The sequence below is a fragment of a genome, unplaced genomic scaffold, assembly GCF_019419815.1.
Source record: "Pyrus x bretschneideri cultivar Hongxiangsu unplaced genomic scaffold, Pyrus_bretschneideri_v1 Contig62, whole genome shotgun sequence".
In the NCBI taxonomy this organism is placed as follows: domain Eukaryota; kingdom Viridiplantae; phylum Streptophyta; class Magnoliopsida; order Rosales; family Rosaceae; genus Pyrus; species Pyrus x bretschneideri.
This window is the reverse complement of record NW_025999801.1, coordinates 1,631,703-1,692,650: the sequence shown is the minus strand read 5'-3', so window position 1 is coordinate 1,692,650 and position 60,948 is coordinate 1,631,703. Positions and strand designations below refer to the sequence as shown.

The 60,948-nt window shown below is 35.7% G+C and overlaps 5 protein-coding genes and 1 long non-coding RNA gene across 9 annotated transcripts; 4 read left to right on the top strand and 2 right to left on the bottom strand.

Moving 5' to 3' along the window:
• The first annotated feature begins 1,579 nt into the window (after positions 1-1,579).
• Positions 1,580-2,129, top strand: LOC103946230. The gene has a single exon (XM_018647176.2). The coding sequence runs from the start codon at positions 1,647-1,649 to the stop codon at positions 2,127-2,129; it is 483 nt and encodes a 160-aa protein (XP_018502692.2). The 5' UTR covers positions 1,580-1,646.
• Positions 2,130-4,839: 2,710 nt separating this feature from the next.
• LOC103946164 (oligoribonuclease) lies at positions 4,840-12,280 on the bottom strand. 3 transcript variants are annotated; one of them, XM_009356809.3, is made up of 8 exons: positions 12,011-12,278; positions 11,081-11,209; positions 10,417-10,493; positions 8,561-8,642; positions 8,336-8,391; positions 6,999-7,085; positions 5,307-5,397; positions 4,840-5,117 (listed from the first exon to the last, which is right to left on the bottom strand). In XM_009356809.3, exons 1-8 carry the CDS (start codon positions 12,114-12,116, stop codon positions 4,996-4,998), a joined length of 750 nt encoding a protein of 249 aa, XP_009355084.2. In that variant the 5' UTR covers positions 12,117-12,278; the 3' UTR covers positions 4,840-4,995. The 3 variants fall into 3 exon arrangements, with proteins under 3 accessions (XP_009355084.2, XP_009355085.2, XP_048428695.1); XM_009356810.3 differs by having other exon boundaries at positions 4,840-5,114; positions 12,011-12,275; XM_048572738.1 differs by lacking the exons at positions 8,336-8,391; positions 8,561-8,642 and having other exon boundaries at positions 12,011-12,280.
• Positions 12,281-22,516: 10,236 nt separating this feature from the next.
• On the top strand, positions 22,517-23,545 carry LOC125471881. Its single transcript, XM_048572803.1, has one exon. It carries the CDS (start codon positions 22,770-22,772, stop codon positions 23,439-23,441), a length of 672 nt encoding a protein of 223 aa, XP_048428760.1. The 5' UTR covers positions 22,517-22,769; the 3' UTR covers positions 23,442-23,545.
• A 5,530-nt stretch (positions 23,546-29,075) lies between these two features.
• LOC125471859 lies at positions 29,076-33,279 on the bottom strand. Of its 2 annotated transcripts, none has more exons than XR_007253934.1 (4): positions 30,379-33,279; positions 29,724-29,997; positions 29,520-29,620; positions 29,076-29,422 (listed from the first exon to the last, which is right to left on the bottom strand). It is a non-coding gene; the product is annotated as an uncharacterized LOC125471859 (long non-coding RNA). The 2 variants fall into 2 exon arrangements; XR_007253935.1 differs by having other exon boundaries at positions 30,425-33,279.
• Positions 33,280-49,211: 15,932 nt separating this feature from the next.
• Positions 49,212-51,565, top strand: LOC103946228 (MATH domain and coiled-coil domain-containing protein At3g58270-like). The gene is made up of 4 exons (XM_048572611.1): positions 49,212-49,342; positions 49,612-49,787; positions 50,697-50,861; positions 50,925-51,565. Exons 1-4 carry the CDS (start codon positions 49,212-49,214, stop codon positions 51,563-51,565), a joined length of 1,113 nt encoding a protein of 370 aa, XP_048428568.1.
• Positions 51,566-54,849: 3,284 nt separating this feature from the next.
• On the top strand, positions 54,850-56,589 carry LOC125471856 (MATH domain and coiled-coil domain-containing protein At3g58270-like). The gene is made up of 4 exons (XM_048572720.1): positions 54,850-54,998; positions 55,103-55,224; positions 55,732-55,907; positions 56,197-56,589. The coding sequence occupies exons 1-4, from the start codon at positions 54,936-54,938 to the stop codon at positions 56,427-56,429; spliced, it is 594 nt and encodes a 197-aa protein (XP_048428677.1). The 5' UTR covers positions 54,850-54,935; the 3' UTR covers positions 56,430-56,589.
• The last annotated feature ends 4,359 nt before the right edge of the window (positions 56,590-60,948 follow it).

Sequence of the window (60,948 nt, the reverse complement as noted above, 5' to 3'; positions counted from 1 at the left end):
ATGTATCGGCTATAGTCTACTTGTTTATATTTATACATAATACATTTTTATTTATTTGTGGATTTGATGATCTTGGTATATATAGAAATAGAATGATCAAGAAGGTGGAAGAGGAGGACCTTATGTGTGGGACATTCACATGGAGAATTCACAACTTCTCTAAGTTGAAAAAGTACAAGCATTTCTCTGACGTTTTCGTTATTGGTGGCTATAAATGGTACACTTGGGTATCTTGAACTTTTAAGCTTAGTTATATGTATAATTGGTTGATGGGTTTAGGGTTAATTGGTTTGATCTGCAGGCGGATGTTTATATATCCAAAGGGTTACAACGTCGATTACTTGTCCATGTTTTTGGACGTTCCAGAGACTAAGACATTGCCATATGGGTGGAACAGATATATCAAGTTCACCATCACACTCGTTGATCAATTTGATACCAGCAACTCAGTATAAGAGGGTATCTTCTCTACTTATCATATTAGTAGCAGTTCGAATTTTAACCTAATGGTCTTGCCATTCACTCAAGGCAAAATTTGTTAGATGGAATTTAGTGATTCTTATCCTTACCCATATTTTTAGTTTCTTTTTAACGTGGTACCACACAGCTTTGTCATTTTTGCGTGTCTTCTTGCTTTTTAGTTTTTTCTTTTACTTACTACATATTTTTGTCATTTTGTTGGGGTGTGTGAGTGCGTGGGCAGGCGAACATGCTTGCGTGAGCATGTGCGGGCGAGCAAACATGAGTGTGATTGTTTGTGCGTGCATGTAGTCGTGAAATTTTGTTTCCATCGGAAGATTGTATTCACTCATGGTGGTTTCAAAGCATACATTTGATGCTTTAAGTTTTAGTGCAAAGTTTAAGATATTGGAGAAATTCTAAGATAAGCATATAAGTTTGAGCTTTTGTTCAAAATATGTTACATGTTTATCCTCTACTAGATAATTTGAGGGAAGAGCGTTTGGACTTTGAACATCATTTGTACTATTAGTTTTATTTGTATGAGCGATATTGCAAGGGGAAGAATCAAACATAGGACCTCAGGTGCAGCGATAATTACTTACAAGACCATCACTTTGTCCCTATGTTCCTGAGTTCTGAATTATGTGTCTCAACTAGCTTTTCCTCTAGGAACATCTAGAAAAGTTCCAACTTCGAATTCCCTCTCCCAGTTTGATAAGGTACAATAAATTAAAATTTTAGTTGTAGTGTAAAAAAGAAAACTACGTGCCAAGTTAAACATATATAAAATCTATGCTCCAGCTGATGGTAATTAGGTTTGAAAGTATACTATATATAGTCCATAGCGTAATTTAGATAAGTTTTCAAGTTTTAATTAGAATGTTTGTCTCACATGTGTTTGAATTGTGTTTCATACCTGTTCTGTGGATCCATTAGAACTTTTACAATCGAAATGTCCTCTTCTATAGTTTATATGGATACATTATGTATACTTCTAATTTTACAGAAACGGAACATGTGTTTATGGCAAATACAGCTGACTGGGGATTTGCAACACTTGTTCCTCTAAGTCATCTCCACTGTCTTGATAATGGGTATCTGGTGAATGATGTGTGTATTGTTGAAGTTGAAGTTGAAGTTCCTACCGGTATTAGGATTTAGAAGACCAAGAAACCAGTGATCTTATGAATTTTAAGGGTTTAGGGCGAATAGAGAAAACTTTTGTTCCATTTCTAGAGGAGGTTTGTTCGTCATATCCTTCCTTGATTGACAGCCAGATGAAGAGGAGTCGTACCCTTGTTCAATGCGCATTCACAGCTTTGGGCCGAGTCTTGCATTTTCTGAAGACTACAACTGCCAAGGATATGAACATTGATGCTTGTCAACGTCTTCAACTGTTGTGGGAGGAGCTTGAGGCCTTCAAATTTGACTTGGCTTGGCTGGAGCCTCATGTTCAATCTGTTTTTGCTATGAAGAAAGGGGCAGGAATAGTGAATGGACTGCAAGAAGATGTCGATGCTTTGAAGAACGAAATAGAGAGGCGAAGGGCTATCCTAGCGGAGGCAGAAGCCGATCTTGGGGTAGCAGAAGGAGATTTGGCAGAGGCACAAGAAGAGCACTTCAGCAAGATAGATATGGATAGTGAGCTAGGCTATCCGTTGTCTTAATTCTTGGAGAATTTTCTCTTAGATAGTCTTTCTGAAAAAGTTATGCAGTAAAACTTGAAGGTTTAACTTTGAAACACTAATTCTGAATTTAATCTGGTTCATCCTTTTTGTTTTTCGGTTTAGGTTTCTTCTAGTTTTAAGAATACGAAAACTTTGCAATTATGTTATGGGATTACAAAACTTGTTATGTTGCTATCATTCTTAATTTCCCTTTCAAGTGTGATTGGTTTTATACTCGCAAATCTACGACAAGAAAGAAAATGGTTGTGGGGGTGTTTCACAGTTATTATCTTATGTTAGTGAAACACAATCAGTTTAGGGCACAAAGACAATCCTTCTGTGCTAGCAAAGGAAGTACAAAAAGCTTTTAACTTGACAACCTAAGTTGGGTTATAGTTGACGCAGGCATGTCTTGGATGATTATGATCATCAATGTGAACACTGTTTTATCATCTTTTAGGGGAAAAAATAACCAGCAAAGGAAGTTTTACCATACCTGCTGGCCCCATGCTCCGGCTTGGGGCCGGTGCAACCCCACTCCGCATTTTCATTGCTTCCTCGTTCCTTTTCTCATAGATTGCAAGGGATTTATTCTTCGTTTTAGTAATTTCTCACATGCTAGTTCGCGAAGTACTTGATATTTACATCAAGAATAGAGTTCTCTTGGGCTTGGAAACCATCTCGGTACTCTGAATTTGGGTGTGGATTGCTCTCAAATCCATCAGTATTGTGGCAACTAGTTTGGTCAAATTGGTTTTATGTTTTGTTAAGTCTATTGAGGATCTCTTGGATGTTCTCCACAATGTCGACTTTGATATTTAAGTTTGTAATCTCAATATATAGTGAGAGGAGCAATTTTGTGAAACAATTAAAATACAAAAAATTGCCCCTACTTAACCACAACTCCAAAAGTTACATTGAATGAATAAAGGGTACAATAGTAATTCAAAACGTAATACTAAGTGGCTTATACCAGGCTTTTTAAAATCCTAATAATTTATACAAATCTAAGGACTAGTATCACATTTACAAATTGATAAAAATTTTGGGTTTGAAGGATCGACGGTGCAGCAAGGGCAACTACCATGTTTTTAGTTTAGACATCAATGAAAAAGTCAACAAAAATCATTCTATAAATACTGCTATAATTCAAAATAATTACATAATTGTCAATCCCACCATGTTGTCCGGTAAAAGTTCAAGTACTAGAAAAGAGTTTTGATGCAATTTTTAGCACCTGTGCGAAGTGGCTTATAGATCATGTGCAATGGGGGCAAAATATAGCGTCTTTATTTTTATAAATATCTTGGCCCACAGATTATGGCTTAACCCAAATAAAATGGGTTGAGCTTGATACTTTTCCATAAAACCTTTCTCCATTCATAAGAAATCTTATGTTGGGATATTAAGAATGAGTTATTAACTAATTTATTTCCTTTCGTCTTAACATATGTGTATGTGCGTGTGTGAGTGTATATATATATATATATCGTTGTATAAAAAATGTGGTATTTAATGTTAGTTTACTTTAAATATTTTTGGCATACTTTGACCAACAAAGTTGAAAAAATACGGAGGCATAAAGAATTGGGCTTTAGGCCCAAATAAAACTGATTCTAATATTGATTTTTAGTTTCCTCAATGATTAATTTGATATTATTTTTTACTTATAAAATGAATATACACAAATATAGGAATTAAATGAGTCAAAAAGTAAGTCCCTAAACTATAAAGACTCGCCGAACACTTGGTATATGTATCCACATATAGAAACTCTATAGGGACTAAAATGGTAGACCCAAAATGACTAATTAAGTGGAAAAGTAGGCGTGGATCCCATTCACATGGCCTTGTCTTTTCTTTTTCTTTTCTTTTTTTTTTTTTTCTTTTCAACCGTTTAAAATGAAGAGTCCAGATTGATTCTTACTTTTCAAAATTTTTTACCATTGGGATCTTTGGTTCCAATTAAATAACCGTTTCAATTGAGATTACCCTCCCATGTTGGTTTTCAATTTTTTCTTTTCTCTATTCATATTGCATCCGTTAAAAGATTAATAGTTTCAATTTGGGTTACTCTCTCATGTTGTGCTCTCATCATTCTTATAAATACCAAATTATCTAACTACAACGTCATCCCCTATACTTAGTTCACTCGTACTCCATTTACTCATTCTAGTTACGATTTTGTGAAGAAAAAAATTTTGAATTTTTTTTTGTTAAAATGTTCACAAAAATATTTTACAAGAACGTAATGTTAAATTAATTAAAAAAATGTTAACATAAACAAAAAATGTGTACCTAATCAAATTATCACATAAAATTGTAAAAACCTCAAATTTAAGATTGATTATATTATAAGGATTCTTCCATTGGAGATAATATTCCTTCAGAACACAAAGATTCCCTTTTAAGTACTTATATAAGTACTCAAAGGTGGTGATGAGAAACCCTAAATAAGAACTCCCATTGGAGATGCTCTTAGTACTACAATCTGGTTGTATTCCTCTTTACTTGTAAGTGTAAGGCTTAGGTTCGAATGTCGTGGATGACAAATTCGATACCAAATTAAGTTGTCCATTGTGTCGCTTAGCCGAACTTCCCCCTCACCTTACTGTAAATATATCATTGTACTTGAAAAAAACAAAACATATAAGATCTACAAAAATTAAGAAAACCCGAGGTCCATTTAAGTTTAAAAACAATCACCAGATAAGTCGGACATAATTATATAACTTGACAGGTCGGCATAACATCAATGTAGTCCCAATACAAATCATCTCCATTGTTTAATTTTAATGCATAATTATAGTAGTAATACACAAACTGCTAGTAATGAAGTAGTAAAGGGGTTTGAGGCCGCCTTGAGTCACTTCTTTCTAAATGCTTTGAATATATTGTCCTTGTAGTATTTGAGCTCTCTGATGCTTTCTCTGATATCGTCCAAGGCTCTGTGTTTATTTTCTTTGGAAGGGGCTTTCTGATTATCTGCTAAACAACCACCATACAAATTAACTAACTAGTCGATACATGTCCCAAGTAAATTCACTCAGGAGTGCAAGTACAACAAAGCTTCCGGGTAAACACTCGTGTTCAATATACCCGTTTTCTCAGTTCGGATGGCCTAAAGGTGTTGGTAGAGAAAAATTAGAGTGTACCAGGTTATGTAAGAATTCTTACCTCTAGGATACCAGCGAATGCATAGAGCTTTAATACTGCTAACATCCACTAATACATGGGAGAAAAGGCGAGCCAAATCCGGCATGTACTTCTGCCAGATAGAAACCAGTTAAAGAACTCCAACCAAGCTGATTATATTCATATGTAAATAAGGAATGTTAACAAAATAAGGAAGATGTTTGCGGAATCTTCAAAAAAGTACAACCGTTCATTCTAAGACAAGGAAAAGTAATGGGCAGCCAAGGGAATAGGTTAGAGCTTTATCTTCCACAACAGACACAAAGATGACATTTTCTTTTGGTAAGAAATTGAACAATTAAATTGAATTCAAACATATGCCCTTGTCCAATATTCCAATTCCTCCAAAAGCCCCATAAACCTTTTTGTCCAAAGAAAACACCATGAAACCACAATCCACATGGTTAGGACTATTCTAAAGAAATTTTACAAACTACTACTATTTTTTTCCTCACTTTGTCCACAACCTCATTTGCAATCAAACTTACATCTATAGTATGGTCCCTGTTTACGAACGCCCCTTGTCTTTTACATCTCCAAAATCTTCCTTATTACTTTCTTTTGATCTTCCCTCCTCATCCCTTTTAATTTCCTCATAAGCTTGTCACCTTCCCACCCCAGACTTGAATCTTCTCATCATTCCACCATTCCTCAAATCACTTTCTCGAGTGGTGTTTCAGATCAAACACAACAGGACAACGATCTGAAGAAATCCTAGTAAGTAGTAAGCGCTAATGGCCTCAATGAGGAAATTCCTCTTCCCATTCTACTGAATTTAAATCTGTCCAATCTCCCCTGAATCACAGTTTCCATCATTTTTTACAATGTACAGAAGATGTTGTGCAACTCTGGATCATACAAATTTGTTTCCCTTGTAAAATCATTAAAATTCCTCATGCTTCTTGTCACCCTTCTTCCATTAGATTTCTTGTGGAAAATGTCAGACTGCACAATTTATAACTTGATCCTATTGCTTACTCTGGCTCTGCTCTATTATAGCTACTAGACAACAGTATAACACTGTGCAGCATAACTGTAACCTAATATAGTAAAACCTTGTAGCAGAACTGTAACCTAGATGGAATGTAAGCATTCATCAGGAAACTGAGGTGTGGACTCCCTTGAAGAGTTTACTCATCATTTTACGTTACACTTTCCCAAGTCTAATATAGATGTTTCTAGTTAGAATGGTGTAATCCTTAACTGTAACTTCAAAACTGGAACCACCAATTCTTTTTGGAGATAAAAAAAAAAAAAAAAGCTATAATTAGGATTCTGATTACGTAAATATCTGGTATCCTGGTTCGTTTAAGGGTGCAACTTAGTTTCCTAGTAAGTGATTTGGTTCTTATTTAGTTTCCTACTCTGAAGAAGCTTGTGATTAAAATCATACCTAATTTGTATTTCTATCCTTATTTTCCCAGAATCCCTACTCCAAGCATCTGCTTCCGACATAACAGGAAAACAACCAAATAAGTGAAAAATGTCCATTAATGCGGACGCAAAACAGATGTGCTGCACAGTGAGGTCCCTCCTTGCATGCTGATCGGCTTATGAAATAATACCAATGTACTACTAATAAAAAAATACATCAAAATCAGTCAACCTCCTATTATACCTTTATGCAATTCAAGTTAATTACGAATAAAATCCAGGAAAAGTGATTCAAATTACCTTCAAAAACAGAAAATCCACATAAACTGAATTTCCTGCTAAGACAGGTTGATATGTTCCAATGTTTCTCTTTACAAATTCTATGACCTGCAGTATTCAAGTACATATTTACTTGCCCAGAAATATAAAGAAAGAAGTATGTGACAATAATATCATCAACAATTAAATTTGCTCAAACAGATACACCTAGAACATACAAAAAGATCACAAATGAAGTGAAAAAAGGATGATTACTTATAAGTAATGTGTATGTAACAATTAAATTAACTAGTTGTTCATCAAAACAAGGTCGGAGAATTTTCTTATCCAAAACAACTAAGGGAAAGTACAATAGATATCGAATTTGTCTTCTCTACGTGAGGAAATGACCAAAAGTTCCAGGTTGTTTGTTATTTTGACATCGAGAAACTCAGAGGTAGAATTCTTTAAAAATAATTCCATTGAAATTGTTTAAATTTTTTATTCAATCCTATGATTAAACACATGTTATTAAAATCACATTGAATATTGATTAAAAGAATACCAGACATCAAACGACAGAACAATAATTAATTATACCAACCCAAACTGAAGGTTCATGAGTGCATCATAGTCTTAATTATACCCTGATGCAAATAATCATGCATTTCCGTTTGTTTCTTTTATTTCTGGTGTCTAGTTATCAGATTTAGTCACAGTTTAGGTAGCCATTCAGTTTCTCTAATAAAGTAATAACGAATATGTAGAAATACCAAGTGTTACTTAGGCCCCAAGGATAAGAGAAATTCATTGATGCAGTTTTGGAGTTCAAAACCTTCTTTTTATGGAATAGAAGTGTCTACTAGAAGATGAAGTATAAAGAGCTTTTCCCAGGTTCCCCTTCAGAGAAGGAACTATAACTTCTTCCATAATTCCATTTACATTAAGTGGTACCACAGCCACCTTAGGCATGCAATTTCTATGGATCTATAACTAGAGAAAACCTATACAGTCTACAACAGCACTTTCAACAAAAGCAGCAGATTCTAGAGAAAATTACTCAACTATGAGGAAGGATGGAGCAAGCAGAAATTTTCAGTCTTCCTGATCATACTATTAAGTGGCAAAGAGGTCAGCAAACATGTCTAAACATGAACCCTCCAGCGACACAAAGATACCAACAGAAACAGCAGCATTTAGAGGATTCATAAGATGACAGTGTAGCTTTACCCCATCTCTGGTGATATGCAGATGATGAGTGTTAAACAGGACCAAGACCACATAGCAGCCGCACAGTTAACAAATGTGCATATGATAAAAAAAATATTGACAAGAAATCTCATGTAAAAAAAAAAAAAAAAAAAAAAATTCTTTCACACCTGCTGTTCAGCTTCTTTTTCACTAATCGAACTTTCGAGCACTTTTGTCGTCAACCCTAATATTATTAAAGTTAGTCAGTCGTGAAATCCTTTATCATATGCTAAAATGACAAGAGATTCTTGTGCACAAAATAACACATGGAGATAAAGAGGACAAAATCTTCATTCATATGTTCCTACAAAGTACAAATGTCAGATGACAATTTTATTACCCTGCTTACTTACCACTAGCTGCATGATGAGTTTGACACCATTCTCCCATTCTATCTAAACACTCCTTAGTTTGATGGATAACTAAATCTGGGCCCTGAAACATAAAAGGGGAAAAAGGGAGGAAAATAACAGGTTGGGTATCCATGTGACAATGCTAGTTAGTCAACTGAGATGCATGTTGAAATTGAGTGCAATTGATAAAAGAGCAAGTGAACTGTAAGACACCACAATAAGAATCAGGAAAAAGATAACATCTCAGGGTATTTCGACAAACAAATATCCTTAACTCAATCAGGTTTTGTTTCTTTAACTTCTCAAATTACAAGATTATAAATAAAAAAGTTTAGAAAAATGCTGTAGCTTTACAATTCCAAAGTCAACAATTAGTGTAAATAGCACATGACTATCATCTCAGAGAAATCAACGTCTGATCATTCTATTTAGTAGATCAGTGCACAGTTATTTCACCATATTTGTGACCTCTACACAGATGTTAAAGGCTAATAGAATAAGGATGACTCAATCGCACTTCGGAAAATGACACTGAGAAAGTTGAAACAGTCACCCAATCTCATGGATATGTGAACCATTGGTGCTACCTAACCTTTTTTCTTTGGTTTCTTTTTTTGGAATGATGCTATCACATTACAGCTACAAGTTCAAAATTATCAAAAGGCGATCCACATTTCACAAGTTGAGAAGAGGGAATACAGTTGATGAATACAACCCATTTCCATATTATAAGGAGGACATGTGAGAACAAAGAAGCCTTGGAAAGTTTCCGTAATATTTAAACTACTAGTGATTATCAGTCCTACATGTTCTTTACGATTGAGAAAACTCAGTCTCTGACCTGCCCTTGGAAACCTACTAATTGAACCTATCAGAGACGTTTTGATCCCTTCTTCACTTTTGAATCTTGTTTTTTTCTTTTCGGGAGATATTTTCATGTAGCTATATAGCACCCACTATAAGATATCCTGAGTCTTGAAAACCCCACCAAAATCACAAAAGATCAATTCCAAGCCATTGACAGATATGCTAGAGTTAATATGAATAACAAAACAAAATCGAACTAACTTAACGGAGAGAACTGATTGACTGACCAACTCTTGAGCAGTGCACACGCTATATCTAAAAAGGTAATTTCCTCACTAAGTACTATTAACTAAATATTTTTTCAGAATCAAGTACCATAAACTGGTGCAGCACAAATATTTCAATAAGGCGTACATGCAGCCTAAAGTAATTATGTATGAATACTCTACTAAAAGAAAATTCAGGTCCTTGTATACATGGAATTGGTTTTCTATAACTGGTGGAGTATAGGCTAGTTTCAGCCTCAAATGAATCTGTTTGAGGAGTTGACTTTCTTGGTTACCTTAATTGTTGATTGATCAGCTTAATTCCTAAAAACTAGATTAATAGTATTACTGAATTTTTGTCTTAGAGTTCTACATAAACACCAACACCAATGTACTCTACTAACTTGTAAATTTGTAACGCAATCCAGTTTCTTAGTTCTTTCTTTTCAATACCAACCACTACTTTCACAGAATCTCAGAAGCTGTCCCAATATATGATGCTCCACAGACAGGGATTTACATGTCAAGACAAGATTTCATTACAGAATTCCAGGGGGAATAAAGTGCAAGAATGTACATATTCTAGATAAAGTAAATATAACATATATGAAACAGCCAAAATTATGCCAAAACATAAAAAAATTTATAATACTTACTGAGTTCACCCCATGTAATCTTTTAAATTGCAATCAGGGATAAGATTCAAATGTACTAGAAGATTACATGGTGCTGATATATAAAGTAGCTGACTACCCAAACATTAACAAACTATGCTGAAAATACCTCCACTGACTTGGTTAATTTTCCATCAGTGATTATACAAGCAATCTCCAGTATTCGATCAACTTCAACATTTAAACCTGCATGGCCATGGAAGTCAAGGAGAAGATTTTCATGTCATCACATTTTAGAGAAATTAATCATAGACAATATCAATTGAAGTGAAAACATAAGAATGTCAGTTTGAAAAACTACATTGTCCGGCATTCCTACATATTAAATGCGCGTTTTTGTTTTATTTTCCAGAAAGAAAACAGAATGATTTTATTAATAAAAAAGACTGAGAAGGACAACTAAGGTGGACCGGTTGTCCATATATAAATAACCCTTAACCTACAGAACATCCTTAGCACGAAAGATAGACACCCTATCCACATAGAACAGAAGAACCAGACAATTACAAGCATGAAGCCTAGGAAGCAGCAACATCCAATTTGGAAGGAAGAAAGGAAGTCAAAGAATGCAGCTTAACTTGATGCTCAATACAAAGCAAAAAATCAGTCTTATCCCATTACCAATACACAAATTCCCCTACCAGAACCAAAAATATGGCTAGTGCGCCAAGACTATCAAAGAAATCATCAATGCTATTTTTCGCCGGGGTCTTCAATTATCAATATCATTTAGTCAGACATTCTTATATTATACCAAACAATATTACCCTCACCAGTCATTTCCAAGTCAATCCATACCAGGGGCATCTTGTATTCTTTTGGAAGCATCTCTGTACTTTGTTGACTCTGCTTCTCGTTTATGAGCAACATTTTATCAGAGTTGATGACTTTCTTATCGCTGCCTGCTTCAAAAGATGCATTATTAGAATGCAGATATTCAATCTCCATATGGAGAAAGATTGTCGACCAATATTCATCTAAAGTGGTCCAAATATTGTTACTAAATATATGCCCAAGTCTAGCCTAAGATCATGAATCTGGTTTACATTTAGGTAAGAAATGTTAAGAAAATAAGTTAATTTCTGTAAGATAACATTAATTTTACTACAGCTTCATAATTATACAAGAAGCATTGGACAAGATCTCCACTGTACAATACAATCACCAACAAAACCTCACAACAAGAAAACACTCTGAAAAACACACGCATTCAAAAAGTTACAACTTCTTTGAGGGAAAAATTAAGAAAAAGAACCTAAAAATCGTGTTTCCTGATTCGGTTGGTTGCATTGAATATGCAAGTATACAGCATCCACATATAAATAACAAAAGTAAATAGTAATTAGAAAGCATTCCCAACGACTTAGATCCGGATATTGTCGAAATCACCTCAATTTACAGGCTCAATCAGTAGCCATAGAAATGGTCCCAAAATCAAAAGCAAACAAGGGGTTTATAGCCTAAATCAGCAACAAACTTCACTAGTAACAAAATAAGTGTAGGCATGCTTAATTCATACACAATCAACTAATCAAGCGACCCCAAGACGGCTTTTTCTTCAATTTTTCACATTTTTGGCAAAATAATCATACACACTAAAGCAATTCTCAAAAGATAGAGAAAAGGGTTTGCATTAAGCAAAAGGCAGCATTCCAAATAAGCCTAACCCTAAACCCTAACCGATGGAAGGAAAGTGAATGAACCTGAAGATTTAGGAGTGTCATTGGAAGCAGAAGATGCGAATCGCATTGGATCGTCGTCTTCCGCGTCGAGCTCCAGCACAGAGAACGCATTTGCGAGGCACTCCATTGTTTCTCTGTGTTGAATATGGTTGCTTGGTTGTGGTTCTGGGCAAAATTTGAAGTGAAACAGGGGTTTAACGAGAGAGCAATTTCACAACTGCGGTTAGCTGCAATCACAAGTGTCTCATTCTGCGACTTCGGGCACGTTTACAAATCGTAATCAAATTGAAAGGAATTGAATTGAGGAAGAATTGGATTGGGTGGAATCAGAATCAGATTCTTGTTTAAGTTGTTTAGTAAAACTATCTGGAATCGGACTAGGAATGATATTGAGTCTATATAAATTGTTTATTAATTCACTTCAATCGGAATGAAAACTAATTTGATTACTATATTGTCCTTTCCTAAATAAATTATTTTCATACTAATTAATTATATTAAATTCTTAATTAAATTTATATAATAAAATTCATCTATATAAAAATATATAAATGGGTTTTATTTATTTATTAAAAGATGGTAGGAATGATGTTGAGTTCATAAAAGTTGTTTACTAATTTACTTTAATCGCAATGAAAACTAGATTTGATTACTAAATTGCCCTTACATAAATAAATTATTTTCATACTAATTAATTAATTTAAATTCTTAATTAAATTTATATAATAAAATTCACCTATATAAAAATATATAAAAAGGTTTTATTTATTTATTAAAAGATGTCATAATGAGTGTCAAATGAAGGCCAATGTTGGAATAATTAGAAACAAGTGAGGGCATAATTGGTAGAAGAAATCCATTCCGGATTCCTCAAGTATCAAGGAATTGAAATACCTCCTTCATGTAGAGAGTCCAATTCTTTCAAAATTAGGAGTTGAATTCCTTAATGTGTGTGGACCCCATATGTACTTTGATTTCCCAAGATTACATAAACAAAGGTGTATCCCGTAATCGGAATCCAATTCCGTAAATTGATTTCGATTACGGGTACGTAAACGTGCCATTAGAGTTGTTAGGTTCGATCCTTCCGCGAATTATAATCATTTTATTACTAGTTTATTATGAGACAAGTTCGATTTTTCCCAACCACACTCCATTAGTATAGATAATATTGTTTATTCAAATAAAAAAATGTCTGATACTACTACATGTGACTGTATTGTTAAAATATAAATATATATATATAGGGAAGTGTTATTGACATTTTAAAAATCTTATTCTACACTCCTCACAAGTGTATATTTCTTTCTAAATATAGAAAGTTTGAAGTGTAGAATGAGAAATTTGGAGTGCCAATAACAATTCCCTATATATATTAGTATAGATAATATTGTTTATTCAAATAAAAAAAAGTCTGATACTAATACATGTGGTTGTACTGTTAAAAAAAAAATATATATATATATATATATATAAATGAAGGGTTTTTATCATAAATAGTCTCTAAAATTGACCCCTCCCATCAAGATGATTCCTAAAATTGAAAATTTATCAATGTATTTCTTGAAAATGAGTGTCGCAAATCAATGTGGTCATTTTGTTAGAATTCCGTTAAAAATTTCATTAAGTATTGATGTGGCACATAACTAAGTCCCACAAATCTATTAAATATTACCATGTGAATTAAAATATTTAAATAATAATTAAAAAAAACCTTTTATTTTTACAAAAAATTAAAAAAAAAAAAAAAAAAAATTGTTCATCATCCTCTTTCCTTTCCCACCGAGCAACCATTATAGCCCCACACCACCCTGTTGACCACAACTTTAGGTCAAGCGACACAAGAAAGGTTTCAGCTCGATTATCAGCACCGGAGAGCACGAGGACTGCAAGAATGGGGGTGCGATCGATTAGATTGGCTGGAGCAGAAGGTGTCGATATGATCGCGGGACGAGAGATGTAGGTTGGGCTTGGAGTGATCAAACGGGTGAGGATGGCAAGGTTCTGAAAAAACGCTAGGCGCTAGTCGGACGGCAAGCTGGTGCCTAGTGGCTAGGCAGGCTCTACGCGGGCACCTAGGCGGCCTAAGCGGATTTAGGTAAATTTCTTGTATATCTTGTAAATAAGTGCATATTGACACTTATAAAAAATTATACTTGTATAAAATCCATGGATAAGATAATAAAAGAATGATAAAATCAATGTTCTAAAAGACACTAGGCACTAGTCGGATGGCGAGTTAGGGGTAGCGCCTAGACGGATTTATGTAAATTTAATATAAATTAATTAAATTTACTATATAATATATAAATAATATGTCTTTTCTTTTAAAATATTATATGTGATGTTAAGATTTAAATACATACTAATGTAAATGGTCTTAAAAGAAAAAAGAATAATAAAGCAATAGACCTTTACCAGTTTATGTAAATGGTCTTAAAAGAAATAAAAGAATAAAAAAATTGGCAAAGAGAGTAATTGGACTAGAAATAAAAGAATAAAAAATGGTAAAGAGAGTAATTGGACCAAGACCCGTGCAATCAAAACTCAAAAGAAAGGAGATGGTGGGAGCATAAAGAATTCACCCTGCCCATTCGTTTAAATTGAAGCTAATATGGTGGTCCCCACCCCTTCATCTTCTTCCTTTTGACCAGCAACATCATTTTTCCAGAAACATTTTCAGATCCCGACACCTTCTCATACGCCTGCCTAGGCCCGCTAGCTTCCGCCCAGCCCCACCCATACCTGTATAGCTTCGCATAAACCTGCCTAATCCCACCTAGGCGTCCACCTAATACATTTTCCGATTTTTCAATTGATTAACAGTTAATTGGAGCGGTCGGTCACTGTCCAACCCCTAGGCGCTGCCTAGGTCAATTTTTAGAACGATGGAGGTGGTGGTGGTTTCATTGGATGGTGGGGAGAGGTTGGGAGCTAAAGAGGAGGAAGAGGAAGACATTGGTGGTGAGAGTGTGGAGGGTTTAGTGATCAATGTTGGGTGGGTGTGGGGGTATATGCATATGGTAATTGCATTATAACAGGGCTTGGGTTGATGGCTGTGTCACTATAGGAGTTGGGTTGGGTTTTTGGGGAGGGAAAGAAGATGATGAACAATCATCTTTTTATTTTTAAGTTTTTAATTATAAATTGAATCGTTGGAAATCCCGAAGAAGTCACCTAGACGTCCAACGACTTTTCTAATTCAATTCACAAGATTCTCTAAACCATTGTTCATAAATACATTTAAAAACTAAGGCTAAAATGACACAGTTCGGTCGAAACATATAATAAGTAACCAAGCAGATAGTGACACCCCAATGCGGATTAACCGAGCAAAGTCACTCCTATACATGCTAATAGGCAGTGATCACCCAATGCAGATTTACCAGGTGTGATCACCCCTAAACTATGTATGACCATACCTAGGTAACGAGGATCGCCCAATGCGGATTAACCAGGCACAATCCTAGAGTTGCCCAATGTGGATTAACCAGGTGCAACCCATATATAGTATGGTTCACCAATGCAGATTAACTAGGCGTAACCATCCATGTACCATTGCTACATGGTGCAATCACATCATCACACAACATACATCAAAATAAATAAATTATAATTACTAACATACAAACTATCGATTCCACAAAACAAACGAATATCGAATCACATAACATACATTTTATAACCTACGTCATTTCATCATGAATCACAATTTCAAATATACATATTACCGATTCCCCTTAACTACCCAATATCTAGCCACACAGAAATACGAGTTCTATGAACTTTTCTAACAAGGTTCCCTCTCATATTCATACTAGTGGCCATATCTCTTATAGGAACTGATATTAACACTCCAAAAATTTCATTGTACACTCCTCATAAGTGTATTTTTCTTTCTAATTATAGAAAAATTTGGAGTGCAAAATGAGATTTTTGAAGTGCAAATAACAATTCCCTCTATTTTTATATTATCTAGAAATCCAATAAACATATATATCACAGTAAGGCATCAATTTCACAAACACCGAGGTATACATTAACTCGGATAGCTTGCTAACCAAGATAGGCCCACTAGACTCTACTTACTCTCTAGTAATATTAATTTTAGTATTTAAAAACAATTCGAAACATGTTGACCAAAAGTCAACTCACCATCAACGGTAGGGTCCATAACCCTATGTTATTTGACCCTGAATATCTGCCTAACAGATTTTTGATCCATAACTTCCCAAAGGTCTCATTACTCTTCTAGAACAATATCCTAAAATTTCGAGACGATCCAGCAGTTGGATGTTCGCCAATCGCTAAACTTAAGCGGTGATCAACAATTAGTTTTGCAAACTTAGAAATTCAATTTAGGAAGATCCGTATGTACTCAAATATTACGTACCATAACGTACTAGGTTTGGTGACGATCATACGGTTGGATCATCAATGATTATAACGATCAGGTGGTGTAATCTAACAAAACTATGTTCAAACGATAAGATTTCGTCAATCAGATGTTAAATATGGAATCGGGGCATCAAAATTAATCTAGGAAGACCAAGTGGTATCTTAGCCACGCGCCGCCGCCACCCAACGGCCGGTGGCCTCGATTTGCCAAAAAATACACCTAACTCCATAATTTCTCACATATATCAAAATGAAGATCTTGAAGAGAGGAGTAAGTTTTATACCTAGGCTGGGGTCCAATTTGCCCAGGAAGTGGCCTAAAAACGCCATGAACAACGTGAATCCCTAGAAATTAGTGTCCTTAATTCGTCTTCCCCGATGCTTCGCCATCCCTAAACTTGTTTGGACTTTGTTCCTGGGCTTAATGAGAGCCGAGAATGGGTGGTGGATGGTGGTGATGCCTGCAAGATCAACGGATCACCATTGGTGGCACTATTGGTCTCATCCCGTCATTTTTCGCTATACGGGGTCAAAACCTTGTCGAACTTGGATGAAAAGGGAGAGGGAAGGCCGGTGTGAAGTTTCCAGGTGGTGGCTCGGTGAAATTCACGGAAAAAAAGACAGAAAATTGCCGAAAATCTTACTGGGTCGTCGGGTCTGGAAACGGATCTCCTGCTTCTCTCATCTTTCATTTTTCTCATTTCCCCATTTCTGATTGGTCCCCATCTCTCTCCTTTTCTCTCCTGCATCTCTCATTTTCCCCCTCTCTTGCTACCATATGGCAGCTTCTAGTCCTTTTTTTTTATTTATTAATATAAATTCCAGAAAATACTATAAAATCTCGTTAGTACAAATATGTAGTTTACAATAGTGAAAACCAGGAACCGGGTTTCACATATTTTCCATAAGAAAATATAAATAGTGGTTTTTTAATGCACTTCAAAAAGCACTTTTATTAAGAAAGCTTTTAATTATTTTAAAAGTACTTTTAAACGAGCTCATGGCGGGTGACTTTTTTATAAAAATATTCTTTAAATTTATAGTTTTTTTTTTTTAAATTTTAATTTTTATAACTGTTACCATCCTAATTAGGCAAGGCATATAATTGTGTAAACCCTATTGGAATTCTATATTATATTTTAAATAGTGTCCTAATTTGGTTGTAATGCCTAAAAATTAAGGAATATAAAATCACAATGAGGTGAGATAACACACACCTCAGAATTCACCAAATCTCTTTCTTTCTCTGTGTGTCGCACCTCACTCCCTCTCACTATATAATTCTTCAATTAAACAGGCTTACGATACACATTATCAGCATGCTCTTGTTGACTTTAAGGAACTGAAGATTCGTGGTACAAATTCAAGGGCTCAAATTTCATTTTATGCCAATTAGGTTCTTCTAAAACAGAAACTTGATATTTATCAGCCCTATTTGCCTAAAAACATTCTCATGATGCATGAACTCTCAATCTATTTCATAATTTCATTATTACATATTGCGTATTGCATATATTTGTAAATATATAAGCATATTTATGCCTACGCAATTTATATTTACATATCTTGATGATGAAATTGCTATGTGAATTTTGTGAGTCAAAGAAACATAAAGAAAATAGAAGCACGAATAGGGTTCTAAAAATCTAGGAAAACCGAGGAAAAAAAAAAGAAAAAAGAATATCGCGGTTAAGTCGCTGCCGAAAGTCGCCAAGTGCAGCTGAGCCTCGCTGGTTGGCCTGAAGCATGACACAACCATTTGCAATGTTCTAAAAAACGGCCTAGGCACTCGGCGGTGGTGAGCCGAGGCATTTTCTTGCAAATCGGTGGGAAAAATCGGAAAGGCTCTAGGTGGCCGCCTACGCGAGCTAGGCAAGGCTAGGCGGTGCTAGGCGGTTTTTTTATTTTATTTTAATGAAATTAAAAAATAAAATAAAAAATCCTATCTAAGTCTAAGTGGTTTAAAATTGTGAAGTTGTTGTACATGTTTATACAATACTCCTCACTATGGTTATATGGCATATATATGCTTAATGTGTTTTTAAATTTTGGACTTGTTGGATATTCTTTTTGCATTTTATCATTCTTTTATTATCTTATCCATGGATTTCATACAAGTATAATTTTTTGTAAGTGTCAATATGCACTTATTTACAAGATAAATAAGAAATTTACCTAAATTCGCCTAGGTGCCTGCCTAGACCCCGCCTAGCCGCATACGCACTAGGTGCCAGCCCGCCGCCCAACTAGCGCCTAACGTTTTTTAGAACCTTGGCCGTTGGCAAAAGAAAATAATAGGTAGTGTTTTGAAATCTAATTCAAACTACTCATTTAATCCAACAGCTGCGACTGCAACTACATATCAATCCATAAGAAAGATAGACATAGGTTTGAATCAGACTTATCAAAAATGGAATTGGGATTGTCTTAGAAGACAAGTTGGAGGCAAAGAATTGTGTCAAAACAAAATGTCCATGCTACCTTTTAATTTAACATTTATTTGACAAAATTGACGAAAATGGGGTGAACTGAGACTAAATGAGACGGGGCAAAGTGAGCCAAAATCTATTTCAGAAAGTAAAGTGAGATTAAATGACAGTTTCAGGGGCAAACCAATTATTAAGCCTTGATTTTAGGCCTAAATGTCAAAATGGTCCCTGCGTTATAGCCACATAGCCAATTTGGTCCCTGTGTTTGTCTATGTTAGCTAATTAAGGACATTTCATTCAATCTCTTTTAAAAAAATCATAAGAAAAATTAAATGAGATATAATTACGGTATTAACCTTTCTCTTTACAGAAAAATGAAAATCAATGAGAAATAACACATAAGGTTGTGACATAGAAAAGAGAGGGGGATATGTTAAGGAGGAGGTTGGAGAGTTGGGAGGAGAATAATTTTTCTTTTAAATTTATTTTTAAATATTTTAAATCAAATAAATAATTTTATAATTATTTATAAAAAAAATTTACAAAAATTAAATGGAAATGTCACTAACAAAGATAATGTCACATCCCGGTCCGGGGGGGACCACTTCCCGAGCCCGCTCCACCACCGTAGCACGATATTGTCCGCTTTGGGCCCCGACTACGCCCTCACGGTTTTGTTTCTGGGAACTCACACGAGAACTTCCCGATGGGTCACCCATCCTGGGAATGCTCTCGGGCGCTACTCGCTTAACTTCGGGTTCCCATGGAACCCGAAGCCAGTGAGCTCCCAAAAGGCCTCGTGCTAGGTAGGAATGGGAATATACATTTAAGGATCAATCCCTTGGGCGATGTGGGATGTTACAATCCACCCCCCTTAGGGGCCCGACGTCCTCGTCGGCACACACCCGACCAGGGTTAGGCTCTGATACCAAATTGTCACATCCCGGCCCGGGGGGGGGGACCACTTCCCGGGCCCGCTCCACCACCGTAGCACGATATTGTCCGCTTTGGGCCCCGACTACGCCCTCACGGTTTTGTTTTTGGGAACTCACACGAGAACTTCCCGATGGGTCACCCATCCTGGGAATGCTCTCAGGCTCTACTCGCTTAACTTCGGAGTTCCCATGGAACCCGAAGCCAGTGAGCTCCCAAAAGGCCTCGTGCTAGGTAGGGATGGGAATATACATTTAAGGATCAATCCCTTGGGCGATGTGGGATGTTACAGATAAACACAAGGACCAAATTGGTCAAATTGGAAACATAAGGACTAAGTTGACTCAATGACTAAAACATGGAAACCATTTTAACGTTTTAGCCTTACTTTTATACGAAATCACCATTTTTCTTCAAGAGTGGGCATATTAATGCCCCTAAATTGTTTTGAAATACCAAAAGTCATTCATAGCAAGAATCAATGATTCTGAAATCTGAATTCATGCACCAGCCAACAAGCTTTTCATTTACCAATGTTACGGCCTTTACCATTCTCGAGGTGGAAAGCTCCACCAAATTCCAGATTAACGTGGGCTGGATCTCCACGGCACCTACACATACAAGCCAGGGAAGACAAGATGTGGTTCAAACAGTAGAACAACTAGAAAGAACAAAGACTGCAAAAAGAGAATTACAGAAAGAAAATGTCTTCAGCGACAACCGAAAATTGCGAACAAAAAACTACTCATTCTGATTCGTTGGTTGAAATGGTAAGTCTCTCGATTATAATGACTAGGGTTGCTGACAGTATCTTTCTTTCTTCACATATATTTTATTCTTAATCTTAACCTGATTGAGTGAGTATAATATTTGAAGTATACTGAAGAATATAAAGATATTTTTTCGGGGACTTTCACATGGAGAGTCGAACACTTCTTGAAGTTGCAGAGCAAGCATTACTCTGACGTTTTCATCATTGGTGGTTTTAAATGGTACGTATTTGAATGTGAGTTATCTCCTATATAGATACGTGCGTTTGGAATTTTTTTTGTTCTGCTCTGCGTTAGTTGGACTGCATAAACTTGGTGTGATTGGATCAGGCGGATCCTCATGTATCCAAAGGGGTGCCGCGGAGACGGCTATTTGGCTATATATTTGAATGTTGCAGATGCTTCGACATTGCCATCTGGGTGGAGTATTTGTGCTCAATTCATGTTTACTGTGGTCAATCAACTAAACAGAAATAAGTCAAAAACACTAGGTATTTTCTTTCCGTTCAGTATGTTTTGAAATTGCATCAATTTATGTCTTTTATTTGTTTGTCTTTCAGTAAATGGATGATTTGACAATTGTGAGACTCACTTATGTGTCAACGTAGTACCCACAATTGCACAATATAGTCCGAAACTAGTCATCATGGAGCTTTGGCTTCTCTTAATCAATGGTTCATATTTCAAAACAACAACTAATTACATCGTTTGGTCCCAATGGTGTAAGTGTGACTTCTATACTTCCACGTGATAATATAAATATGTTAGGACCAAACCATGTAATTGATTGTTGTTTTGGACTACGAACCATTAACTAATATATATATATATATATAGAGGCTCAAGTTTTGACTGAGTTCAGGCAGTATTCTCACTCTTTAGTTTATAATGAGTTATAATGAGTGATGTGTTAGGAGCGTAAAATGAGTTTCTTTGTTTCTTTTAAAAAAAGAATTCGTGTATATCCATTTAAAAGAATACAAAAGTACATGCAGGGAGAGTGTCTTATTGTTGAGTTTGTTTTTCTCTTCCTTCTAGGAAACTCTGGACTCTTGAGAGATTGCAATTTCATACTCTAAAGGCAATTAACAGTGTTTTTCTCGTCTTTACTCCCCGCGCATTTCTTGTAAATAACCAAACACATGAAAGTATTCTTGCAGCTTTCTGTAATCCGTTTTCTAAATTCTCAAAGTGAACCAAACAAATAGCTTAAATTCACTAATTGGTACATCATGCCTTTTATTCCTGCTTGATGGCAGTTTGTTCTTATTCCCTTGCATGATATTATTTATAAAATCTTTTTTCATCTCAAACTTAGTTTTTTTTTTCTTTCTTTCTAATTAGCACTTAATGGCATAGAAACTAATTAGCTAGCTCATTTGGTATGAGTGGCATCGGAGGAATGGTAGATCTTAAGGTTGATTTTCTGATAACTTAAATGAAGCCACCTATAATTTGGCCATGAATGGCTTGGTGAAATTGCACGTCAAAACTGGTTCCTGCATCTCCATATGTGGTTTTGACTGATTTTGATGTATTGAAAAGCAATAGGATATGTACATGCTTATATGCAAGAACCATTATCTTATCAAACTTAATTCCTTACCTGTGAATATTTTTGAAGAAGTTTGTATATATGTAAAATCTTATCAAGTCTCTCAGTAAAAAGACAATTATCATCTAACCCCAATAGGTGTATAGTTTTAGTCAAGTGGTGGTTGCATCTCTTTGAACAATTTTAAGAGTTGTGCTATGCAAAAGTGAACGGTAACTATTTTTCTTTTTTTGGTTATCGAATATAGCCAAGCATGATGAGTTGGAAGTCGGACATTGCTGCAATAATATTTTTCCCTTCCTGACGAACATTTTGTTTATTGAATCATGGTTTTTTGGTTTTTTTTTTTTTTTTTTTTTTTTTTTTTTGCAACTGTCTGAAAATTCTTTATTGTTGATGTACACAGGCATTCTTAATTATTTTTTATTTTTTTTTTGTGATATCGTTTGATATTTTTTTTGGTAGAATTTCATAAAGAGAACGAGTTCAAAGAAGAGGTGACTACATTGGGTTACAGATTTGTTACTTTGCCTTGTAGTAAGCTCCATGACTGTACTGAAGGCTATGTTGTGAATGATACATGTATTATTGAAGTAAAGGTTTATGTCCTTGAGGCTGAAATCGATGAGGATGAAAACGAGGAAGGATCATCTTCTCTTGTTAAGAGTACGGAGCACTCACTAAGTGCAAATTCTATGCAAGTTCCACACTCTTCAGTAGCACCCAATTCTGAAGCACATTGTGAACAGCTGCTTCCCTCCAATGATAAACCAAGTTCTCTACAAATTTGCAGTAACAATAGCACCGATAGTCCTACTGGCCCTCGTGTAGTCAAGTTACCTGAGAAAGAAAAACTACCCTACACTACTCCAGCTAGTAAGCTCATTGATTTCAAAGGTTTAGGTTGGATCGAGAAAGCTTTTGTTCCACTACTAGAGGAGGTTTGCTCAGGGCATCCTTCATTGATCGAGTGCCAACAAAAGAGGAGTCGTAAGTTCACTGAATGTGCATTCACAGCTCTGGGAAGAGTCCTGCCTTTTTTAAAGACTGCAAAAAGTAAGGATATGACGTCTGAGGACTCCTGCGACCACCTTGAGCTTTTATGGGAAGAGCTTGAGATCTTCAGATTTGACTTGTCGTGGTTAAAGCCATATGTTCAGTCTGCTTTGTGTATGAAGAAATTTGAGGAAATGACAGGGGGAGTGAAAAGATTGAGAGAAGATGTGGATGCTTTAGAGATCAAATTAAGAAGACGAAGGACCGAGCTAATTGAAGCAGAGGTAGATCTTGATCGGGTAGCAGAAAGTGACTCGGTGAATTTAAGGGAGATAGATATGGATAGAGAGTTAGGTTATGGGGGGCATTAGCCTAATTTTGGAATTCATCGTTTATTATTTTGGTCATATGACTGCGATGGACAGTTTTAATATGTACGCAGTATATATCTATTCAAACTTGGGACTGCTTTTCATTTTCAATGCAAGATATATACTTGCTTTCTTACTATTATTTACAGTATTTCTGCGGCAGTATTATTTTTATTTTAGCTTGAATTCTTGTTCATGTTCAAGGTATTCAGAATCTTTCAGAAAATATTTCATATAGTATTTCAACAGATAACATTATGATGAAGTATTACAATTGGTAACATATAAAAATATATTATAAAAGTCTGGCATGGAAAAAGGCTAGATTTTGATTAAAAATTGAAAATCAATAAGATTTGAGTCAATGAACATTGGTGAATAGAAACCGAAACCTAATTACTCTTTAATACAAACCCCTTCAAGATCACTAATCATATGATTAATGTATTCATTTGTTTTGGGAACTGTGATTAGCACTTTAAAAGTTTTAATTCTACACTCCTTACAAATGTATTTTTCTTTCTAATTATAGAAAGTTTGGAGTGCCAAATGAAATTTTTGGAGTGCTAATAAGAATTCCCTTTGTTTTATACAAAAGTGAAAGTAGAAGAAAGTAGAAAACATACCTTTACAGTGTGCTCTAAACCCGATCTATTTAGCAATCCCATCAACTTCTTTCAAAGTTTGAATCCACATTGTATAGCTCTTCCTCTTAGGCTCCAAAGTATAGAATCCCTCTAACTGCTGTCGACACCTTCTAGTATCAGATGAGTGAAGGAATGTGATTAGTAAGTGTGTGAAGCTAGTTAACACTTACTCAAACATGCAGGATTGTGGTGGTGGCCAATTTGGTGGTGGTGTGATATTGTGGTTTTCTCTATTGAAAACTAAAACTCACTCCTCTCACTCTAAAGATGATTGCTCTTCTCTACAAGAACAGTGATCTCCTCTCTCACCTTTCTCTCTTCCTCAGTGAGAATGCATTTGAGGTTTCTCTTATATCTGAAAAGATAAGTGAGAGTGCTCAAACTTCCAAGATAAGTTTTCTCTTCTTTATGGCAACTGGACTAACTTGAATTTTAAAATGAAAACAAGATTCAAACACAACTAACCCAAGGACAAACCGTCTGACATCTTTAGTGGGTCTTTTGTCTACTTGGGTCGCATTTTTTTACTTAATGTAGTCAAGACGTCGAAGATAAGTACGTTGTATATGCACGATTACATCACCCTTACTAGGACGCTTTTGGACTAAATCGTCGGAGAATAGATGCAAAGCGGAATATATCTTCACGAGGAGTAAGTTTTGGCATACTACAAGCTAGACATAAGCGGGTCAACTTCTCACTTGAGATTCATTGACAGAAGTGGCCTCTTTCAAAGGTAAAGTTTTTGGAAAATTTAAGGATGCCCATCAGGTAGTGGTTAAATGTCGTTGATGAAAATATCAATACGCAAATTTATGAAAAATTGATGGATATTTAGATGTCAATATTGATATTGGTATCGATTGCCCTAGATGAAACTTTATGGAATTAAAAATGAAACTTTATGAAATGTCATATGACAGTTTGTCGATACTTAACTGCTATGTCGGAAATATCGCTAAATCTTGTCGATTTTAAACGAATTTTAAGTGTTTCTCTGATATCTTTTGAAGTTTAGATTTCAGCCCCTTTTTATGCTTTTATTTTATTTTTTCATTACTTTCACAGAAATATTGATCGTATCGAAAACATTTCAAGCACTATCATCAAGAGGCCTCAAATCTCCTAATCTTCCAACATTAGTTTCTTTCTACGGTGAAGATTGTTGTAATTGGATTGTTCAAAGTTGAACTTTGGTTTCCTAGGTGGACCAATATTGGGATTTTGTTTACAACTAGCAGGAATGCCTGTGCTTTGCTGTGGGTTTTCAAACCATGAATAATATCCACAAATTTACACAATTATCTCCAAATAAAAGAAAAAGCAAGAGATAAGTGCATTGATACATAAAATAAGCAGTTCAGTTTACATTGCCACTCTATTAAGTTGACATCGAGAGCCAATATACAATCAAACTTACTTGAAGGAAAGTTTACATTGACAAAAGTTGCAATGACAAAATATAGTGTCTTTGCATCAAAGACTGAAGTACAATGCAGTTTACACATATTTTGTTTGTGCATGAAACATGACAAAATACATGTCCTGCAAGGCTTGATGCCGTTCCAACAGTTGCAAAAATAATAAGACATGTTCTTATGGTATGTGCATTAGGTAGCTTTAGTATGGAATGCCCAAAAAGTACATATCTATAGTAGTGGAATGGCCAAAAAAAATATAAATATTTGATCCTTTGTAGCAGTCAATGATGAAGTCTTCTATAGCTCATTTCTTTTGCAAATGAACATCTCCAACACGAAGCAACAAACCAGAACAAAAATTCAATAATGGTCCAAGTTGGCATATATTATTGTAAACAATATCTCATTATACCTGTCCTTGATTTTCTTTGTATGTGATCTACTTCTTAATGCACTGATAGGAATTTTGTCTGCAAGTTCAACTTTTGGGACAACCAAGTCAGAGAATTTCGCAGAGATTCTAGCTAAATTAGCAGATGGTGGTTGGCTCCCCTCATCATGTTTGCTGTGAAAACATGTCAAATTTAAAAAGGATGGAAATGAACATTGTAAAGTGCATGCATGATGTTTTTGTTAAATGAGATACCAACGTTATTTGAAAGAGAAAATTAACATGTGAGCTTTTGAAGGTTCATTTTCAACAAATAGTGTCCTTTTTACAACCTTGTTTGTCACAACTGATTGGATTTCTTGAGTCTGCGATTGCATGGTCGTAAAAGGGAGAGGGTTTGCTGCATCAATGACTTGTTTCCCAGTGTTGCTAGTAGGTGTACGCGGTATAATCAAACTAAGTTTTGGGTCAAATGACGCTTGTTCCTCAACTATTCCATGAACAACAAAGTCAGTGTTGCCAAACTCATTGTTTTGATTACCAAAACGGACCTAGAATTTTTTGATGCTGCCAACCAATTTTTGGAAGTGCGGCGGCAACACAGAAGAGTCATCATGGCCTTCTTCTATGACCAAAGAGTGGCAAGAAATACCCAGAAGTTTTTTAGCAGTCCTTCCCATCACTAAGAATTTGAATTAATTTGCGGCATCATCCACAATAAAATTCATCTTAAACCTAAATAAAAGGCGAAGATATTATGACGTGAGTTTAGCAGTTTAAAAAAATGCTTGCAATAAAAACCATATTTATTGCAAAGAGATATAAAGAACGTAGAAAAAATAAATTAGGAAATTACCATAGCTCAGGCATTTTTCTGAGTGGCCCATGTTCAAAGCATTGAAAGGTTCCATATGTGTTTTTCATACTTTTGTGGCAATACGGGCATGACTTGTACCACCATCCCTTGGTCAGATTGTAACTGACAATTGTTGTTGGACATATGAAACTTGTATTTTGATATGATATAAAATTTTCAAATACAAAAGACATTTAAGAATAAACTCCCAAATTTGACACTTGCACCCCAGAAAATGTATTTCCACCCAAATTATAAAATAGAATACAAATTTTGGACATGAGATTACATTTTGGAAAATTTATATTGAGTCGTGAAAGATAAGTTGTTTAATTTTTTGTACTAAAGCTTATAAATGAACAAAGAAACAAATAACATGACACTTTGTATGCACAACACAATATAGACTAAGAAACAATATGTCATTTCCAAATTAGAAAAAACAATTAATTGCGAAGCAGTTGCAAAATACAATTGATAAAACAAGAGATAATTTAGTGATGGTGGATTGACCTTGTTTAATGCTGGATCAAGAAGAAGCAATTGTTCAATTGTCTTCTGTTCAAAATCAGTCATAACAGTAGCCTTTCCGTACTTTTCAGCAGAAGTCGGTAGAATTTCAATGGGTGTTTTGAGGTATTCAATCTTGATTTTCACATTTTTAGGTCCAAGAATATAGACGGTAAAAATATAAATGAAAAAAATAAAAAACATTAAATAAGGTTTGTTCACTCACTATAATACCTTGAAAATTTAGATATACGAATTAGATATTCATAATTATGAATATGTGGAGAAAATCGAAAATAAATCAATTTAAGGTTATGAAAATTTTAATTGAGGAATTTTAAAATTTTGTTTCCAGAAATTATTATAATTTACGTATTTGTATTATTGAGATTTTATGTTATTTCTCGAGAATTTATATTAATTTATTTGAATTTAGATTTTAATTAAATTAGTTACGAAGAGTGAAGTTTGGAAATTAATTAATTAAAATCCGTAGACCGTTCGAGGTCACCATTTATATTTTTGAATAGAGCTCGATCTCACAAGCACATAGGCGCAAGCTGTTTGTGAAACAGAATCATAACGAAGAAGTTATTAACGATTAGAGTTGAGGACAAAATATTCATTTTGCCATTTATTTTAGAAGGCTCCAGAAAATCTAGAGCAATGGGAATGCCACGTGGGTGGCTGACATGAAAGGGGAAGGAGAGAAAGGAGAGAGGGGAGGGATGGGGACCGCCCAATCAGAAAACAAGGAAAGGAGGGGAAATGAGGCGGAAGAAAGAAAGAGAACCGGATCCTCTATGACTCGCCGACTTGACTCGATCAGATTTTCCGATTCTGGCCACCGTTGATGAAGGGACCGATGCCAAAATGATCCATACTTTGAACCTAGTCTTTCCCTCTACCCATTCCACCCCAAAATTTATGAAATTGGTTTGAATTTGGTGAAACCTGTATTGGTGGGTGCGAGGGTCCTATATCTTCAATCTGCCATTTTGGAAACAGATTCCTTCGATCTCCACCACCATTGAACTTCCCTTGAGCCCAGGAACAAAGCCCAAACCACCTTAGGGGCGGCAGAGCACCGGAAGTGATGGATTGAAACGACCCATTTTTAGGGCAAGTGGTTTGAGGACTATTTGGGGTGTTTCCCTGTCAAATTGGACTTGGGCATAGGTATGAAAATTTCTCTCCTCACTGAGATCTACTTGCCTTTGAAATTTGATAATTTTTAGTGTTGGTCGGAATTTGGGGTTTCCGCTCGCCTGAAACCGCCACCCACGATGGCGCATGGCCAATGGGCCGACGCTGCCATTTCGTACAAATTTGGATATTCTAAATATGAATTTGGTATCCATTGGAGGTGATTCAATCATTAGACTAATGTTGGATATTTCGTTTATTTGGAATATAATTCGAAATGGATTAAGATTGAATGATGAACTACCAAAGACTTGATCTCGTTCAAGGGTACGTAGGTAGTCTAACAGGAGTTAGATGCAGCCTTAAAAGTAACTAAGATAAACCTTTATCGAAATTTTGAAAGAAGAAAAGGGATTGGGTGTTTAGTATAAATTTAACTTCTGCTTGGTCAAATAAATTTAGCTATAGGTTTTGAAAGAAATTAAGAATTTCTTAAATAATTTGTTTTGTAGGGAATTTGAATTATGAAAAGAAATTTGGTGAATAAGATGAATGTTCATCTTATGTTTTTGGTAAGTAAACTTTGGTTATAGATTTGGTGTGTGATTAATAAATGTACATAAAGAATTGTGTTTAATGGTAATTAACTAAACAAGAGTTCGGTTTGGGGGCCTATCACCGATATTATTTTCCGAAATAATTATTTCGGGACGGAACGTTACACTCACTCTTGTTTATATTATGAAAGTTGTAGGATATTAGGATTGAGAATACAAACTTTTCATTCTATGCTCTCCATAATAGGATTTCCTATAAATATAAAGATAACAACAATTATAAACACAAAAGTAAAGTGATCACGTATAGACATTCTTAAGGTATAACCTTTGTATTGCTTCACTTTGAGTAAAGTCAAAACAACAAAGACAGGCAGCGAAAGCGACTGCAATGCATCCTCTTAAAAGCTTGTTGTAGTTTTTGCCCATAGGGTCACTGTAACTTGTTCACCTCTACAATTATAAAATGGAGTAAGAACTTTCTATGTAATTTTCATATGGCTATATATGTAAAAATATGCAATCACAGTTTAAGAGAAGTATAGTTCACCTATTATTTTGAAGTTGGAGGTCTCGCTTTTTCTCAACTTTGATATTTTGCACAGTCATGTTCTCAATCGGTTGTAAAGCCATCAAACAACAAAAAAACATCTACATATGATGTAGTTGTAAGAACCAGTTTAAGCTAAATTTAGTTAAAAACTAAGAATAATGATTTTAGAGTATTGGAAATAGTCAAAATTAGATGCTTTACCTGTGAGGTTTACATCTCTATTGACTTTCTTATGAAGCTCATCAAATTCAATTAAATTAAACCAATGCATCGGGATCACTTGATTTGGCTTCTCAACAGGGACTATGGAAGTGTTTTTGTTCAACTCAACCATGACATCATGAAGGACAATTTTGCTTGATGTCTTGTTGTAGATAACACGAAATTTATCTATCTCATACCCGAATCCAACTTTTAGACGCTCCAAAAAGAATCGGATGTCCTAGGGTTTCATGGTTGCTTGAATTGCATCTCCCTTTTAGTGGGAAAAACAAAATTAGATCATTAAAGGAGCAAAAAATGCATTAAATCACATAGCAAAATATGTATAAAATATCTTTTGGATGACTATAGTATAGAGCAACACATGGAGCAAATCATGCAAAGTAACAAACTTAGATATTTAATAGATTTGAAAATTTAAAGTTTGACATTTGGACTAAATTATGCATAACATGATGTAGATTTCATATGTTTTCCCATGTGTACTGAAGGGTAAAATTGTAATACAATTACAAAAACAGATTGAATGAATACAAAGAACTCTAGGTGATGATGAATGAAATAATTCAGAATTTGTTTTTACTTTTTTATTATTTTCTAATATTTTTCACAGAGCCAAATTTAACCAACATACTTAAAAAAGTAATTGATATCTGTAAGGTGGAGACTGCTTTCAACACCTTTTGCTTTTCCTTGTCATTATGTAAATCCAATTTCAGCACCACCTTCAGCAGAAAGAAAACAATTTTCAATTAACAAATTGTTTTGGGAAAGAAAATGGAAATTCATTAATTCAAATGCCAATACTGATTTTTGGGATTTTAGGGTTCTCTGTTACCCTTGCAACCAAAAGCCTAAAATCCCAGAAAAATGAGCAAGAAGCTTAAGCAGAAAAAAATAATATTTTCAACAACCCAATACCGATTTAATCACATACGAAAGAAAAATCTAAACACAAAGTCACAAATTAACAAATTGAAAACCCACAAAAGAAACGAAAGGCAACTAAGCTTAAAACAAACAACAAATACATAATAGAGAGAAGAATCCCCAAAATGAGAGAAAATGAAACAAATAAGGGTATAAATAAGAAAAATCAAAAGGAAAATCTGAAATTATATAGCCCAAGCACAAAAAGCTTGGAAGCCTACACACAAAAGCACAAAAAAACTACAGCTACACTCAATATCCAAACGCAGGAACAAAATAAAAAATTTACAGAAAACGGATGTACAAATGGAACAGGACCCCAAAACATTTAAATTTGTTCAACAAACGATATAATAAGAAAAACAGAAATTATATATCTTGATAAGAAAGGGCTTCCAATCTTGTATGCAAAAACCCCAAAATTCGAACCCCAGCTTTTCCTGAAAGAAAAAAACAAATCAAATCCGGCAACCAAACACTCCACCCCCCCCAAAAAAAAAAATAAAAAAAATAAAAAAAATAAAAAAATAAAAATCAGGCACAGAGAGACGGAAAAATATTTTTGTTGTCCGCCCTGCATCAAAGGTGAGAAAGGCCTTCTTTATCTCAGCCTCAATTATTAATTGACAACTCATTCATATTTTTTCATAGAAGTAGACTGATATAAAAACATAAAACTGGACAAATTTTCTTTTCCATTTAGTCCTATTTTGAAGAATGTGCCTGAAACCATGGCTAAAAACCAAGCTCCAATCCATTCTCTTCAAAGAGAGTTTCTCAACCAATACAAAGAACTCAGTAGATGTTGATGAATGAGTTTCAAGTTTTTCATAGAGCCAAATTAAGCCAACATGCTTAAAAAAAATAACTGATACCTATAAGGCCGGAGATTGCTTTCAAAGCCTTTTGCTTTTCTTTGTTGTGATGTAAATTCAATTTTTGCGCCACCTTTCAGCAGAAAGAAAACAATTTCCAATTAACAAATTGTTTTGGGAGAGAAAATGGAAATTCATTAATACGAATCCTTCGCGCTTCCAACACAGAGGGCATTGTTCTTGAGAAAGTGCAAGTGAACATTAGCTAAATGTCTTTTCCATTAAAAATCCTAACCCATCCATTTTAGTTAAAGGCTTTTAATTTTCATTCTGTTTGCATTAGTATGGTTCATTTACCTCAACAAAAAAACACTTTCCCACTCGGACAATAATATAGAAGGCATTAGGTATCTGTTGCAACATCAGTCAGTTGGAACATAACCTATGATGATTGTTTGAACCCATACAAAATCTTCATTTATATTCTTCCTGGATCGTTTCAAATTAAGCTATTTCTCTCAATGTCTCTCTTTTTGTAAGACACGCACATGACACACTGGCTGTGTGTCTTTCATTTCTAAGTTACTTCATATGCATATATGATGCATATAATGGTATATAGATATAGAGGGTAATGTTCTCTTACAAACAACAGTTTTGCATACTGATATTTTCTTGAGAAATCATGATAAAGTAGGGGAATTTGATTTGATTTCATTTAATTAACCTGATGTAGATGATGCATATAACTTATTTGGCTTCTCCTAAGAGTGAAATTTGATGTAAATCCAATTTCTGCACCACCTTTAGCAAAAAGAAAACAATTTCCATTTAACAAATTATTTTGGAAGAGAAAATGGAAATTCATTAATACAAATGAAAATACCGATTTCTGGGAGTTTAGGGTTCTCTGTTACCCTTGCAACAACCAAAACCCAATACTGATTTGATCATATAAGAACGAAAAATCTAAACATAAAGTCACAAATTAACGAACTGAAAATCACAAAAAAAACCCCAAAAAAAAAAAAAAAACAATTGACCTTAAAACAAAGAACAAATACACAGAACAGAGAGATGAATCCCCAAAACGAGAGAAAATGAAACAAATAAGGGAATAAATAGAGATACATCCATCCCCCAAAACCTGACCTAACAGTACTAAAAAATTCGAAAATAATTCACAGTAAAAAGGCAGAAATGTTGACAATCTAAGCTAACAATAAAGAATTGAATTTAAAAAACGAACTTATCTTTGGAAATCCTAGCATGCAACGCAAGATCCGGCACACATCACCCTCAGTTGTCTTTGTTCGTGACCCCTACCCCTCTTTCTCAAATCCTAACGACCCCTATATTTCTCAGACCATCCTCACTCTGCCACTTGTGAAATCCATCTGCAGCAACGACACTGAGACCCCTACCCCTCCCCCTTGCTCTCTTTCTATTGCGATCTATCTCCATCTCTGTTTGTCTCCCTCCCCCTTCTCTCTCTCTCTCTCTCTCTCTATCTTAGAGCCTCCTCTCTATCTCAGAGCCTCCATCCCCGAAACCCTCATTGAATGACAACAAATGCAAACCTACCCGGCTACCCCCTAATTCGCTCAAAACTTAGAGAACAAAATTACCCTTCCTGATACACCATCCCTACCATTGGATTTTAATCTTTGATGGGTAGAACTGTAATTAACTCACTAAGGGACTGACTGAGGGCCGGGCTTTTTACCGAAAACCAACGAAGCTCATGAAGACAAAATTGCTCTATTTCCATCGCGACCTGTCTCCGTCTCTGTCCGTCTCCCTCTTAATAAGAACTTGTTTCCTATGCTCAATAGGTTTGTATTCAAGGTACAAGCCATAAAAGTAAGATGAGAAGAGAAGAATTTTTTTTAATATATGTAAAATTAAAAAAGAATTAAGATTGAAGATACGAAATTAAAATGGAGCAACCACGAGCTGGTGGCCCAATGGTTCGAAACCCGTTGCTGACACGCTCCAACCCCGATACTCCCACATACCAGGGTAGGCACGTGTTGGCCGACACCCAAGGGTGACAAAGCTATTTTGAACATGCTCATCAATAAAAGATATGTAATTAACAAGATTAAGCCAAAATAGGAACATGTTCGGCGCATACAACTAACTAAGAATAATATGAAAGAGTGACTATAAAAAGATACGAATAAGGAAATGATACCTACACTGAGAAGACTCGAGGATAACTAAGCCGAAGTACCCTGACGACAAGACAATATGCCTTGATCCTAGCTCCTGAGGGGGCGCAAAAACAGAAAGGTGAGTGGACCAAAGTTTATAATAATAATATTAATAATAGAAAAACAGTTTTCTTTTTGAACATAGTAATCCCTTGTTTTGAAAACATATATATAATACTACATATAGGTTTTATGAAAAACCTTAGCATGCCATGTAAAACTTTTGTAAAACCTCTGTAAATCATATTCGTGAAGTACTCAACTAGGGGTATCATACTCGTCCGAAGGCAATACCTGTCCATCACCTGAAGGTGAAGCTGTACAACCTATCCATCACCCAAAGGTGAAGCAGTATAAAATAGCATATATCCACACCGACACTAGCCGTGGCTAGTAAAGCTATTCGACACCGCTTTCGGTGGTGAAGCTGGGGTTATATAATATATCATATCTCACTCCTCCATCATCTGTGTCCTATGGCCATAGACAATACCCGTGGTGTGTAGATGTGCCGTATGATAACCAACTAGGTAAGTACTAAAAACATATATCAAAACTCGTATCAAAGCTCAAACCATCTTGATAACCATAATAAATCCATAGTCATAAATCCACCATATTCAATGCATGTAATATGAAATGCATGCTAGGTTAATAGTTTATAAAAATATATAGTTAAGAAGGGGTCCACTCACAAGTTTTCCATTGCCCAAAAGCCGCTCGAACTATCGAGAATGTGATCACTTCCCGCCAATGCGCCTAAACACAATTAGGAACCTTTTAGTAAAACTCTATTAAAACATTAGAATTTGGGAAAATGGATGGTGGATTCGGATTTGGCACATTGAAAGACCTAAGGAGGGACCTCGGGTTTTTCCCCCACGTGCCACCGTGAGTGGTGGCCGGCCACCTCGACTCGCCGAAAAATCCAATAACTCCAAAAATTCCCAAATTTTACAAGAATGAAGATCTTGATGAGTGGATCAACTTTTATACTTGTGACTAAGGCCAATTTGGCCGGAAAAGCACCAATTTCACTTGAACCGGTCGAAAACCCTAAAAAGGGTGATTCTTGATTTGTCCTCAAATCGACTTCAATGCTCTAACCAATGATTGGACATTGTTCCTGAGCTCAAGGGAAGTACATTGATGGTGGCAATTGCACGAAATCGTTTTACGAATGGCGGATTCATTGCCGTGGGTGCCCTTGGAGCCAATGTGAGTGTTCACCATGAAATCACGACCACTAGCCATCAAACTTAGGTGGGAATGGAAACTGGGATGACGCCAAGTTGATTGGTGGTGTTGGTTGGCAACAATTTGTCGGAAAATCGAAGAAAACCACCAGAATTAGCCTCAAGCCAAAACCGTCGAGCGGGTTGGCTGGGTGTAACTAGGTCAAGGGTGATCCAGTGCATCCCCTTCTCTTCTTTCCCCTCCTTTCTCTCATCTTTAATTGGTCACTCACCCTCTCCCTTATCTTCATTCATCCTCACCTCTCATTCCTTCTTTCCTTTATCTTCTTTTTCATCCGTCCATTTCTCCTTTTCTTTAATCTGGGCCACACACATGGCTTTCCAGATTTTGCTCCAAAAATCTGGAGCCTTCCAGAAAATGTTCAAATGATCATTTAGTCTCTAACTTCATTCATTAATAACTCATTCGTTATAACTCCAAATTGTGTTCCGTTTGCGCCCACACATTCGTAGCGATGAGTACTACGAGGATATGCCAAGAAAACGAGTCTTACGTGACACGACACGGTAGTCAACAAAAGTCAACACTTTGCCTCGAAGGACATTTTCGTAAATTCACTTATTAAAATCATAAAAACCATAAAATTGGGAACGGGTCGTTACAATATACTGCCTTAACAAAATTTCATCCCTGAAATTTAAAATAACTTGCTAAATGTAAAATACTTGGAAATAGAGAGAAAATGTGTGTGTGTGTGTGTGTGTATCAAGTTAGCACGGTTGCATAAAAGAGAATGACATTCTGTCTTGATCGGATTGCAATTATTTCTCTTTCATGCCTCCAAGCTCATACCGTCATCCTTCCTCGATAATAGAGTAGTATAATTATAATCTAAAATGTAGAGTCGAAAATATGTAATAATACATAATAGCACAAGGTCAAAAATATATGCATATAATATGATAACAACAAGAAATAGATATATAGAAACATACGATTAAAATACTTGTATGAAGTTGAAAATTAAAAATGGAAGTAACTCACCCAAAACTTGTAATGCGGAAACACATATAAATAAAGTAATATAGTTTAAAATATTTGCATGAAAAGTGAAGACCAAAAACGAAAATGGGCGTTGTTGAGTACTTCGTGAATGAGCGTGTGTGTTATCAGTCGAATCCCAACCATCATTAATTAGCAACTGTGTCGTAGACTAGCCGACTTGCCCACTTGCTTAGTGAACACAACAATTAAGCCGTTGATATTACAGTCTATAACCTGTAATGCCGATAACTCATTGTTGTCTCGTTAAGTGAGTGAGAAGTTTCCAAGGATGCCAAACTGCCAAATTTTCCTTCATGTGACAATATACCTAGATCATCCGATTCAAGCCTCGATCGTGCTCTCGTATTGCCCCAAAGTGTACCAATCAACGCTATTAGGAGTGCATCGCCATCCACATACGCCTGAGCCATCAAGTCCTAGAGTGAAGTAGTGGGAAATGCATTTGGATGAACACTTGTTATAAAACATTTCATTCAGGACTAGTTACGATGATCACTCTCTAAATCGAAGGTATAAGGTCTGAATACCTGAATTAGAAAAACCATAACTCTAACCATATTCTGCAAATGATAGTTGCAGTCTTGAGCCACAATGGAAATTAACGCTACAATCGCCAAGCTCAAAACCTACATTTATACTTTCGCCGATACCATGCTGAACTACTGCTCAACATCCTCAGGATCACATGAAACTCTTCTTGATAAGTCTGGTAGGCTCGTAAGAAGATTATTCTTCAAATGTACCTGCTAGTATCAATATGAAACTGGGTACACGCATCCATCAAATTGATCGATTGTGAATTTGTCACTGATTGAGCGAGAAACCATGTCGAGAAGGCTAAAAGAACATTAAAGAATTTGAAAGTCAGAACAAGTTCATTATATCTAAAGTACAATATATCTAGATTGAATATACAATTTCGATGCTTAAATGCGTGTAAGTATCTAACTTGATCATGTGATAGGGATTGAAATGGTCGAACACTAACTCAACTTAAATGATAGTCTAATGAAAACTAACGAATGAAGACATAGATTTTTCCTTGACCCAAATTTACAAAAATGCATTACAAGGTAGCTTCACGAATATTAAATCACCAACAGTGATGATTCGCTCAAAAGGGTGTTGATTGGGTGATTTAAGGATTGCTGACCTCAATTGACAATTTCAACATCTAAGTGGTCTTCCCGGACAATATGTTTAATTCAAAAATGATACGGAGAATATAAGAGTAACCCAAGATTTGCTAAGATATCTTTTAGTAGTAAAAGGTGAAACTAAGGTTACGAACAGAGCTGATGCAAACCTAAACATCAAAGAATCTGACAATTTTGAAAATAGAATTGATTGAACAGCATTTGGTGCCTAAGAGCTTTTCTACTACGATTGTTAGTAACTACAATTGCACAATCGGGGTAGTACACAATGGTGCAATCGTAGACATTGCTATATCCTACCTAATGCCGTAGTCTGAGATTTAATTACTTTCCAATGAGGAAAACTGGAAAGTTTGTGAGGTTAATAATGATCTGACGCGTTTCTCCAAGAAGATGTGTTATCGAATTTCTAAACCAGGATGATAATAGATGACTCAAGGTCATAAATAGGACAGTTCACATCACGTGGTCCCAACCATCAAAAGTTAAATGCGTTACCCGATATGTTGTATCAGTACACAACTATCCCTTCCGCAAAACATCATCGTAAGATTCAAAACTTATAAGTGGCAACGAAGAGTATAAGAACAATGGTAGGATGAGGTAACATCTCAAACAAAACTGACTTGTTTTCCTAACCAAAGGAAATGGAAATAAGACTATGGTCAAAGAGTTACTGGTAACTGTCGATAGGATCGACAAAACTAATGATATTTCATAATTCACGACACTCAAGAGGATTTTCGATTTGCAACCTTCACAACCTTTGATTTGATAAGAATATCTTCTGCTGCGCTCATGTCTCCCAAGTAAGATACAAAATCCAAACAAGGTCTACATTTAAGAGATTCGGTATACAGCTGAATGTTGATCTTTGCTAACTGACCTCGTGGTTGGAGTTGGTAGAGATATTATCGATAAAACAATCACTGAAAAATTTGCTTAAGGTTCACACGAATTCCTTCAATGGAAATAACAAGTCTAAAGAACTGATTCGATCTACCCCACAGATACCTACTAACTTTGCCTACAACTGGTGTTTTTCAGATTTTCTCTAACAAGAACATTGGTTATCATGTGTAACCTTCTAACAGGTACAAATCTACCGCCATTCTAAAATAATACATGTCACAGAGTACTAACATAGCACCCAATCTTCAACCGATCCCGACTAGACTTCATCCCACTGAGGTTTCCTCTAACCCACATCATCTCTATGTGGGACCGACTCTGCCTGCCATTCCTAGGGAACGCATGTTGCAGAGTATCGTTCTGATGCTGAAAGCCGTTCATCAAACAATTTCATCAACTTGAGGCACGATCCCAACATGAATTTCTTATATTTCAAGTAGGATATGACTATTCACACAGAATGAGGATTGCACAATCGTGCCGAATGACATCAACATATAGAAGCCGTGACATCCAAATGATATCAAGGCCGAGACACTACTAGAGTAGGAGGAAATCCTAAGTATGCTCTGATATCAAACTGACATGCCCCAACACAGATATTCCCACGTACCAGGGTAGGCACGTGTTGGCCAACACCCGAGGGTGACGAAGCCATTTTGAACATGCTCATCAATAAAAGATATGTAATTAGCAAGATTAAACAAAAGCAGAAACATGTTTAGAGCATACAACTAACTAAGAATAATATGAAAGAGTGACTATAAAAAAAAATACGAACAAGGAAATGATACCTACACTGAGACGACTCAAGGATAACTAAGCCGAAGTACCCTAACAATGGGACCATGGGCCTCGATCCTAACTCTTGAAGGGGCGCAAAAACAGAAAAGGTGAGTGGACCAAAGTTTATAATAATAATAATATTATTAATAATAGAAAAACCGTTTTCTTTATGAACATAGTAACCCCTTGTTTTGAAAACATATATATAATACTACATATAGGTATTATGAAAAACCCTAGCATGCCATGTAAAACATTTGTAAAACCTCTGTAAATCATATCCGTGAAGTATTCAACTAGGGGTATCATAGTCGCCCGAAGGCAGTACCTGTCCATCACTCGAAGGCGAAGCTGTACAACATATCCATCACCCAAAGGTAAAGCTGTATAAAATAGCATACATCCACACCGACATTAGCCGTGGCTAGTGAAGCTGTTCGACACCGCTTTCGGCAGTGAAGCTGGGGGTATATAATATATCATATCTCAATCCTCCATCATCTGTGTCCTATGGCCATAGACAATACCCGTGGTGTGCAGATGTGATGTATCATAACCCAATAGGTAAGTACTAAAAACATATATCAAAAATTGTATCAAAGCTCGAACTATCTTCATAACCATATAAATCCATATCTGTAAATCCACCATATTTGTAAATTTGTAATATAAATTATATACGAAAACCATAGAAATTAATATATGCAAATCCAATAATTCATACTCTTTAGTAAGACGTAATTTCAATAAATCATAATTATAAAAATTCGGAAAACATAATATAAAGCATATTCAATGCATGTAATATGAAATGCATGCTAGGTTAATAGTTTATAAAAATATAAAGTTAAGAAGGGGTCCACTCACAAGTTTTCCATTGCCCAAAAGCCGCTCTAAGTATAGAATATGTGATCATTTCCCGCCAACGCGCCTAAACACAGTTAGGAACCTTTTAGTAAAACTCTATTAAAACATTAGAATTTGGTAAACAGATGGCGGATTCAGATTTGGCAAGTTGAAAACCTAAAGAGGGACCTCGAGTTTTTCCCCCACACGCTGCCGCACATGGTGGCCAGTCGCCCTGACTAACCGGAAAATCCAACAACTCCAAAAATTCCCAAATTTTACAGGAATGAAGATCTCAATGAGTGGAGCAACCTTCATACCTGTGACTAAGGCCAATTTGGCCGGAAAAAGCCCCAATTTCACTTGAACCCGTAAAAAACCCTAAAAAGGGTGATTCTTGATTTGTCCTCAAATCTACTTTGACTCTCCAACCAATGATTGGGTATTGTTCTTGAGCTTAAGGGAAGTATGTTGACGGTGGCAATTGTACGAAATCATTTTAGGAATGGTGGATTCACCGCCGTGGGCGCTTTCGGAGCAGACGAGAGTGTTCGCCATGAAATCACAACCACTAGCCATCAAACTTAGGTGGGAATGGAAGTTGGGATGACGCCAAGTTGATTGGCAACAATTTGTCAAAAAATTGAAGAGAACTGCCGAAATTAGCCCAGGGTCAAAACTGGGTTGCGTGGGTTGGCTGGGTGTAACCGGGTTAAGGGTGATTCGATGCATCCCCTTCTCTTTTTTCTGCTCCTTTCTCTCCTCTTTAATTGGTCACTCACCCTCTCCCTTCTCTCCATTCGTCCTCACCTCTCCCTTATTCTCTCCTTTATCTTTTCTCTCATTCGTCCATTTCTCATTTCCTTTAATTTGGGCCACACACGTGGCTTTCCAGATTTTGCTCCAAAAATCTGGAGCTTTCCAGAAAATGTTCAAATGACCATCTAGTGCTAACTTCATTTGTTAATAACTCTTTCATTATAACTCTAAACTACGTTCCGTTTACGCCACACGTTCGTAGCGATGAGTACTACGAGAATATGCCAAGAAAAAGAGTCTTACGTGACTCGACACGACAGTCAACAAAAGTGGAGCCACATACTAATTAATTTATTGTTTTGGGCTTGATTTGAGATAACAATTAAGTAAAATGAAAAAAGTTCAATTAATGAACTATTGAAGGGGTTTTTAGCTAGGGTCTTTGGAGAAAACTTTTAGTGACTGAGACACTATATAATCATCATGTACTGAGATTTTCCAACTGCCCCAAACAGAGAAATTTTTTTCTCTAGATTTCTTGTTCTCTCCACCGTCATACATGCCTACACCAAACTAAAAAGGGAAGAAATTGCAACCAAAATTTCTCAAGCCATTATAAACCTTGAGTCGAATCTATCTAAGACTTAAATTTTGAGGTTTGAGACGAGATCCATGCCAAAAAGAACTTAAATTTGAAGGTCGATCGGAGTCCAGGCACAACAGTAAGGTAAGAATCTTCCAGATCTATGGTGTGTGTGTGTGCGCGTGTATCATATATGTTAGAGAATTTGATTCTTATTAAATGGTGCTTCATTTGGTATGTGACCGTTCATAGAAATGTGTGTTCAATACTATTTGATTTGATATAACCTTTTTCGATTCAAATTAAAGAATTAGTTTGTCTCTTCAGGAACAAATACACAGTTCTGTTTATCTGTTCTTGTCTATATAAAAGCTCAATCTTAGATATAGATTTCTCTAGAGTATGTGAATTTTTTCAATCTATGTATGGAGCAAGGATTGTATCTAATCATTTGTAGCCCTCCAAATAATTTGTTGTAGTTCATTTCTAGCTAATATAAATCCCTTGCTATTTGCAAATCTTGAAGACATACTATTCTAATTCTTAGGGATGCTTAAGATATCAGAATTTTAACATATAATCTAACATGCATGGCTAGATCTAACAATTAAATCAAAATGCAAATCTAGATAAGGCAAATAGAAGCAAAGGCTATGTTTAATAAACTAAAGCCCCTTCAAGATTTTGTTAGTGTATCCACATGATTTTTCAAAATCAAAGCAAAGAGATGAATATAAACACTAACCTTTGGATCTTGATTTCAAGACCTATGTAGGTATTTCACCAATTCCTCTCCACATGGATCCACCTTGCCTAGATTGTCCTTTATGTTCTAAAGTAAAAACTCTAATGTCTCTACACCTTTTAGTGTTTGAGATGAATAATAGACCTAGAGAAAGAGTGGAAGCCAGTGCACCCAATTTTATGGTGAAGGAGTCATATTTTCACGCTTAAGTTCAAGTTTGATGGAGCTTGAACTTTTCTCTAAGAAACTCTTTTCTTTTTCTCTCTAGTTGCTTCTTTTTAAAAGGCATGCATCACTTAATAAAAACTAAGCGGATGAGTGAGAATATAAGAATTTGTGTCAAGATACAAAGTCTCTCCCTCTACAAAGTTTGGCGAAAATGGGAAAATGGACTTTTTGGACCACATTTGTTCTTCAAGTCATCTTATAATAATTTAAATAAACACAATGGGTTCAAACACTATAGACCCGACTAATCCCAAAGCTATTATAAGGCCTATTAAGACGTATAAATGTCAAATTAATTAATTGAAACTATTTCAATTTAATTTTGACCTCAATCAAATTAATCAAACTAACTACTACATCATTTTGTGTTCATCCCATCCTTGGCTATGGGATCTATTAGGTTCTAATTGGCGAGACAATGAGTAATAAGATGTTCTTTTAATCGTTTACATGAATTTAAAATATTTTTTGAATTCATCATCTTAGTGAAGACAATAATAATTATCATTGGGGGCTTATAGAATATGGGGCCACGATTTTCCATACCCATGACACGTGGCACCTTGGGTGGCAAAAAGGACCAAAATGCTCATAGCACGTGACACTCAAGCGAACAAGCTGAGAGACTGATGTGGATTGGAACAAGTTACTTTTATAGGCATATTAGTCAGGTCTGACTAGCTAGCCTTCTTAGTCAAATAGTCATAGTCAGATCAGACTAACCTTAGTTAGGTCGGACTAGTCAAACGAAATTAGAATACCAAGTGAAGTTAGGTAGTAGTAGTTAGACAAACTAGGCTTAAGCACGTTAAAGATATTACTTGTCTCCCAAGTAAGGAAACCTTAGTTCAAGTCAAATTATGATAGTTTGGAGGTTAGGCAAGTAGTCATGATCCAACAAAGGTTGGATATCTTATCCTAGATTCCCTTCTAGATATTCTCCCAATTTAATTGGGACTACTCTCCCTACAAGGACTCTGAAGATTTTATAAATACCCTTGCTTGGGCATTTATCTCTAGAATAAATCAATTAATGAAAACTACAGATACATCTCTCTTATATTTTCTCTAAGTCGAACAGAGGCTAGTGTTCTATACACTTCGCAGTTTACGCGTAGATACATCCATGGAGAACTCATCTCCTTAATGCCCTGTCATAAGCTATTCAACAAGGATGGTTCTCAATGTATTAAACATCACATTATTCTTTCTCAGAACTACACCAGTGGTTTGATTCTCCTTCTCGGAGATATGTAGGCAGTCAACGTAGATTCAACTACACCTCTAATTAACCCCTTTCTCCCCTTGCAAGAGATCATGGGCAATTTCGATGAATTTGGCCTCTATTAACATATGTGCGCAATTTTAGTTCCAACATAGACCATGATTGACACCTAACTGCATATCATGGCCTCATGTCGATATAAAATATTTGGAGAACCTATACAATTGGAGTTGCAATGTAGTATGATCACTCTCTATCACAATACTCATAATCACATTATTAGGGTATGAATAAATAATGTCAAACTCTTAATGCGAATTTTCAAGCCAAACACGTGGACAACACAAATGCGATGAGATGGTGCACATGTAGCCATTGGGCTTCACATGTGGGACAACCTACTCTAATACCATAAAGGAAGTTGAAGTTTCACCACAAATATAATTGGTAATATGTAAAGTAGCCCAACTTATGTATAAGGCCATGCAAGGTTCATTCTCTCATCAGTATGATATTTATTCTCAACACGCCACCTCACGTGTGGCGAATTTTCAAGCCAAACACGTGAAGAACACAAATGATGTGACATGGTACACGTGTGGTTGTTGGGCTTCAAGTGTGGGACAACCTAATTTGAAGGAAGTTGAAATTCCACCATAAATCTAATAGGCAAAAAGGAGAGTAGCCCAGCTTACTCATAAGACCATGCAAAGTTCCTTCTCTCATCATTGTAGAATTCTTTTTCAATATAACTTGCTTATGCATATCCGATAGCTTATCATATTTAAACTGGATCATTGTCTGTTCTAATTTAAGACCTAAAAAAGATTAAAATATAGCCTATTTTATTTGACAGGGGGAAGGTGGTCTGCGGCAAAGAGAGAAAAGAGAGAGATGTGTTTGTAGAATTGTATGGAGGAATGTGTGTGTTATTCCCTCATATGCAGTGCCTTTATTTTTAGTAATAAAAGAGAGAAGAAATCCTTCATCCCCAAGGAATACAAGTCCATATAGGAAAGACTAACTAGAATCAAATCCAATCTAGGATTTACACAATCACACTTAAACTAGAAAAGTTTACAACATCCCCCCTTGAGTGTGTAAATACTCAAGATAGGTTCGGCATGATGTAGAAGTTGAGGAAGTAGACTCGTCAGCACTGATTCTGGGAACAATGCTATTCTCAATAAGGTAGGAACTTGCATAAAGAAGTAAGTCTCACTAAAAAACCTTAAGGTTATGGCAAAAACCTGAGTAGGGACAAAATCTATAGTCTAAGGAAAAATGCATGAGAAATGCAAAGTCAAATGAAACGTCTACGGGATGTCATCAGGGATATGATCAACCCAGGGTGGGTGCCTCGTTAAAACCTAGTTAGGTAATAGAAATCCAATGGGAAAGATACTCCTAATCATATGGGAAAAGAGTACATTAAGATTGAGTTTGACATAATTCTAAAGAGAACTAGCAATGTTACAACTCAAATAGTTACGCATACCAATTCCTTAAACAAGCTTCTGAAATGTCATATACGGTAGTGATTTGGTGAACACGTTAGCCAGATTGTCTTATGAACGGATTTGCGTGACTTCAATCTTCTGATGCTCTTGTTGTTGATATGAGAAGAAGAACTTCAGCACAATGTGCTTAGTGTTGTCTCCTTTGATATAATCCTTCTTGAGTTGTTCGATGCATGCTGCGTTATCTTCATAGATCGTCATCGGGACATCAACGATGGGGTAAAGATTGCAAAAGCTTCGAATGTGGCCCATAACTTCTATCAACCAAAAGCATTCCCGAGTTGCTTTATGTAAGGCGATAATTTTAGCATAGTTAAACGAAATGGCAACTAAGGTCTGTTTAGTGGAGCAGGATTCGAACGAATCTTGTCATAAATTCAACTATATTTTCTATGTGGGTTTCAACGTGGTAATTGTTATCTCTAATGTCCTTAAAACTCAACAACGTTCTTCCAGAACACGGAGAATAAACTGCCTCATCAATGGTCAAAATTGTACCATTGGACAACATTATATGTGCCTTACCGTATCCTTCGATCAGGTTGGATGGGCATGAGAGGATTGTCAGAGGTGCATTCTTAGATATGAAGTCAGTGAAATAGATGCGTTCATGCAAAACGATGTGCGTGGTTGCACTATTTGCCAGACAACTAACTTCCCACTAGTCATACCTAGAATGAAAAATTAATTTGAATCGGTCACATGCATAAAAGTTCTAAAAATTAAATATGCATTCAAAATAAATTTAAGTATCCAAGGACGGTAATTAATTAAAAACTTAATATCCACAAACAATCACCAATAAATAATCCAAACATAAAGGAAAATTGTTCAAAATTTAACCCAAAAAACACAAGGTGAGGTTCGGCCACTACTGTGGAATTCGGCCTTAATGTCTATATTTCAACTAGAAAAATAGTTTATGTCTAAGATTCTAATCTTCCATAACGGTAACAGCCTCTTGAAAGTCAGAAACCTCCATCTTGGTACTCTTCGGTTCGTCTATTTGCACAAAGTTTGATTCAAACTTCTTACGACGAGAATGATATTTAGCTACAACCTTCTGGGAGCTTGGCAAACACGAGACCAATGGTCCTTTGAACCACAATGATAGGACATTTATACATCCATGGTTTCAAGGGCTTTGCCCTTATTCTTGAAGTTTGGAGCCTTAGGAGTAAGGTTAGGGCACTTTTGGGCTTTGTTTCCTCCTTTATATTGGCCTTGACTCTATCGACCTTGTCAGGGTGGCTTCTGGCAGCCCCTACCATGCCTCTTTTGGCTTTTTGGGGGTTGGTTTGTGTTATAGTGCGCTTCAGGCATAGTAGTCGCCCCAATATGTCAAGCTTGATGATTTTTCATGAACTGCTGATTCTGCTTTTCAGCAAGAAGTAAAACAGAGATCAAATTTGAAAACTTAGTGAACTTCTGAGCTTTATATTGTTCTTGCAGGACAATATTAGTAGCAGAGAAGGTCGAATAGGTATTCTCTAAGAGATCTTCTTCGGTCAAAGTTTTCTTACAAAACTTGAGAAGTGATCAGATTCGACAAATTTCAGAATTGTATTCATTCACATATTTAAAGTCTTGGAAGCCCAAATACTTCCAGTCATATCTTGCTTCAGGCAAGAAGATGTCATTTTGGTGATCAAAGAGATCAGCCAAAGCGGCCTATAGTGCTCATGGATCATTCTCAGCAAGGTACTCAGTTTGTAGGGAATCATGAATATGTCTTTGCATGAAGATCATGCAATGGCTTTCTCAGCTTCGCCAACCGAGTTGTCTGTCTCACCTTTAATGGCAGGACATAAATTCTTTGCAGTGAGGTGGAGTGAGGTAGTTCCTTCCAGAGACCTCCAAAGCGATGAAGTCGAGTTTGTTCAAATTCGACATGTTCCTATCACAAAATAGATAGACAAGATGTGGCTAGTGTAATAGAGAAAAATATCAATCCATTCACATAGGAGTAGAACATTCAGGTTCAAATAGACATGTATTGGTTAAAATTCGCATGAAAAACTTCAGGTTTTCATGGGTGATGTTTTTAAGGAAAACTTCAAGTTTTCAAATAAGGCATGTTTCTAAAAACTTCAGGTTTCGAAATAATTATGAACTTCAGGTTCACATGTTCCTGCAGACAAACGCAAATATATACACAACAATATGTAACAAGAAAATATGCAAATAGAACTTCAGGTCTATAATTATAATTGAATGAATTATTTAGACTTTGTAACAAATTTAAAGTGTGGGTGAAATAATTATAAAACCCAACGGGCCTAAATATAATTAGGCAATTAAAGTCGGGGCCTAAAATGATACGTCAAAGCCCACGGGTAGGCTAAGTAATGTGAAACGTACAGCCCAAGCCTAAAAATTAGGCTGCGTTAGGCTAGGCTGGGTTGCAGGCCCAAGACAGATAGGCACTGATCGATTATGTCGCAAGCCGAAGTACCAGATCATTAGCTACAGGCTGGGATCAGGTGTGGTTGGGTGTAGGGAACTCCTAGAGCCCTGCAAGGGCTTGGTTCTATTGTAGTGAGGACACAGTGACACCAAAGCCCAATTGGGATAACATCACAAGTAGGCCGAGAGATAGGAGTTGCGACAACAAATCTAAACGCTAAATCCGAGTTTAGATTTGGGCCGAGAAGAGCCAAAGGCCAAAAGGCTTGGTTTTTGGATCAGAAGAACAGTGCAGCCGTGTTTTGGGTGTGCTTGCTAAGGAAGAATGTCGGACTCGTCACTTCTGGGGCAGTCGGAGGGGTATGGTTCACCGTAAAACCTTTTCCTAGGTGACGGGGAGTCAAAACTCGATGTCAACGAACCAAGAAACCCTCGAGTTCGAGTTAGGGTTTTGAACTCAGACGAGATTTCAAAAATCTCAGCCATGATTTCGATGGGGATGACTTTAGATCATTGAGAAAGCAGCTGTGGTGGCTAGGCATGGTTGCAGACCATGCTTATGTTAGAAATCGATGGTGACACCGATGATGGCGTCAGGTTCTGGGTTTGGAGACTTATGGGGCTCCATGGTCTTGGCTTTGGGTTCAAACAAATCCAAAAAATAAAAAATTCAATTCAATTGCATGTATAACTTGAATAAATGAACACATATTTGATGCAATTCATGGCAATATCAAATTCATATAATTCAACAATTATGAATATAATGCATACACAATTTATGTAGAATCTAAAAATCAAATAACATAAAGTTGGATCATGCATTATGGTGAATGTTCATGCTATCTGGGTTGCAAAAATATCGAGATAAAAACCGTTGTTTTGGAAGAACCTGATTGCGTAAGGATATCGATAAACTGGTTTGATGCAAAAAGCTTCCACGTCAGATTCCTAAGCCCAGCGGTAGGAGCGTGTTGATAACGTGTCGTGGCCTATTTTATCTAACAGGGGGAAGGAGGCCAATGACAAAGAGAGAAAAGAGAGAGATGTGTTTGTAGAATTGTATGGAGGAATGTGTGTGTTATTCCCTCCTACATAGTGCCTTTATTTATAAGAGGGACAAGAACTCCTTCATCCCTAAGGAATACAAGTCCATATAGGAAAGAATAACTAGAATCAAATCTAATCTAAGATTTACACAATCACACTTAAACTAGGAAAGTTTACAACAATTAGTAACTTTATTATAATTATCTATTTTGAAAAAGAATTTTTTATGTTTGCCAAAAAAAAAAAAATAGAAGTTTTATGTTGTATAACAAGAAAGGGTAATGTTAGGGAAACTAAATTTGGAGGCAAAAATTGCAAACTAAATGATGTGTCACTAATAGGAATGAACACGTTTATCAACTCTCAAGTAATAAACCAATCAACTTCCATATCCTTTAGTTTTCAAAATTTAGTCTACAAATTTAGTCTCCCTAACATTACCTAATAAGAAAGTGTATAAGTGGATTTTTAGTGCATAATTCACTTAAGGGTAATGTAAGGGAGACTAAATTTGTACAAAATTTTGAAAATTAAATTTGTAGACAAAATTTTGGAAACTAAAAAACATGGAAGTTGATGATTGGTTTGTTAATTAAGCGTTCGTAAACGTGTTTATTTCTATTGGTGACACATCATTTAGTTTGCAAATTTTGTGTCCAAATTTAGTCTCCCTAGCATTATTACCCTTAACTTAATTTAGTGTTGCGTACAAGTATAATCAAATATGTTATACAAAGCTGAAATTTTGATCTCTATAACGCGCCAAAATGCTGCAGTAGTAATTCTTTGTGGATTTTGGTCGGAAAATGCAGGACTTGTGATATTCCTCTATTTCTATCAAAACTTGTCTAGCTGTCTATCTGATCACCGTACCGGATATCCAAAGGTAGGTCTCTCTCTCTCTCTCTCTCTCTCTCTCTCTCTCTCTCTCTCTCTCTCTCTCTCAGAGTCAACCATTGTATGATGGGAACTAATTGTTTGCTACTGCATGTAATATCAAATTACTATTTCTGGATTTTTTAGTAGAATGGATAAGATTAGAGAGGGGAATCAGAACCAACTTGTATCTGGGACATTCAAATGGAGAATCGAGAACTTCTCTAAGATGGACAAGGAGAAACTTTACTCTCAAGTTTTTGTCGTCGGTGGTTCTAAGTGGTACGTATGCTTTTGTTTTCAGCATTTCCTATTCCTCTTCACTTGCATGCATACTCAGATTTTTGGTGTGATGTTTCCCCGTCCCCTTGCAAAGCAGAGATTTTTGTTGGCTTGGGAATGTGAATGGGGATTTCTTGGTCACTAGTGTAGCTAGTAGATTCCCTTTCCTCCAAGTTCATATTTCTCTGTACTTAGGATTTTATTCTAAGCTGCCCAATTCACTCGAGTTGCACCCCGTAATATAATTGTGGATGTGTGTTTATTATCAGGCGGATACTTTTATGTCAAGGGTGGAAGAACACAAATCTTGCAGAGCAGTTGTCTTTGTATTTGGGTGTTGGAGATGTTTCGACATTGCCAACGGAGTGGAGTAGATTTGCCCATTTTAGCATGACCCTGGTCAATCAACTTGACACCAAGAACTCCAAAACATGGCCTCCAAAGGGTATTTTCTTACCATTCATGTTTGTGTTTTTCTCCGATGTCGTCTTATCTTGTATGCCAAGGCTAGCCAGCAATAGTAGTATACGGAAGTACAGACCTCAGGCTAGAGCTACTGCTACTTTCGTAGTTACAACTTTAGGGTTCATATATTGTGATCCAGTTTTAGTATAGCAGACAATACTACATTCACTTGAGATGTTTCGTTTCGAAATCTATGACAAATGGAACATTCCGTAGAATACACCTTCTTTTTTTAATTTTTTTTTTTTTTTTTTTTTTGCCCTTTTTTTGCCCTTTTTTTGGCTTCAAGTAGAGTTGTAAAATGAGATTTTTATTCAACGTGTGCTGCATGGCCCTACAACATTACCATTACAACGGGCATAGCACGTTGTGTCTTGCTAAGCATAGTGTGAATATCTGTACCAAGAACGACGTGAGTCTATGTTCCTACTGAGTCAAGACGGAGTTATAATGGTACCTCCATATATCTTTCTGTCGTACAGTAAGTGGGTTGTAGTTCCACTTATGCTCCAGGGATTGAGGGAGGTGTTGGAGAATAAAATGAATTGTAGTTTTAGTTCTTAGTTCAGTTACAATATTATATCATGTGTGATTTAAGTTTTTCAACATGGTTATATGTATGGTTACTGTTGTCAGTAGCTTTTATTTTTATTTTTTATCATTGATTGAATTCAAATGTATCAAAACCGAGGGCAATGACATTCTAGAATTCATATAACCGACTCCACTTAGTGGGATAAGGCTTTCTTCTTGTTGTTGATTAAATTCAAATGTATCAGAACACTTCTGTAGTAACTTTGACATGGTCCTCCTTTGTTATTGTTTCCTTATTGTCTGGTGATGCCCTTTACATATTTGTTTTTTCGTTCCTTGATATTTTGGTTCGCAGGCAGTGTTCCCCAAGAGTTCAATGAAATCAACAGTGAGTGGGGCTTCACATCATTCATGCCTATCAGCGAGCTTTATGACAGAAGTGCTGGTTATCTTGTCAATGATGTATGTATTGTTGAAGCCAATCTTAATGTCCCAATCAAGGTTGAACACCAAGGAACAGGTATTTCTGCAACTATTGAATTTTCATATGTGAATCATGAGCAAGCTCTAGACTCTTCTGCAGAAACTAACGCGCCATGCTCTGAACTGTTATTTGCCCCCTTCCAAGATGCACAAGGTTCTGGACAAGTTCACACTGAGCCCCCAGTCGCTAGCCCTACTGACCCTTCCCTAGCCAGGGCACTTGGAGAAGTCCCAAACACCGTAACCGAAGAGCTTGTGGATTTTAGGGGTTTAGGGCGAATAGAGAAAGTTTTTGTGCCACTGCTAGAGGGAGTCTGTAACTCGCATCCTGAGCTGATTGTCTGTATGCATAAAAGAAGTCAGAAATATTCAGAATGCGCATTCACAGCTTTGGGCCGGCTTCTGCATTTTCTGAAAACTACAAAGGTAAAGGATATGACCCTGGATGCTTGTAACCGCCTTGAACTTCTGTGGGAGGAGCTTGAGAGCTTCAAGTTTGATTTGGCATGGCTGAAGCCTCATGTTGAATCTGCATTCGATATGACAAGGTTTGTACACAAGGCAGGCAGACTGAAGAGGCTGAGAGATGATGTGGAGGCTTTGGCGAATGAACTGAAAAGGAGGAGGGCTGCGCTAGCTGCTGCAACGATTGATCATGCAGTAGTGAAAAAACACTTGACAAAGGCAGAGCAAGACATCAATGGGATTGACATGGATGGCCCGTTAGGGTATGGCATTTAGCTGGCCTTATTTTGTAAGGCTTTCTCTAAGACAACGGCTACGGCACATGATGCCTTGCCTTCGTACTTCGTGTTGCAAATTTTCATGTTTTTAGGTATGCAATAGTTAACTAGGTTGTTGGAATTGGACAATATGTTTTTGATTGGTCCTTCCTTTGTAGCATATCTGAACTTTTGGTTGTTGTTTATGTAGCGCAAACCTTGCTTATTTTCGTGTTTTGAAGTTCTTAATTGTGTCTTATTTAATATTTTGAGGGTGATTATCGCGCATGCTTTATCAATTTTATTGTGTTGTTTTAATTTCTCTATAAGAATACACCTGAACTGTAAGGACAATCCATCAAACATAAATGCGCGGTGGAAAGGAACATTACTAATAACACCACCTTATCAACCTTCTAACCAAAGTTTCAAAAATCTCTCTAATTATATTAAAAAATAATAAAAATGAACCAAATCAAATGAGAGAAAAATTGTAACTATGTCAATTGAAATAAAAAAAAATTAAAAAAAAATTGAAGGAAAAAAAAAATAATAAATAACAACTGCTCACACACATGGTGTATGGGTCGCGGCTAGTATTGAGTAAATTTAGTCTTTTTAGCCAAAATGGTCTCTAAGATTTGCATAACACATCACTTTGTCCCTGAGATTATCCACCATCCATTATTTTGGTCCTTCCATTAGAAACTCCGTTAAGTGTCATGGAGCTCTTGGCCGAAAGTTTGGGCAATTTTCAAAGCTTCGTAACTCAATTGTTTCTTAACCAAATTCAATCCATAATATATTAAAATGAAGATAGGAAAGTGTAGAACAATATTATACCTATTCAGAAGCCCATTGATTTTTAGAGATGGCCGGAAAATAGCTTGAAAGGTTACTGGTCCACTGGAAAACAGGAAAACTCCTCGAAAACTGAGTAAACTTTAAACATTCATAACTTCTTCAATACTCAACAAAATCGAGTGATTCAAAAAAAAATCATACTTCTCCACAAGACAAAGAGAATGGTACCATTGTCGACGGCTAAATCACTTTGGTTTGCCCGAAAAATGGCTTAAAAATGGCTGCCTTGGTCTCGAGTTAGCCACTTTTGAGCCCTTTTTTGGCCAAACCACGGTGAGTTAGCCATAAAAAAAAAAAAAAAAAGAACTATTCTATTCCTCTCATTGAGAAGTATGATTTTCGTTTTATAATCACTTGATTTCGTTGAGTATTGAAAAAGTTATGAACGTTTAAAGTTGGCCCAGTTTCCAACAAGTTTTCTAGTTTTTCCATGAACCGGTTACCTTTTAGGCTATTTTCAGGTCATCTCTGACAACCATTGGGCTTTTAAATAGGCTATAATCTTGTTCTACACTTTCCTATCTTCATTTTGATATATTATGGGTCTAATTTGGTTAAGAAATGATTGAGTTACGAAGCTTTAAAAATTGCCCAAACTTCCAGCCAAGAGCTTAGGGACACTTAATAGAGTTTTTAACGGAAGGACCAAAATAATGGATAGTGGACAATCTCAGGGACCAAAGTGATGTGTTATGCAAATCTCATGGACCATTTTGGCTAAAAAGCTGTAAACTTATGTGAATTATGTCCTCATTGACAATTGAAATGTTACTTATATAGGCATTTTCCTTCCCTAGAAAAAGACATGGGAAATAATTTTTTTAGAAATTCTTTCAATTGCAGCTTAAGAGAAGGGAATTGGGCCGAGCAACATCATGAGCCAACCATAATCAGGTATCAAACTCAAGACAAATAATAAACATCCTTGTTATTTATATGAGTCGAATTTAAAACCTTTATTTAACTAGTTAAAAAAAGTAAACAAATGATACCTATCTTTTCTGGGGTGTGATATTCACATACCCTTTCAATTTTCAGTCGTCGGATCGGCTGAATTGAAGAAGATCAACGGACAGAAATTAAGAAAGATGTGTGGATAGCACACCCCATCTTTTCTATTTGCCTTTCCCTATTTATCTTTCTTACTCATAACTTGATACGTGTATTCCACTTACAAATTAAACTACATAATTAGTGCATTAAAATCATAGTTCTAATTATCCAACTAAAAGCATGAATTATGTAGTTTAATTTGTTAGTGAAATACACGTGTCAAATACGTGCGAAAGATAAATAGAAAAAAAAAAAAAAAAAAAAAAAAAAAAAAAAAAAAAAAAAAAAAAAAAAAAAAAAAAAAAAAAAAAAAAGGAAGCAGAGAAGGTAGCAATATGGCATTCCAAAAAAACCGTAATACTAGACTGTACAATTAATTGAGGACAGTCTTTCAAGTGAGGTGAAACAAGGACCAAGTTGAGGATAAATCAAAAGAATAATCAAAATCAAAATATAAATCGACAAACCCATTAAGAAATTTAAAAACGGAGGTTTTGTGCACACATTCTTTCACTTTTTGCATACAAGTTCTTAATTGATCTTGATTCTCCTTTAATTTGTTTAATTTAATGTTAAGAAAACAGAAAAATGTGCAGAACGTACAAAAAATTATATAGAATGTGAAAAAAAAAAAAAAATAGTGCAAAAGTCATTTTCTTGAAAGACAAATTGACATGCGGAGGTGATGGTGGAGTTGGATTCAGCAAGGGGATGTGGTAAGGTTGGGTTGAGGAAGATGGAAGTGGTGGGTTTGTTCTTCCAAAGGGGAGAGAAGCGAGAACTGGGGACGAGAGTCTGCATAAGAAATACAAGTGATTAATAAGTGATGTAATTTTTAGAAACTAACATAACGAGAAGTGAAAGACATTATTATATATATACTGCTACCATTGACGTAGTCGCAGTGGCCGCCACCACCATTTTTGTTACCATCACATTTCTATGGTCATAACCACCACTTCCTATTATCACCGTTGCCACCAAAACAACCACTGCACCACTGTAGCGAGAAAAAGTAGAATATTTTAATCAGGTTATTTTTTTATACAATAATATATTTATACTAAAAGTTAGGAGAATATTTAATTTTATTAAACACTCTTACAATCTCAAACTTTAAATTGAACAAATTCTTTTTTCAACAAAAAGAAAAAAGAAATGTTAGACAGATTATATGATGCACTGTAGCAAATGATATGTACATATTAAACATCAATTAATAAGTTTATCTCGTTAGATATTGATTATATAAATAATTAACCATATTATATAGTACATTAATGTGATATAAAAATGTAACCCTTCCTAATATTACTCAAAAGGACAGTTACAAACAAATCCTGCTTATCCAGTGTTTTGTGGGCCCCACATCATGCTAGACAATCAAGATAAACTTAAACATTTTTTGACCGGGGCATTATAAAAATTGGAGGTTGTCCGCACAGCCCCAAGAGCTGGAGCGTACTGCTCTGATGGAGTGTAATTCCTCTCTCTCTCTCTCTCTCTCTCTCACTCATCAGAATCATGGTCTGAAGGTACTTCTCTTTGTCTCTCTCATCGTCTGTCATCGTCGATCATTTGCATGTTTGTTTACATTTGTGTGGGTGTTTGATTTTAATCTCATTTTATTATTTTGCAGATGAACAGCAAGAAGGCAGGGGAAGAGATTCTTTCTGAGATCTTCACATGGCTGATCGAAAACTTCTCTAAGCTCCAGACCGGCAAGCATTACTCCGACGTCACCATCGCTGGTTTCAAATGGTATTTTTTATTATTTTCTCAAGATTCGTTTTTGTTTTATTTTATTTTATTTTGTTTTAAGTGGTTAAACTTTTATTTTTCAAAATTTCCAGTCACTTATATTGTTATATATCAAACAGTGTTTCCGGTACATTAAAATATCTCTCCAACTCCAAAGATAATTACTAAAATATCTCTCTAACTCCAAAGATAATTTCTTTTTATGAGTCCATCGACCTCAGAGCAGCTTCAGGCTCATATGTTATTTTCTTAATTAAGTTTTATATTTTATTGTTTTGCAAATTTGTCATGGTATTTAGAAACTCCACTGTCATTCCCAATAAAAAATGAAAGAAAGAGATCGAAATAGGAACAATCTAGAAGCTTCCACAAGTAACCCCATTCACATAGATAGCCCAAAAGGGCCAAACCCTAGTAGAAGACCAATACATGCCCTAAAGTATTAGGATCATGACCTACAATTTTAATATCGTTGTGCCCTTTGGTTTGATGATTTTGATTTGTCAGGAGGCTGCTTATATGGCCAAAGGGCAACAAAGTAAAATCCGAAATGCAGTTCTCCATGTATTTGTGTGCTCCAAATGCTTCAACTTTGGAACCTGGTTGGGCTAGATCTGCCCATTTCAGCTTGAGTGTAGTCAATCAACTGGACAGCTCCAAGACAATCACAAAGGCTACAAAGGGTATTTCCTTTACTCTTCATGAATCATGTTTCTGTTCTTTCTGTGTGATCTTGTCGTTATGGCAAGCGAAACTTCTTAAATGGAATTTCCATCCTGCTTCTGTTTTTGTTAGTTGTTGATATGCGACACGCGTCATTAATTGTAAAAGTTATGGTGCATTTGGGTAGAAAGAGTTAAAACAAGGGATGTGAAGTGAGTTTCTAGTATAAATTGTTTAACGAATCCGTTATCATTTATGTGACACACACGTCGTTGATTGTAATAAATTGAGGTGCATTTGGATAAAAAGGTTTAAAACAAGGGATTTGGAGCGAGTTTCTAGAGAGTTTGATCCATGCCAAAAAGAACTTAAATTTGAAGGTTGATCAAGTCCAGGCACAGCCACAAGGTAAGAATATTCCAAATCTATGGTGTGTGCGCGTGCATGTATCATATATATTAGAGAATTTGATTCTTATTAAATTGTGCTTCATTTGGTGTGTGACTGTTCATGGAAATTTTGTTCAATACTATTTGATTTGATATAACCTTTTTCGATTCAAATTGAAGAATCAGTTTGTCAGGAACATATACACAGTTCTGTTTATCTATTCCTATCTGTATAAAAGCTCAATCTCAAATACAGATTTCTCTAGAGTTTGTAAATTTTTTCAATCTATGTATGGAGCAAGGATTGTACCTACTCATTTGTAGCACTCCGAATAATTTGTTGTAGTTCATTTCTAGCTAATATAAATTCCTTGCTATTTGCAAATCTTGAAGACATACTATTCTAATTCTTAGGGATGCTTGAGATTTCAGAATTTTAACATATAATCTAACATGCATGGCTAGCTCTAACAATTAAATCAAAATGCAAAGCTAGATAAGGCAAATAAAAGCATAGGCTATGTTTCATAAACTAAAGCCCCTTCAAGATTTTGTTAGTGTATCCACATGATTTTTCAAAATCAAAGCAAAGAGATGAATAGAAACACTAACCTTGGGATCTTGATTTCAAGACCTATGTAGCTATTCCACCAATTCTTCTCCACATGGATCCACCTTGTCTAGATTCTCCTTTATGTTCTAAAGTAAAAACTCTAATGTCTCTACACCTTTTAGTGTTTGAGATGAATAATAGACCTAGAGAAAGAGTGGAAGCTAGTGCACCCAATTTTATGGTGAAGGAGTCAGATTTTCATGCTCAAGTTTAAGTTTGATGGAGCTTGAACTTTTCTCTAAGAAACTCTTTTTCTTTTTCTCTCTAGTTGCTTCGTTTTTAAATGCATGCATCACTTAATAAAAACTGAGCAGATGAGTGAGAATATAAAAATTTGTTTCAAGATACAAAGTCTCTCCCTCTACAAAGTTTGGCGAAAATGGGATAATGGGCTTTTTGGACCACATTTGCGCTTCAAGTCATCTTATAATAATTTAATAAATGCAATGGGTTCAAACCCTATAGGCCCAACTAATCCCAAAGCTATTTTAAGGCCCCTTGAGATGTATAAACGTCAAATTAATTAAATGAAACTATTTCAATTTATTTTTGACCTCCATCAAATTAATCAAACTAAATGCTCCATCATTTTGGGTTCATCCCATCCTTGGCTACGGGATCTATTATGTTCTAATCGGCGAGACAATGAGTAATAAGATGTTCTTTTAATCGTTTACGTGAATTTAAAATATTTTTTTAATTCATCATCTTAGTGAAGATAATAATAATTATCGTCGGGGGTTCATAGAATATGGGCCATGATTTTCTGTACCCATGACACATGGCACTTTGGATGGCAAAAAGAAAGTCAAACTCATCTTTGTGGTTAAGTATTTTATGGATCGATTATCTCATCTTCAAATTTCCCTCCTCAAGTTTCCTTCTTTCTCACTCTCATCTTTTTCTTTTGTCTTCTATAAAGAAGTCAACTCCATATATATACGTGATTTAATCGTGACTGTTTAAATAAGAGTACTACTAGACTCACCCTAGTGTCCTATTATCCCACCCACATGATAATCACACTTACCATAAAAAAGTTAAAAAGTAAAATGTTATTTCTCCACCCATAATTATTTCCAAAATGGCCTTAATATATTTTGTATGAAACTTTGTTTTGTTGAACAAAAAAGAATATGATTATAACATGAATTACACAACCACAGTCGCAAACGTCACTTAAAGGAAAATTATATGCTTATATAATACAAATCTTTACAAACTTCTCAAGCAATAACTAGCAGCACAACTCGACAACTAACTTACATTATCAGAAAAAGCGTTAGTGTCTTCTATGCGCGAACTTAGAACAAAAACTAACAAACTATTATGCAGTGTTGTCAGCAAATTTTTTGGCAATTATAGGACGAACATCATCAGATCTCCCTTAGAGACCCCGAATCCCAAACCACTCTTCCTCCTTTTCCGTCAAAGTCCCAGATCTCACCAACAAGTCTCTTTATCATCCGTTGAAGTTTCTCGCCTCTATCTAGCACACACCTATTCCTTCCTCCAACCTTTCTATCAATTGTAACTCAAATCTTTCCTAACCTCTATCCGTCCCAAATATCACATCCCCATCCACCATTATTTATTTATTATTTTTTATCTTTTTTTCCATTGCAAAATCGATGGTATGTGTGTAGTAGAACATAAAGTAGATGAGATACAATATTTACGAGGTTCAGCAAATGTGCCTACATCCTCGGGGCAGCACTAGTACTTTCTTTTATTACGTGAAATAATAAGAGTACAAAGATAACCCTCACTATTTTCTCTCTTCTCTCTAGCCCAGCTCACTGTTATTTTCTTCCTTATCTTTCTTCTTTCTCTTCTTCCTCTCCTCTCACTTCTTTTCTTTCTCTCTTTCTTTCTTCCTCCGTATGCTCTAATTTTATAGGCAAAAGATTACTGTAGCAACAATATTTGATTTACAAACTTTCTTCATATGAATGATAACCCATCTGATTTTTCTTTGGATGAATAGTGAAAAACTATTCATGTGGGTCATCCACATATTACATTACAACACTCCTCCTTGAATGGTCATATGTCAATTTTAGTTGCCTTGTTCAAACCTTGATCTGTTTTGGAAGCTCCCATGATGAGTATCTTCCCTTGATTTCGAATTCTTTAATTTGACTGACTACTATGTTGATGTAATCTGATACTATTCATGATAGTTGGAGTGTTTGCTTCTGAAAGTGGTTCACATGGCTCCAAATTTTAATGGCCCCAAGTATTAGCCAAATACATTCATGATTAGCTTCATGGAGATATGTATTTATGAGAGATATGAAGATGCAGCAAAGGATCCTTGCTTCCTTGATTATTGCAGAATCAATGTATTTCCATATGTAAATACAAATCCTTTATGAGAGCAATTTGTATGCAAGCTACCAAGGTATTCAAATTTTGCTTGCCCAATAAGACCATGGCTATTAATGAGTTCATTGAAATAGAACAAGCACATGTCTATAATTTCCTGGAGATATCGATAAATAAACTTTATTTCATTGCAATACCCATTTGTTGCTATTGTGCTCCACAGGAAGTGTAACACCTAATTCAATGTAGTGTGCTAAATACAGTGAGGTACATCCTTCACTAGGATATGGTACTCTGAGACCAAATATCAATTCATCATTTCCCTCATGAGGATGAATGATCTTTCTTAGTGTCTAAATATTAATTAACCACTTGAGTGTTCAACTCATGATCTTCAATCTATATGGTTCTTTAATAACATAAACATCATGGGTAAGATTCGTGTTGGCATATTGTTCGATCTGTAACTCAAGACAATATTATTTTCAACACTTTATAATTTTTCTAGACTCTTCAGGAGTCTCACTCTAATATCATCAACTCTTTCAAGAGATTTAGTATGTTGCAACAACATCATAATGATAGTACTTATTAAGGCAATTTATTTCATCTATTGGGATTGAGTACATAATTTATGTTTTACCTTTCCAGGCTTTCTTCAAGCAATCTAAGTCCTTCAGGAATTTTCTACACTTCATGACACATTTTCTTTTGGAATTTATACAGAGCAACTTGCTTCCATGTATACTTGAGGGGTTTACTTGTGGAGATATGCTTGAGGCATTTCATAAGGCTTTGTGTAATATATAATTCTCCATTTAAATGAACAAGTTTCACAATAAGAAATCATGTTTCCAGGAGTATATTACAGTTTCAAGTTTCAATTAAGAACCTTGTGTCATATCGTTTGAGTTTAGTTCACTATATTACAGATGCTCATATGTAACCTTCTGGGTTCAACATCATTTGGCGATTTGTACAATAGGTCCATTTTCCACGTTCTTGATAAATTGTAATGGAATTGCCTTTCTTCATTTTTAGCCAATAATTTTGCTTTTTGTCGACGATTAAAAGAATGTGACTCAATATCAACACAGCTCATTGATGAATTTAGTAGCTACTGAAAACCAAAATTAGCATTGGTAATCATCAATTCGTGATCCCATAATTCTCATGTGCATGTGCATGCATATTTATAATCATTTCATTACTTTGGATATCCTTTCCTCTTCTAAGACTGTACATTGTCTCTTGTAGGACAGTCATATCTTATTAGATAAATTGTTTGAGAATATGGATCATAACCTCATCTAGAGTGCTACAGAGCTTGGATTGTTAATCTTCACTTCTGAGGAGTTGAATTATTGGAACCTACACATCGATCATGCTTCAGGCATGAAATAGATTAAAATTGTCATGTCCATGGATTATCCCTTTTGAAACTTGAATCCATACAGCGACTATCATGCTTCAAGCATGCAATAGCTCAATAATGCCAAGTCTATGGATAGCCCGATTGAGACTTTAATCGTGCGGCATCTCTGTAACTTGTAATCAATTAGTAATTTTCATTACCTTTTTGTACATCATGTGAATGATATAAACTGGTAAAGTTTGTTGGGGATATGAGTAGGATTCCTATTCACTCAATCAACCATTAATTTTCTCCCTTTGGACTTCTATGGGCTCATCGTTAATCATTCTACTTCAATCTTTTGCGCAGTAGAATTA

What these genes read in the sequence shown, in the direction of transcription:
- LOC103946230 (XM_018647176.2), top strand. Translation starts at nt 1,647, where the DNA reads ATGAATTTTAAGGGTTTAGGGCGAATAGAGAAAACTTTTGTTCCATTT.
- LOC103946164 (XM_009356809.3), bottom strand. Translation starts at nt 12,116, where the DNA reads ATGGAGTGCCTCGCAAATGCGTTCTCTGTGCTGGAGCTCGACGCGGAA. An exon ending in GATTGACTTGGAAATGACTG is followed by an intron (nt 10,494 to 11,080) that starts GTGAGGGTAATA and finishes ATGGCCATGCAG; the next exon opens with GTTTAAATGTTGAAGTTGAT. An exon ending in AACTCATCATGCAGCTAGTG is followed by an intron (nt 8,392 to 8,560) that starts GTAAGTAAGCAG and finishes TAATAATATTAG; the next exon opens with GGTTGACGACAAAAGTGCTC.
- LOC125471881 (XM_048572803.1), top strand. Translation starts at nt 22,770, where the DNA reads ATGCAAGTTCCACACTCTTCAGTAGCACCCAATTCTGAAGCACATTGT.
- LOC103946228 (XM_048572611.1), top strand. Translation starts at nt 49,212, where the DNA reads ATGGATAAGATTAGAGAGGGGAATCAGAACCAACTTGTATCTGGGACA. An exon ending in GTCGTCGGTGGTTCTAAGTG is followed by an intron (nt 49,343 to 49,611) that starts GTACGTATGCTT and finishes GTTTATTATCAG; the next exon opens with GCGGATACTTTTATGTCAAG. An exon ending in GGTTGAACACCAAGGAACAG is followed by an intron (nt 50,862 to 50,924) that starts GTATTTCTGCAA and finishes ACTCTTCTGCAG; the next exon opens with AAACTAACGCGCCATGCTCT.
- LOC125471856 (XM_048572720.1), top strand. Translation starts at nt 54,936, where the DNA reads ATGGAGTGTAATTCCTCTCTCTCTCTCTCTCTCTCTCTCACTCATCAG. An exon ending in ATCAGAATCATGGTCTGAAG is followed by an intron (nt 54,999 to 55,102) that starts GTACTTCTCTTT and finishes ATTATTTTGCAG; the next exon opens with ATGAACAGCAAGAAGGCAGG. An exon ending in ACCATCGCTGGTTTCAAATG is followed by an intron (nt 55,225 to 55,731) that starts GTATTTTTTATT and finishes TTGATTTGTCAG; the next exon opens with GAGGCTGCTTATATGGCCAA.